This window comes from Vidua chalybeata, chromosome 3, assembly GCF_026979565.1.
Source record: "Vidua chalybeata isolate OUT-0048 chromosome 3, bVidCha1 merged haplotype, whole genome shotgun sequence".
NCBI classification, from domain to species: Eukaryota; Metazoa; Chordata; class Aves; order Passeriformes; family Viduidae; genus Vidua; species Vidua chalybeata.
The window spans coordinates 81,283,709-81,355,797 of record NC_071532.1 but is presented as its reverse complement, the minus strand read 5'-3'; the positions used below and the strand labels follow the sequence as shown (position 1 = coordinate 81,355,797).

At 38.8% G+C, this 72,089-nt stretch overlaps 2 protein-coding genes and 1 long non-coding RNA gene across 7 annotated transcripts; 1 reads left to right on the top strand and 2 right to left on the bottom strand.

Annotated features, from left to right (window-relative positions):
* Positions 1-47,290: 47,290 nt before the first annotated feature.
* LOC128786299 (uncharacterized) lies at positions 47,291-50,754 on the bottom strand. Of its 4 annotated transcripts, none has more exons than XR_008430234.1 (3): positions 49,886-50,752; positions 49,222-49,749; positions 47,291-47,530 (listed from the first exon to the last, which is right to left on the bottom strand). It is a non-coding gene; the product is annotated as an uncharacterized LOC128786299 (long non-coding RNA). The 4 variants fall into 4 exon arrangements; XR_008430233.1 differs by lacking the exon at positions 47,291-47,530 and having other exon boundaries at positions 48,543-49,749; positions 49,886-50,022; positions 50,273-50,743; XR_008430235.1 differs by lacking the exon at positions 47,291-47,530 and having other exon boundaries at positions 48,543-49,749; positions 49,886-50,022; positions 50,556-50,741.
* A 17-nt stretch (positions 50,755-50,771) lies between these two features.
* IRAK1BP1 (interleukin 1 receptor associated kinase 1 binding protein 1) lies at positions 50,772-62,753 on the top strand. Its single transcript, XM_053939497.1, has 4 exons — positions 50,772-51,076; positions 57,515-57,580; positions 61,301-61,431; positions 62,440-62,753. Exons 1-4 carry the CDS (start codon positions 50,810-50,812, stop codon positions 62,708-62,710), a joined length of 735 nt encoding a protein of 244 aa, XP_053795472.1. The 5' UTR covers positions 50,772-50,809; the 3' UTR covers positions 62,711-62,753.
* A 355-nt stretch (positions 62,754-63,108) lies between these two features.
* On the bottom strand, positions 63,109-71,347 carry LOC128785614 (F-box only protein 21-like). 2 transcript variants are annotated; one of them, XM_053938348.1, is made up of 6 exons: positions 71,234-71,347; positions 69,931-70,020; positions 68,090-68,160; positions 67,172-67,335; positions 65,181-65,291; positions 63,109-63,277 (listed from the first exon to the last, which is right to left on the bottom strand). In XM_053938348.1, exons 1-6 carry the CDS (start codon positions 71,317-71,319, stop codon positions 63,182-63,184), a joined length of 618 nt encoding a protein of 205 aa, XP_053794323.1. In that variant the 5' UTR covers positions 71,320-71,347; the 3' UTR covers positions 63,109-63,181. The 2 variants fall into 2 exon arrangements, with proteins under 2 accessions (XP_053794323.1, XP_053794324.1); XM_053938349.1 differs by lacking the exon at positions 69,931-70,020.
* Positions 71,348-72,089: the final 742 nt, after the last annotated feature.

Genomic DNA, 72,089 nt, shown 5'->3' with positions numbered 1-72,089 from the left:
CTAATTGTACACCATTATCCCAAAGGGTAACCAGAAATACAGAAATAAAATTATGCTCAGCAACATTACAGGGTCATTTAGGAAGGTATGAAACAATCAAAACCCAGATGCAGAAGTAATGTCCATCAAGCTGGCTTTATGAAAAACAACTTGCTATCAAATTCAGTTTTACATCTCTAATACACAATTTTTAGATTAAAGTAATTACATAGACATAATATGGAAAAATATTATGATTGTCTTTGATTTGATATTATCTTCTGAGGGGAAAACCTCCGATTCAGAAGGTCCTGCAAAACTCATTCACAAAGTCCAAAAAGAGAAAATAAAGAGAGAACTAAAAAAGATACTAAGATATAACTTAGTCCATCCCTGCCCAAATACTTTACTGTCCCAATGTCTTTCTTGCAAGGGGCTTGCCAGACTTGTTGTTAAAATCTTTCATGATGGGGATTCCTTCAGATCTTCCATGTCATTTTTATCCAAGTTTTATGATTTTTTTTGCACAACAATATATCACTACATTTAGCCTCAGGTATCTCTTCAGTCTATACATTTCTTTTTCTTGAATCTTTTCCTTGAAGCTTCAGCACTATTAAATGAAACCACAGGATTACCCAAGACACAGTGTGTTTCCCTAGGAGCCACAGACAGATGAGGGGGTTAAAAATGAAGACCACCATCTACAAGGAGTGTGTGGTCCTGTGTAGCACTATCCTATCAACATCAGCCTATCAATTACAAATATTTAGACTATGAGGCAGACAAAAGACTGTGGTTTTATCTATATAATTCTGTTAGCATTTGGACTTGAAAAAATAAATACTGCATAATTTTTACTTACATTCTAATTTGCCATTGGGGTAATCTTGAGTCATGACCTTTGAGTTTTTCACTGCAACCACTAAAACTAATAACTGTTTGTGTGGTGGATTTCTCTTTCCAAAGTAAGTGAATAACCTCCTGTAATGATTTGTGCCCAGGAGCAACTTTGACTGAAAAACAAATCACTGCATAATTTGAAAACTACTGTCCTTTATAAATGAGCTGGCAATTTTGAAATTCAGTGCAGCTTTCCAGAAATAAGTGGGAACGACACAGACATTTTATCATACAAGATAGAAGAAAACAAAAACCACCTCACACTTGTTAGCAGCCTTAGAGGAGAGCAGGCATCACTTGACAGCTGAGGGACTGAAGCAGCTTCGTGCATCTCAGAGCTGTCCAGCATCTGGAACTGCTCCGAGTGTCACTGTTGGTCACCAGCAGTGCTGGACCTGAGCATGTTCTGATATAACCTGACCATCAGAAATTTGGGAACAAAGATGTGTACAGAGAGAGTCAACATCCGGGAAACAAGAGTGTATTTAAAGCTCTCATCTCTGTGCCCAGGGACCATAGAAAGGATTGGGTTAAAAACAAATGGGAATGTGCCAGAAGCTCTATGGCACTGAATTTCATGCAAAGTCACCCCCTGGGATGACAAGGAAGAGGGTAGTCACTGAGATATCACAGTGTGTCTGTGCATGGTTTAATTCAGTTTGACTGCCCTCAAAAATGCTGCTCGTGTGAGATGCTAATGACAGCCTTCTGCAATGTAGTGCTTTCAACGACAATTTATTAGCTTGGATAGGATCTAGAAGTAAATAAGGCATTATATTCATGAGAATAATTGAAATAAAGGTTAAATACTGTCAAAATGCACCATGCTGTTCTCATAACAAATCTGTGGGGGCTTCCACCTATTTAAAATTTTAATACATTTTTAGAGCTCTCAGCAATGCTTGCGACTAAAATGTTGGAAAATGGCTCCTGGGAGGGTAAGGTAGACTGGTTTATGTATTATTCCAGTGCTGTGGGCATTTAGCAGCCTCCTGAAGAAATCAATTATGATGGGGAACTACTTCAGTGTTTTTGTGCTGTAAGACTTAGGCAGAAAATCTTAAACATGTAAATGATTAACCAGGTCTCATCAGATTTCCTTGGAGCGCCTGGCTTCTCACAAGTTTTCTGATGGAGCTCCACTCTCCCAGTGTGCAAATACACACACACATGCTGTTAGTGTAATATGGTTGCCATATAATTTATTTTAGAAAGCAACATGCAACACAACCCATTAGAAAATACTAGGAGATGGTGGGTGAAAAAACCAACCCTGGTTCAATTCCCCTCATGTTCGTGAGTTTGCTGAAACCATCCACAATCAATTACTGAGACAGAAATAGAAGTGCAGAAGCAACTTCCTTTGAATAACAGACTGTTGATGCACTTAAAACAGTTCCTTATATTTTTTTTCCATAGTACAGAGCTTCCTATGGCTTTTCCTATGGGGTCCTGGGAGCTTCTCTAAGAACAAGCATTGAGCTCTTTTCACACTATGGCAGAGTCCTAGTTAAATAAAAGGTGTAGGGAGGTTGTTATGAAACATGCCTAACATCTCTCCTCTTCAAGGAAAGGCTTGTGTAAACAAAAACTGCTAGTGAGAGCAATGAGATGCACTCAGACAGTGCCAGGTTGCTCAGGCACTAACTCATGTTTGTTGCAGTTCTAGCCTCAGGTAAAAATCCTTAAGATTTAGGAGCGTTACTGAGATGTTTTGGAAATGCTGTGTTAGCCTTTCCTACCAGTTTATTTCCCCCATCTCACCTTCTATGGCTAAAGCAGAAGAGGTTGTGAAAGAGCAGATCTATCCTGGCCATTCACGATGCTGCCTGCTTCCAACTTCTGCCCAGCCCCACATTTCAGCCCCTCACCAGAGCGTTGCCCTGGGACTGCTGAACGCTGCATAAGCCAGACTAACACAGCTCATTTTCCTTCCCATCACACAGCTCCTGCCATGCATCAGTTGAAAGCAGCATGCAAAACAAAGACCAACTCTTATGCAAATAGAAGAAAAAAAATTAGGGCTTAAATTTAAATCTGTAAACAATTACAGATTTAAATAAGAAATCATGTTCACTATCAGGATGGATAACCTTAGAAATAATGATGCTTGTGTTCACTTCTTTGAGTTACATATTGCTGTAATAAAATGGTAAACCAAAATATGAAGCAGATGCTGGCAAATTAACAGGTTATTTAATATGAAATTGAGTGAATATTAATATGATTACTGCTTGTTTTCAAGCGCTACTTCTTTTTATAAATGAGGTTTTAGAATTTTCAGAGTATATTATATTTCCAATCCTAAACAGTTCTCTTTCATCATTTAACAGAAAAGGCAACATTCCTGGGAGCACAAGAGCAGGAAACCAGCACTACAGAATTCCCTCTCAGAAGGCATTTAAATTTTATGTAGTAAGCCAGGTCTATGACAAAAGTATGTGTAATATAATGTAATTGCATCATTTCTCAAAGTTTTACATAATGAATTTCTGTTTCTAAATAATACTTCATTTTTGGGAGCAGGAGAATTTAATTGTTCTCTTGGTGCTGCTGTTAGCTCCTAAGGGCATGATCAATCCTGCCGAGACATATAATTCATGCACTGTTTGCTTTGGATACAGCTACATTTACGAAAGCAATGCAGTGATTAAATTCCTCCAGAATAAATGTGTATATAAATCCCTGTGCTGTAAATATTATTAACAGCTATATCCACTAAAGGACTTGAGCCACTGTGGCAAAACTAACAGACCTCCAAACAAACTGTAATTTAAAAAAAAAAATTAAAAAATCACTTTCTGCTATGGCTTAATTCTGGATACATTTACCATCACATGGCACCCTCCTATCTACTGCAATCTACTCAGTGCCTAAGGTGCTGCTCCAGCTGGAGCTTCTCAAACTTTTCCCACTTGAGGGAAACCTGAGTCATGGCACTGAACATGTTTCTGCCACATTTTTTTTGAAAGACTGAATCTGACAGATATTTAACGCAGCAGGAGCAGAATTAGATGCCTTCACAAAAGCAACCAAGGACACTCATAAAAACCAGTGGCTATTTTATCAGCCAGTGAGTGCTCACGAAGGGAGATCACTCCCAGTGGCACCTCCTGCCACAGGAGAACAGCACCTTCAGCTCCCTCAGGCTAGGCATGACTGTAAGTAAGGATCCAGGAACTCATAGAAATTACACTATCTGAACAAAGGGTAAAGTACCTCTCTACAAATTAAGACATCTGCAACAGATCTAGCTGGAGGAAGATGAGTGTTTTAGGGCATCGTTCATCTCATTTAAGCAATGAACCTAAAACTCGTGATGTGCATCACTCCTTGGGATTGCTTTTCCCCACACTGACTGTAAAGGGAGCCCTAAAAAGCTAAATCAGATATAAATGTATGCACTGCATACTGCTAAATTTAGCTGATATCAGTTTTGCACCAAGTGTTTATTAATAATTTAACTAACAAGAAACATGGATGAAAGTGAGTCAGTGCATTGTTTTAACATTATTTATGTTACCATTGGACTGTGCAGAGAGCAGAAAGATGAAACCGGGGCTGAATAAACATAAATCTTTCCTAATCATGGAGAGAGTCATATTTATGTATGTCTTTGTATCCAGAAATACCATATTGATTTTCCATCATTTCCGTATATGCCATTAATATACAGAATTAAATTCTGAAGGCAGTAATTTTTAAAAGAGAAAGAGAGAGAGGGAAAAGGACTTCAATAAACCTATAGGATTCCTATAATAGTCCAAGGAGATTTTCACACTCAGCTTTGTAGCTATTCATGTTATTGGGTTCCATGGACAGTGTCAGGAAATCTTCTCAGGACGTCAGTATAATCAGTTTGTCCCAGCACATCTCCAGATCAGTCTTGAAGAAGACTGGTACTATTTACTTTACAGTCTAGAAAGGCTGGCTCTTAGATCTTTCTTCCCATTTGCAACTAACATGTATAGTGCTTACAACTGTACCGAGTTTTTGTTCCACAATGGCCTGTTTCCAATATATATAATTTAAGAAAAGACCACCTATATGAAGGCATATTTCCAGGGTTCATGTAGCATCTAGCATCTAGCAACATGGAACATCAACCTCATCTTTGCAGAATTGAAACCTAAATTTCCTGCCAGATGATATAGGAATTATTATATTTAAAAAGTAAATGAGAACTACACATTTACTGAAAAAAAACCCAATGTAATTGAACCATACATTCCCTCTTGTTGACACTAGTCTATAATTTGGAATATGTCCTCACCTACCCCATGAATATCACTAGTATATTTTTTGCTTTCTTTGACCCATAGCCTGCATTTAAGAAGAGTATCACTTACTGTCTTCTGAGTGTTCAATTCACTGGTACTTCAGCCAGGCATGTATTGTAATTTTCCTGCAAATGACCCATTTAAGGACAGGCAAAGATGTGAAGTATCATAATGCCATAGAGAAAAAAAAAAAAGACAAGAAAAACAACAAAAATCAAGGAAAACTGTTGGTAAATCCCTAATCAGAGTTTGCAGTCCCCATTAGAAAAAATAAAGATAAGAAATAATCCGTAATTGAAAGAAAGCAGGACTAAGAGATCAGCACTCATAGTTCATCTGTTTCAACTTTGCTTTCTCCCTGAACAAAACCAGTTGTGGCATAAATATTGTTGACTGTGCTGCCTGTGGTCTTTTTTAATTACTAATGTTTTAATTTTCCTCCTTTTGTTACCTATTTCCCATATTAATCACTGCTTGCTGTCTTTTTTTTTTTTTTTCATCTATCAGCTCTTAAATTTAATTTTGTTAGTGTTTTCATTTTCCTGCTTCATCTAAGCACCACCTCATTCTCATGCAAGCCCTCCAGTCCAGGTGGTCTTTCCAGCATGAGCAGAATTGAGCTTCACAGCAGAGGCACACTAGAGTGCCTTTTACTGTGCTGGATGAACAGGATGTGTCAGCAACAAGAATGAGCCTGTGGACTTCAGGGAAGAGCTTGACTACTCTCACAAAGCAGAAGTGGATGACATCCATGCAGGAGATGGGAATAAGGCACAGACAGAGCAGGCATTTGGCTATCTGCCATCAGACAAGATCTCTGTGCTGGCTCTCCCTTGCCTTTCCAGCCACCTGAGAGTGCACTTCCAGCTGAATTGCAGAGTGCTTAATATATTTGATTCCCAGTTTGACAGATTGGGCCCTCTCTAAGCTCTGAGCAGTTTGCAGTAATTATGTAGACAATGCCCGACAAGGAGTATAAATATAAACACATGCACTTGCATGGTCCTCAGTTCTCAAATGGAGATGATAACAATTTACCTCACCCTGTGGACAAACAACATTAAAAACTTCAAAGGAGTACATGTGACCCCACCCAACTCACATTCAGTGGTGTACCCTCAACCCATTGAAAACACATCCACAGAAAAACTAATTATGCTGTGCTAGTCCAGATTAATGTGTTGCAACCCCAGTAGCACTCTGAAGATGCAGCCTCTGAGCTCTCAGGAAGTAATTTCCCTGAAGGAAACAGAATAGTTGGCCAGCTCCTTCAAGCCTTCCACTATCAGCAACACACACCAGGTCAACACCATGCCAGAAACAGTCAGGGTCTTTAATACAAGAAGGAACCACAAGGGAACATAAATCCTTACTGACCTTCCCTTTCCCTCTCCTGTGGGATGGCAGCCTGGAGGAAGCTGAGGGGTGACACAGTTTTACCAGAGGTAGCCTGGCCTTGAAGGACACAGGATAGGAGCTGTCCTAAGGTCTCTTCCACCCCTGTTCCCTGTGATTGCTGACTGGGCAAATTAGAGCATTCCTGAATGTGTGTCTCACTTCAGACTCTAACCTCTAACCAATTTACAATGCATAAGAAAGTTGTCTTAGCCTTACCTCTAAATGAAGGATGTCTCCCACTTTAACAGGATTTATTCACTTAGATGACATTCCTAAGTCAAGTTCAGACACAGAACTGAAACTTAAAAAAGTTTTCATTTTTCACTAAAAATTGGTATTACTTTTCATTTTCACAGGGATTTTTTTTCTGAATGTCAAGGCCTTTGGCAAAGGTAAATAACTCCAAAATAAACCTTTTGAAGAGAACAGTTCTAGCATCTATGTGTTCTATGAAAAATTGGTTATGAATGTATAATTTAGGGCTTCAAGGAAAATTTTAAAGCCACGTATAAATTAAGGACCTAGTACTGTACTCACTGAAGTCTGTTAGAAATGACTCTAAATGACTACTGGAGGTTACTGCTTCCCCACAGAAATTCAATGAGACAAGCATTATGCTAATTCTTTTCAATTATTAAATACACACATCCTTAATATCAGTGGCTGCAAATTGCTCCCACACATGGCAAGCTTTGTTAAGAATGTTCCAGGGGGGCAGAAATCAGGGGCAGAGAAAGGGTATTTGAGCATACAAGCATAGAGTTGCAGTAAAAGAAAGATTTCTTGATCCTTCTTATTATTATTAGTTGTTATTATGGTTTGTATTACTTCAGGACCTAGAAAACCAACATTTACTAGGTTTCTGTTGTGTGAAGAGCTCTGCAGGTTGTAAATGCTGTCCTGGCCACCCACAAACTTAGCAAGTGTCAAGAGGCCCTTACAAGCAGATAGGAACCCACCAGACAGTATCAACAGACAAGAGCATCCCCACAGCAGTGGCACATCCTCATCAAGTCTTGGCAGAAATTACAGACAGAGGGACATTCCGAGGCAGGATTCAAGGAGGGGACAATAAAGCTGTTTTGCACATATTCACAGAAGTTACTTTGCAGTGCAGCATTGGGCAGCATGAGCTTTATCGGTGTACCCCTGAAAAGAGGTGAGCAAATAATATTGATGTGGGGTACCAGGGGCAGCAACCAACATCTTAAGAATGAATGAGAGCTGCCAAGCTGGTTCATATGACTGATTAACAGTTTGCACTTGTTAGCTACTGTGGGTATCTTGTTTTATTGCCTTAACACATCATTTCACCTTAAAGGTTGTAAGAAGGTGGTTTTTTTTAGGATAGGTGTAGTATCATTCTCCTTTGCCCATTATACTTCTATCTGGAGCTTGTAATACAATTTTTCTTTTTTTCTGTGCAGCAGTGAAAAATTTCTGCTGTAAATTTGGAATAATAATTCCCTTTTTTATATCTCACTCATTTGAAGGCAAGTTCTGGGGGACAGGGGCTGCCTTTTAATTTTCATTTGTGCAATTCCAGTACAATAGATCTGGACAAGGGCCCCTAGAAACTCCTTCAGTACAAGTAGTAAAAACAGTAACAAGGTAATCCTAACCTCTCAAAATATCTTCAAAGAGTCAACATAAACTTTAATGTTTTAAGTCATGTCAGGAAGAGCCTAATGGCAGTTTACCCACAAGAACCTGATATTCCTCACTATTGGCAGCCAGAGGCACCTAATGGCATGTTAGAGACAGCACAACAAGAGAAGATCAATGTGACACAAAAAGGAAAAAAAAAAAAACCAGCCCAGTGGTGTGTGGAGAAATCATTGTGAGGCTCAGGGGAAGCAGGTGCTTTGTAATCTGTAAGGCTCTATAAAATACCACAATCTGAAAAGAATAGAAGAACTTTAAAAATAGTACTCCATTTTCCCTTCTTTAAAGATTTGTCACCCCCATCATTTTCTCTTCTGCAAAATTCTGCTCTCTCTCAAAGCCTTTTAACTTTAATATTAAAGTGACATATCACTTTTTTCCTCTTTCCTTTTATTTGGGGGGTGTGGAGGAGGATCCGAATATTTTCCTTCATTATTGGATTTATTTTTTCTAGTCCAAAGCTGGTTTTGAAATTCTAAGCAGGGTTAGAAGCTTTGGTAGAAATTCAACAACATTCTGTTTATTAAAAAAAATATCTGTGCTTTAAATCTCTGTCACACTGTGAAAGGGCCTTAAAATACTTTTTTCAACTGTTTCATTGAAAGTCTTTCAGCAGGTAAAGCACAACTAAGCACAAGAGAAACCTCACCTTCAAAGGTTTTGGGTCTGGTTGTCTCTCAGATATGTTCCCCTAGCACAGACTGCCATCCTCAGTTTGGTAGGAGGATACAGAATCTTTCTCCTTCCAGTTGTCACTTCGAGTCTGGGTGAGTCTGGCAGTCAGCACTAACCATCACCTCTTAAACAGGTACTGGATAAATGCTGAGCACTACACTGTGGTTGATATGAGCCATTCCTTAACCATTCTAGCAGGACCTGAGTGGAAATGGTGGGTTTCTTTTAAACTAAATCACTGCTAGAGCAGCAAAAGTCCTCATCCAGAAACCAGGGGAAATTATCCTGATGCAATATAGAGCAGAGCAAAGGACTCGGGGAACAAACTGTCCCCACTGGCAAACAGAAATAAACAGCCTCCCAAGGAATACTTTTATTAAAGGCAGAGAAACAAAATGCCTTTCACAGGCAGAGAAACAGGGCAGCAATAAGTCATTCTCAAAGCACAACTGTACTTTATTTTCTTCCAGAAAGAGAGCAGCCATGGCAGCTGGATGCCTTTCCCTTTCTCTGCCAGCATTCACTGGCCGTGCAAGATTTTACAGCTTTTCGAGGCCCGTCCCAGCTGAGCAGGTTGGCAGTGGGTGGCCCTGGGCTCTGCTCCATCACCCACCACCTCCCACCAGTCCTCCTGCACAGCCATCCACGTGTGTTCCCCACGCAGCACAGGGACAGCTCCAGCCTCCCTGGAGTCAATTCTGCCTGCTGCTTTCTGACCAGCCCACAGAAGAAAGCAGATGTCACCCACCTCTGAGAGAAAAGAGAGATTGCAGATTGTCCTGGAAGCATGGGGACATGCTGATAGCTTCCCCATTTCTCAAGAAAAGTGACTTCTGGGTTGGGGTAAGGAGGAAGAAGGCAGGGGTGAGGGAAGGAAGAGTATGTGGGAGTTGGTCCCCTGGCAGAAGTGCAAACTGTGAGATCCAGATGCTCAAGTACAGTCACGATGCTGAAATCTGAAAGGAAACAAGAAAACTGAATTAGTGCAATGCTGTTTCTTCTTTTGCAGGTCTAGGTTCTCCCAGGGAGTAAAAATGTAGCCTACACAAAGCCTAAAAAACATTGTGCTATATCAAGGGCAGAATGAAATAAAATAATTTAAGGCTTCCTTATTTCCAAAGGGAGAATCATTCCTCTCTTTTACTGCAAGCACATCTTGACAAAAAATTATGCCACTATAAAAAGCTCATGCAAAATTTTGAAGAGATGATTCCCTAGATCCTTAAATATTTACTTTCTAGGACTCAGTTAACATCTTTGATGCTGAGAAACGGAAGGTTGATAGAGACAAGACCAGCAAGTTCTGAACCAGCTTTTGTAAAAGTAGAATTCTCTAGAGCAAATAGCATCATTATCCATAAAAATGACATTTCATTTTTTGTAGGTTTTGTAAGAATGCCTACTCTGTTCACAGAAATCTGCTGTTGATTGGAAAAACCACTTTTCAAAGTAGTGACAGAAATTACCTCTCCTTCTCTGTGTCTAGCATTTACTTTTCTCCCTTCATTTAGCTGCCTTGATAGCTACACTAAATTAACTAAATTATTGCAGTCTGCTCAGGCAGAGACAGTTCTATCAATAAAGAAGTGTTAATATATATATGTGGTATCAACTAATACATCAACATGGTGTTTATACAGATTTAATATATTTTTGTTTCTCCCCCAATCACGGAGTAAAGTCTTCAGAATAGTTATAGTAAGCACATATAACAGTTAGCAAACTCTTATATCAGTTTGATATGATTGATAAAATTGAGATGAAAAATTTCCTCTGGGCTACTAACAGCCAGAAAAGTTTTTAAGGTATAAGATGTTATTTTACTGGTGGATTTATTTCAGCTCTAAAGCTAGACAGATTTCAGAGAGTTCACACTGACAAAATGACACATTCAGTGGTTCTGCTTTGACTGTGACCATTACAATATTGCTTGATCCTGTCACTCTTAGTCCAGAGATAATTCCTTTTTCTTTTTCCAAGGAGAACAAAAAAAAAAAAAAAAAAAAAAAAAAAAAACCACCTTTGGGCAGCACTAGGACAAGTTGGCTCATGATGATGTGAAATAACCAATAATTAGATAGATACATGACAGCAGAGCTGGTAATTATCAGTTGATAACAGAACTGTCAAGGGGTATGTAAGAAGGAAACATGCCTGGCTATGCAGAGTAATCCGTAATTTTTTATTGCCTCATCTCCAAATAGTTTAACTTGTATTCAATATCATATAAAACTAAGTTCATAATAGAGAGGCCATGAGTCAAAACATTATTCAAAAATTTGGCCTTGAAATTTTTATAATATCTTGATAAATCGCTCATTTCAGAGAACGCTCTTCACAGATGCAATCAAAGCCATCTAAAACTTCTTTGTGGAGCAGGTGAGAAATTTTTCAATTAACAATTCCCACCTTGACTTGCTAAAAGTTGTTGTAAAGTATTATTTGTGAAAAAAAGTTAAAATTTCTGTGTTCAAAGTACTTTGCTTTAAAATTTAAGCAAAATTGTACGCTTTTTTCTGAGCTGTGTGCTCTAAAGATTTTTAATCCCAAACATTTTTGAGATTTTAATTTTGCTCTGTAAACAAAAGAAACTTTTTTAAGACTTGAATATACTCCCACCTACTGCTCAGGTTTTTTTTTTCCTCTGACAGCTGAGTTTTGAATAGTTTGGTTCAATGGACATAGAAGTCACAGGTGGAGACAACTTGCAATTTGATATTTTGATATGGTGCCATCTTTCTTCTCCAAAATGAGTTTTCTGCAAAGTAAAAAAAATCTAAAATTCAGAGGAAAAAATACATCTGTTTTTTTCTTACCAACTTTAACCATGTCACTCATATTTCCTTCCACTAACATATTCCCTTTTTCCTATCTCTATTTTGATCTCTTGAAGTTTGCTAAAATAGGTTGTCTACAAAAATACTACATGAGAGAAGTCAGACTCTGAGCAAAAGATAAACGTAGCTCATTAATAAGTTGTTGTGCAGGAGAAGCACCCTTCCCTTGCTGAATCATTGCCAGGGGCCACACACCTACTGTGAATATCTCAAGACAGAAGAAAGTAATTACTGTAGCATTTTAAAGCCTTAAAACTTTATGAAAATTTTAGATATTAGATGTTATTGGTCCTGCTGAGTCTGACACCATGAAAGCTGAAAGTTTGTCCTGTGAGAACCAAAGAAATATGTCCCCATAACTCTGATAAAGTAAAGCTTAACTGCCACCTTTTTCCAGAGCACAAGTTAGGGACCCTATTAAAGTAAGCATGTAAATTCATAGCTATCTTCACTTACTTATAAAGGAATAAAATAAGTCTTACTCTAACACACTCTTCTATTTGGAAAGCACTGGCAGACAGTAGATTTTAATCTGAGTTTTCCAGAAAGATGATATCTACTTCATCTTTTTTGCTAGAGCTCTCAGTGGAAATAGACATATCAACAAAATCATTTATTTTTATCTTCAAATGATGTTTTGAAAAAGATGTGATGTTAAAGGTTTATTTCTTATCTGAGAGAAAACATAAGAAGGAATGGGACTATAATTCCATAGTAAATTTGAGTCTATAATATTTTACCTTCCTCTCTGGGTTATGAGTTTCATCTGCTGCCAATAAATTTCAGGTTTATTGTGGTTGGTGTTGGGTACCTCAGCCCTGTTATGGCTGGTTATCTCATTCTCACAATCCATTTGATACAAACTAATCCATTACTAGTCATTTTCCCTCTTAGGAGCACAGCCATTATTTCCTCTCTGGTACATGAACAGAAATAAAAATAGCAGAGAATAATCAGGTCACAGACTCCACATTGTAGATGCCACAGTCAGAAGTTTTCTATGCAATAAGCAGCATCAACAAAACCTAAATTAATCATAACTGGCAGTTCAAGAAAGAAAGAAAGAAAATATTCAAATGCACCCATGACACCCTGGGAGTAAAGAAGAACAGTTCAAAGTTTCTCTCAGGAGAGACAAATAAAATCCCTCGCTCTATAAGCAGCAGAGATGATGAAGCGTGGTGTCCTGCAGATCTGCATCTCAAGTCTCTGCTGTCTCTCTGGACTCTCTGATGTCTAAGCAATAAGATTTCACATCAGCTTCTGCCCTGATGGGGCATGAACCCTCTGCCTCCTCTACCTGACCAGCTATTTTCACACAGAGGTTTATTATTTTCGTAGGTGGTTATTATGTTTCTTATCTTTACATTTCTGACAAACTTGGATGAAATCAGGTCATGTGTCAAAATGTTTGGGGCCAGTGTTAGTAGGACTGTGGACAACTGATCATCAGACAAATGCAGCATGTTTTCATATTTCATATTTGCTCAGAAAAAAAAAAGCAAGCTAAAATAAAACCTGTATTTGAACCAAAAGTTGGATACACATGTTATTTTCAGGGATAAATAGGTGGGGGAAGGGTGGGTAGACAAACAATGAAGTGGGATGACACATGAAATTATTCAGAAAGAATTCAAAGAGATAGTTTTGATAGAGATTGAGACTAAAAGAGGGAAAAGCCTTTTCTCTAATGGGGGAAAAAACTACTGCCATGTTCTTTGGAAATGACAGCAGGACTCCACTTTCCAGCAGCCTGAACAAAAAACTCTGTGCCCTCCATCCCACAAATGGTCTGAAACACATTTGCTGAGAGTGAGAATAGGAGTCACAGGCACATTAGATGCCTTATGCCCAAGTTCTCTGGTCACTCATTTGTTAGCACAATTTTCATCTAAATGATTCTCAGGAAACTTCTGAAGCTAACAAAGGAGGAAAAAAAAAAGGAGGCAAAGACATTTGCCATTTAAATAACATCTCTCTTTCAGCTGTTCCATGAAAGAAGACAGAGAGCTGTTGCTTTTACTTACCAATAAACTGAGTACCAGTAAACTGTCAGAAAGTAACAACCAGCTTTATGAACATGCATTCAGTTGGGGTAATGGGTAATGCATATTCTATACAGGATATGCATCAACCCTGGAAGTGTTCAAGGCCAGGTTGATTGGGGCTTTTAGCAACCTGTCCATGCCATGGGGGTTGGAACAAGGTGATCTTTAAGTTCTCTTCCAACTCAAACCATTCCATGACTCTATGACAAATGTGTGTTTGAATGCTACCACTGCTCACAGTGTGAGTAGAATCATTGCCTCCCTGGGCTATGGTGCTCCAGAGTTTCTCTGGCTATTGCACTGTGCTTGACTGTTATTGTTCTTGAATAACAACAAAGAGGAAGACTTTGGAAGACTGGGAAATGACTGACTCAAATCTATTTTCTGTTAGTGCTCATTTGCTGGCCTGTATGAAATTAATCTATCTACATAGAAATTAATCTATCTACGTAACATTTTATTATCACTTTAATAATTAAGATCAATCTCATCTAGCTGGGTCTTTGAATAACATATAAATCAGAGTACCACTCTAGCCAGAAATGGGCCAAACGAGTGCCAAAATCTGTATCCCATTAAGCTTTCAGCAGGTTCAATTTCAAGGCACAAATCTAGACTGGTCTCATTAATATTTTACAGCAGAGGAGTAATCCTCTTTCACAGTGAGTCCTGGTAGGCCAACCCCAAATGTAGGAGCCCTGTTTCCTCTTGGAAATGTTGAACTCAGTCTCTCCTCACATGGAGGTGGGGAGTGTAAGGAAAGGCCCCCACTTTCACTGCATGATTGCTGTGATGACAAAAAAGGTGTCCATAAATCCTTCCTTCAGCAGCATGAGCAGACATAGGTTAAAGTATAAAAGGCTAGATGTGAGCCCAAGTGGATCTCCTGCCTTTGTCCACAGAAATGAAGGAATGCATTACTCATAATCCATGTCCTCAGTAATAGGTAGGCACCTGCCTTGCACCATCCTCAGCAAGGTATGTAGATATTTACCTGTAAAACTCTGATCCCTAAAGCTGTACAGATCCTGCATGATATTAAAAACACAAACCCCATTTAAAAGAAAGAAATCAATGTTAAAAGAAAATCCTGCCTGTTCCATCCATCTCTAACTAAAATTTACTACCTTGACATAAAAGTCAAAGTTTTAACAGGGATTTGAAGACTGAACTAAATCAACTTTTCTTCTTGAGATACAATCCTGTAAGAACAGCACACATGTACTCTGAAAGAGTTTTTACAGACCTAAGAAATCAGGCTTAGCCAAAAGGTATTTTCCTTCCTGAAGTACTTAAAAGCTTTGCCATGGATCCAGACTTGGTGATTTGCTGCAGGACTTGCACCAGTTCAGCCCTCTGCTTGTCAGGACTGGCAGCACCAACTTCTTCAGGTCACTCCCATGACTGCAGCCTGCCTCGTGTTATCCTGAAAAACACTCCAAGAACATGCTGAGCAGGGGAATTATACTGCATGGCCATAACTCATTTATGCACAACAGTTCTCCAGAAAACATGAGGCAACTATGGGAAGAGTGAGCCCTTGTGGGGTTGTGTACATGGCAAATCTCTCAAGCTTTACTTTCATCCCGCTCTCAGTGCTGTGGGTCTCTGAACTTCAGCAGAAAAAATGCTTATTAGTGATTCAGCTCTGGGAACTCCAACAGATGTAGAGGAGAAAATGTACCCTTTGAAAAAGATCTGATAGAAATCTTCTCTTTCAAATCTCTCCTCAAGACCTACCTCTGCTGCGACATCTATCAGCCAGGTAATGATCCTCACACGTTAGCAGCAGTCAGGGACAACCCACACCTCTTATTAAAGGTGTTTTACAATGACTCACAAACACCATGCTGAGCCTACAGATCATTGATATCATCTTGTGGTTTCATTCCCACCTTCTTTCCTCCTTTACTGTCTCCTTCCTCTTTAAACTTATTTGTTATATTCTTTACAAAACCCTGTCCTATATGTGTGTGTGTGTATATGTATGTATGTATATATATATATATATATATACACACACATACTTGCCTTGCACCTCCACACATACCTTCTCCATTCTCAGAAAAATTACCTGGACATTCCTACAACAGAACTTCCATACACAAAATTATTCACGTTTTATTTACATTTTTAAGCCCTAGAAATCAAATGTAAGCAAGGCAAAATTATCTTAAGAAAATTTTTACTATCTGATGAGGAGAATGGTTTGGTTTAAAGTGGTTTTAAGTGATTTGAATTTGTTCCCTTAAATATATGGAATTACATTATTTGAAAAATTAAATAGCAGGATCAAATAAGAATTTACATCGGCCAGAGAAACTCTCTTTAAGGAAAATGTTCAAACACAAAACTCTAAATGCTTTTTTTCCCCCTTGGAAGTCACACAAAATAAAACTTAGAATGATATGTCATCATTCTAAGTGAATTTTAGGAGTTACAGAATCACTGCTTGTTTTACTATCTCTATATACACTGTAGAATTGCTTACAATATGAAAGATGTTTGATAATAAAGTGGTAGGTAAAGCATGACAAGTTAAACTAAGAATGGTTTTAAGTCCATTAGTGCTAGGGACAGGAGTAGTTTATTGCTGTGGATGAAAGCCAGCCCTCTTCGAAATCAGATGGAATTTTGCCACCATGACCTCGTCCAGGCCACTGTTCTGGGACACGGACCAGGGTCTCAGGTCTCAGTTTCATTATCTGGCTTGATTACTTCAACCAGTAACACTGGAGCATGGAAAAATTAAACAATAATGAAATATCAGCTCATTATCACATTTGGGACAGAAATCTTTCACACAAGTGACCCCATGTGTATGTGGGACTCAATAAAGTCGCCGGTGTCTTTGAGAGCAGTTCTGTTGGTGACACAGCAAGCTCCCAGCTCACTCACAAGTGCAGTGCACTGCTCCACAGGCCACTCCCTCCATGCAGTCAGGACTGCAAACTTCTCCTTTTGGATGTCCAGCTTCCCATGCTTCCTTAAGAGGCTGCCAGTGGCTTTTCTCCCGTGCATGAACACATCTCCTTTAGGACAGAGCAGCACACCCTCAGCCCCATGAAAACTTCAGGCTTGATGGACTCCTGGTGGCACTTCTGAACACAGTACTCTTTTCCTTACCCACCTGAAAGCTCTTTAAAAGTGTCACATCCAGCTGAATCAGCTACATCAGTGGCAGTTTTTTAACAAAAGAAGCCAAGTGAAGCTGAAATGTGTATAGTTTAGGGGTTACAGTAGAGATTTAGAAAGTCTTTGGAGCAGTCTTCTCCCACTCCCATACACGTCAGAGCAGCTTCTCTTCTCACCCTTTCCAAAGCCACCCTGGTATCCAGGGACTTCCAACACCTATAGGACTGAGGGCCACAAAGCAGCAACCAGGAGGCAGGTAAAACCAATGCAATGCTTCCATCCTATGCCGAAATTCCCTGAAGACACCTGAATTCCATAATGCCTGAAAAAAAAAAAAAAACAAAAAAAACCCAAAAAAAACCCAAAAAAACAAGCGAGTTTCACGCTGTCCAGAGAGCAGGAAGCTGTCTCCTAGAGGAGACACCTCTGTTCCCTACTGCCCTCAGATTCTCAAATAGCATTTCCCTAATCAGATACAAGGAGTATTCTCGAAATTCACCATTATCACAGTCCAGATGAGAGAGTATCAAGGTCAGAGACAGCCAATTTGTAAAGCTAAGTTATGCTAAAGAGAACACCATACTGTAAGCTGGATTGTGCTGAAACCTTTGCTGCCTCTCAACATCTTACCGTGCCTCAGAACTGATCTGAAGGTGAGGACTACTTGTCACGTTCTGGAAATCAGGCAAATTAATTGGGTGTACACAGTAAAATGGATTTTTTATTAGAACCCCTCAGTTGCCACTAAGACTGAGCAGCTGCTCAGAGGACAGTAGTAGCTGCTGTGGCTGAGACATTGTCATTCTTAGCTCCTGTTAAAAGCAAATTGTGGTATTCTGGAAAACATTATCCATTCTGCCACTATGTGGCAGAAATCATTGCAATATACTCAAAGAAAAATAATAAAAGGAACAGCTGCGCCAAGTTGATTATCTAAAATATATAAAAACTATAAAAATCAGGTTATTCTAGTTGTCTTCTTGCTTCTTGGACCATATGATGTATTTGCAGCCAAACATCCTGGCTAAGTTGTGGATTCTCTTTAAAATGGGTCTCATCTTCCTGACTAAAATCTGAGCTGGTACCTTGGACACCTGAGCCATAAGTCACCCAAAAGCCCCTTTCTGTCTCTAGTGACACACAGAATTTAAACTAGTAAACTACTTACTACTGATGCTGACCTGCAGACCAGCTCTAAGTTTTTGCACACACACTAAACAGTTTGCATAATAGAAGAGTTTAAATACTCTGTTATAATACAGGGAAAAGCTCCTGACCAGAATTTAAACAAGCTCATTAAACTATACTTGACATGACTCCAGAACAAATCAAACCAAGGGATATTCCAAAATATGTCCTGAAAAATCACTACAAGCAACAGAAATTACTTCAAAATAACATTATCTGTGCATAAATCTATCCATCCAGAATGAACTAGATTATTAGATTATTAGATTAGATTTAATATATTAGATTTAATATATTTAATATATTAATAATCTATTATATTAGATTATTTTAACAATAACAAATAATAACAAATTTTGATTATTATATTAGATTTAATATAGTGGCATAGACTCGCCACCTTCATGCTTTCTTTGCTGTCTCCTAGAGTCTGGGTTTTTTTTCATAATCTACAGAAAGAGACAGATGTCCGTGTCCTTCTAACTAGCAAGCTTTCCATTTATCCTTATGCCCATAATTCACCTTCAGCACATCTTAAGTATTGCTTTCACTGCCAAAAAAAGAACCCCAAACCAGTAAACTGCCTCTGTTCTATGAACAAATTTACCTGAGTGTGTCACCTTCCACCTCTTCATACTATCAGAAGGAGAAGGCCATCAGACCACTTCAGAGGTGGTGAATGGAAGCCAAGGCTGAGTTCCCCAAAGCCCCTGAAACTGGAACAGGGATGAGCCCAAAGTGTCCTGAGCGAATTCCAGTCACCACTCTGGCTATCCTTTGTGCAGCTTATTTCACAAGGTATTCATTTGAGGGGGAAAAATATCTGTCAGCTTGCAAAAACTGATTAGAAATCTAAAGGAAACCGAAGCATCCACCTAGACTCCCTACAAGAAAAAAAAGGCAATAAATGCCTACTATTTGGTGCAATGCAGTGTATTCCAAGAGCAAGAACTTTTGTTCTTCAGAATTATTTTTATAATGTCACCTCTGCCAGGGATGATTTAAGAGCTTCTCGATAAGGGAATGAATTTCATCAGAGGCAGAGACATCACCTCAAGTCTCCCTTTAGCTTCTTGATGAATAAAACACCCTCCCCAGCTCTTTCTAGCACCTCTCTGCTACATTCAGAAGTGGGACTTTAAAGCAAAAGGAAATTATTAGTGTCTCAGTGTAAAAGCCATCTTTAAGAAATAAAGAGAGCAAACACAAGTGCAATGAGTACAGATGAGCTGATGGAGCTTGAAGGAGCTTGAAAACTACCTTAAACCAGGTGTATCCAATCTACTCCTCTGAATAGCTACTACTACATAGCAACACTGTGCCTGCTGCAAGGGAGAACAAACAGTACCTCACATTTTCAGGAAGCAAAGGCTGATGTAGCATTTCAGGTGCCTTACATGTAGGAATTGCTTCTTGCCATTGCCAATGCCTAATTGCCATCATTACTTGCACGTAGGAATCCTCTCTCTTAAACTAATTTATACCACTTCCAATGATAGGTACAGCAGGGTATCCTGTAAAAACATAAATAAAGCTTCAATACAAATTTCCCTCTCTGTGCAGGGGAAGTTTCTGATTAGTCTCACCCACCAGGCCCTTCCTTTTCCAATATCTACCAGTTCTCCTTAGTGAATGCCAATGACCAGGCAAAGGAATACAGGAGCTGGGAAATCATTTGCAATTCACTCTTTCTGCCAACAAAAGTAGCTGCTAGAAGAGGATGCCAATCTTTCCCCCTTGTAATCCTTCTTCACAGCAGCAGTAAGGAAAAAGAATACTGCACGTTCCCAGTCATGAGTCACCCAAAACAGCACTGTGCTGGGTGGCCACAGTCTGGGCTTGCATAAGTCCCTTGGACAGGAACAAGGATGAACCTGAATTGTCCTACATAAGTTCCTTCAGTTCATCTCTGGATACTCAGCATGTAGTTTAATTGGAATACTGAGGTATTCTTTCCTGTTCTACCAGGATCTTTTCACTCAGAGATGCTTGATTATTTGTACAAGTCTCCATCATCTCCATAGGATTCATAGTCATCCTACTTCTTATGTACAGGCAGTGGAGGAGCAGCATTGTTGGGTTAAGTTCTGATAAGGAAGGCCCCAGTTCACACAACACACACATTTGCTAGCAGCTAATGTTAAAGAAAGGAACTCAGACTGTCCCATGTTCAGAGAATAGTGGTTAGGAGACTGGAAAAATGGGGATTCATCTTATAAATGAACAGTATTACAAAATTACTTATTCAGCTCAAAACCAGCAAAGGTGCCACATCCAGATAGAGGGTGCAACTGTGCTACAAATGCTTCAAGGAGAAAACACAAGAGAAGACCTTTCCAAATTCATGGACAGTGTTGACATATGAAAAAAATAGTTACTAAGAAATGAGATTTCCAGCCATCTGGAGACTGAAGTTCTGGAATAGATTTCCAGAAAAAAATGTTCTAAGAACAAAACAAAAACCCCCAATCAGTTTTCAAGATGGGGCCGGATGTGTTTGCAAAAGAGGGTTATATGGAATGGTTTCTCACACAGAAATCCATCTCAGCACTCTGCCTGGTGTTTCCAAGCTAGGAATAACTTACAGACATTTCTAGGGAATCAGAGCACACAAAGGCTGTTCTAGCAAACCTTTGGTCACATCACCTTTCTATGAGGTACAATAAAATAGTATATGCAAACAGTGCAACAAATTTAGGAAAAAAAAATCTGAAATCTTTAGGCACGAAGAAGCAGAAAAAGCTTTAAATGCTCATTTAGGGAAAAGAGCTATCTACAGTGCACAGCATATTGAAGGGCAAGGAATGCAATTAGTGCTTGCTGCTGTATTTCAGGAGTGCTTGATCATTTCTTCTTAGCATGTAATTTACATATTAATACTGGAAATGTCATTTGTTTGTTCCTTGTATTATCACTCCTTTATAAGCACATGTCATTATTGCATACAAATAAGGAGCTTCCACTTGTCTGACAGAAAACACAGCCAGAAGTTATTTACAAAGGAGCCCTAGTTAGTCTGTTTCATGACATAATGAATCACATGTCTCATTAGTGGGCACCTTTCCTTCCTCCACAGCAAGCAGGCAGAGAAAGACCCTGACAGGAGAGCTTGCACTGCTCACTGCATGCCAGGAAGTAACACAAGATATTTTGCTACAAGACCAACACAGAGATATGCTGGAATCATGGTCATGTGCCTCCTCAAGGCACCACCTTGTACTTATATTCCTTACAAAGAACAAAACTTAAAACCCATCTTTGAAGAAAATCAGTGCCTGGGAGGGAAAAAGAAAGTCCAGGAGAGTGACAGAGCAGAAGTGCTGGGGAAGCCTGAAAGCAGGGCTCAGCTCAGCAGAGTCACAACCACCTGCTAGTAGAAGGTTTTGAGTCACAGCAGCCACCTGAGTCCTCTGACACAGGCCAGCCTTTGAACACTCAGTCAATAGTGAAAAACAGCATTAATTCCATATATCTGTTGGAATGACTATAAGGATAAATATTTAAAGATGCTTTGGTGAAACTAAAGGTCCATTCATTCCTGTAGCCAGTGTCTGGCTGTGACTATCAGCAGATGCTCCTGCCAGGAAACATGGCACACAGAAAGCTCTGCTGACCTCAGCTGATACTCCCAGCAAGCAGGTGTTTGTGGCTGCTCTGTGCCAGAGTTTGTTCTCAATGGCCTTGATTCTCCAGATCCATCCAATTTGCATTTCTACTTTTCCATCTGACACATCCTGTAGCAATGAGCTCCTGAGCTCTATTACAGGCTGTGTGGAAAAGTACTTCTTCCTGTTTGTTTTGGGCCAGATGTCTAATAGCACCATTACACTGTCCATGCTGCACAGGCTGGGAGACACAGGGAATGATCATCTCCAGGTGAACTGCACCATTTACATCTCAGTAGTCTCTCAGGCTAAAAGCCATAACTCATTTAACCTCCCCATGTGCAGAAGCCATTTCAAATTTCTGGTTAACCTTATTGTCCTTCTGTATCTTTTCTACTTCTATTACATCATCTTGAGACTAAGGGATCAGAAATGAGCTCTGTATTCAACACTCCATATATGTAACAGTGACAAAGATATATTTTATCTTCTATTCCTTTCCTTATAACTTCTAACATCCCATTTGCTTTTCAGTTATCAATAATCATTATAATTATTTTTTTCTGAAAATTATGTATAACTTCAAATTCACATAGCTAATAGGGAAATTAGGATTTCATACATATATTTGAGACTGGTTTTCCCAGATGCATTATTTAAAATATCTGGGCCCTAGACTTCATCTGCCATTTCTATTTTACAGTCAGTTAATAACAAGAAATCCTTCTAGTGCTCTTTGCAGTTGGTCTGACTTTTTGGTTATTCTGAAAGATTTTGTCTGATCAAGCAGCAATTATCACCACATCACTTATCCTCTTTCTCAGATCATTAATGAATACTAAACAGAACAGAGGCTGGAGCTGTGCATACTCCTCTCTATTGTGAAATAGAGATAATTTACTCCTACCCTGTGGCTTCTTTCATTTAATCAATTATTAATCTGTGACATCTTAATATCATCATGATTCTATAGTTTAAAATATCATTGAAAGTATTTTTTAAAAAATTTTAATAATTGCATCACCCTTACACACAGAACTAGAATAGATTTGTGAAGGATGACTTCAGTCTATGAAATCTGCTTTGACCCTTCTCCTCTATGCTGCATTTCACCTCGCTACTCTTTTCTGTCATTTGTAACAGCTTTTACCAATTTGTCCAACACAAAAGTCAGAGGTACTGTTCTGTACTTCCTTGAATTCCCTCTGCAACCCTTTGATAAAAACTGGTGTTACATTTGCCACTCCCGAACCATCCAAAAGGAAAAATCATTTTAAACAATAAGGTGGAAGCTACAACAAATTGTTTAACAAACTCAACCCTGAGTTCAACAGGTATATGTTTGGCTCATACTGCCTGATATCATCAGTTTGATTCTTCCTCCTCCACTAAATTTTATAAACCTCTTCTGGTGTCTTTTTGTACTGAGACAGTTCCTCAGACTTGCCTCCGATAAAGGAAGGTTTTATGGTTGGGCATATTCCCTAATGAATGCCAATGAAAAGAATTTATTTTAAACTTCGTTCCCTGCTTTCTCTGGGTTTCCTTTAATTCTCTCCTGCTGAATTTGAGATGTCAGTATTTTCATTCAAAATCAGTTACTCTAGTTCCTACCTCTTCATTTTAGACTTTTATTACTGGTAGAGAAGTATTCATATAGGAGTTTTTAAAGTACATATGAACTTGATTGAGTTTTCCATCTCATGCTTTATGAGATTTTTATTTTTAATATTGAGCAGTGAAAAAGAGACCATATTTACCTACACATGATCAGTTTCACAGCCTTGTGTTTTATAGCATCCTATAGTGTAGGAATACTGCATCCCAGAAGATTTAACCACCTCAAATACAACAGCACAAATTAAAAATTCAAGACAGTTAGCTCTTTTACTCTTCTGTAAATTAGTTGCTCTCTCTCCCTCCCCTCAAAATTAAAACCAAAAAAAAATTTGCCCTGTGTATTTAACTTAGAAGACAAGACTACATTATTTAGGTATAGTCTTAAATGAAGAAGGAAGATTTATGTTTCTGCTCTGGGTTTATCATGGGTCTCTGAACAACCAGCAAATGTTCAATGTCATATTTATACTGCCACATGCTATGATTTTTCCTGCCTGAGAGACTCCATAGCATATGCCCTCTGCCCATCTGCAGTTGTGAAAATATTTTAGCTGCCATTTGTAGAGTAAACCAATAGAAAAGAATGAAAGCACTAAAGAATCCTTTTAAAACTATACAAAATACCCTGAATTTACCACCACCATTTCAGTGCTTACTTACAACAAAAGAAATACAGCATTATCTCTCTCCAATGACACTTTTGGTTTCACCAGATACCAACATTGGATATTGCTTTGATAATGAAGCTGACAAATTATTCCTATTCACAATTCAGCATCATCAAATATTTTTATATAAATAGCAGCATTTGAAACCACTTACTTTAAGTACATACTTTCTACTTTCTACATCTAGACCTATCAACTCTAATAGTTGATAGTTTTACCAGATACTTTTACCTGGTCTTTTACCCAGACCTCTTAAAAAATAGGATGGTGATCACTGCAGACATATTTATCTATTGAGAAATTTCTGGCTTTAAACAGGCCTACATTGATATTTTTATTTGATATGTTATTGCATAATACAAAGCATTCTTTGTTGGGACCCCTCCTCAAGAAGTCCACAGGGGGTTGTGCTTATCTTCAGCTGCCTGAGGCACAAAACCACCAAGCTGATTAATCCCCTGGGTCACCACTCAGGCATCAACAACTCAAAATTACAGACCTTACTTCTTACCCTGAGCACACCCAAGTACCTGACCAATAGCAGGGAGGGAAAAAGCATATATAGACACACAAATATGTACATAATACATGGGGAAACCAAAAAACAAAGTTCAGCAAGGAGTGCATGCATTGGCTATAGTTCACCAGATACAAACTGCCTGCACACCTTAGAAGCAGGAACACTGAGGAAGATGAGTGTATCACTCCAAGGGAGCCCTGAAACAGAGGATGGAGTGACATGAAGGTGTTGCAGTCATGCTCTGTTGAAATCAATGCACATATGAAACAAAAGATGGAGCAGCACAGCAGTTATGCTCTGTTTAAAACAATGAAGCTAAGGGGAACTAAGCCAAAGGAATTATCCAGATGGTAATCAAAAGCTGAACTAAAAAATACATGCTACTTTTCATGCCCTGCATAAGCTAATGAGTAAAGTCACTCAAACTCCACCTAAACATGAAAGTGTAACTTTACATTTTCTCCTCCTGCAATGAAAATAATATAAATATAGATTAAGTAGGGGGAAGGTTAGAGAAGACTCCACTGTAACTTCCAGGATCCATCGATGGGCTGAAAGTGTCTTGTCTCCATAGGAATGCCAGTTGGGCAAGAACCTTCTTTTATGTTCACCAAAGTATTATCCTCAGCAAGCTTTCATTGGTGATTAGAGCTTGTCTGGATATTGCTTCAGATTCATTTTTGCTGTCAGTATACTACTGATGGTAATCTCTGAACCTTAACCTGTCACAGTCTTATATTACCAGTGTGTTTGATAATAAGGTGTGCTATTCCATAAAATGTGAGTTTGAGTCCTTCAAGGGTGCTGGCAGCTGCTGGCAGGGGATGACATGCTTGACAAAACTGATAATAAACCCACAAAGAGTGGGGACACTGTCAGTGTGTGACCCTGAATTATTGGTCAAACCACCCTGTGACACAGTGGCTATTTAGTGGGGTCCCCATAACAGAGCCCTGACAGACTAGTCATGCACAAGGGTCTCATCTTCCCTGGGAGCACTGATAGATTGCTCAACTATAAAGGGTTCAAGGAAGCATCTCCCTTTCACTTGACAGGATATCACTCTTACAACCCAACAACTAGCATGCTGCTCGCAGGTTTGGTTTGAGCTAAAACCCTGAGGAAGATTTTCAAAATTAATACGGAGAAAAGCTATCCTGAAAGCAAGTAGAGTCTGACCACCACTAATAACTAGTGTGTACCTGCAAGCTTCTCAGGCAGCTCACAGGAAAACCACAAAACCAATGTGAGTGTCAGGGAATTTATAGAGAAAGCATGCACAGGAACACAAGTTTAAGTGCTCACTTCCCTTGAGGTGGGTCAGAGGCATACCCCAGGCTGCATGCACTGAGAGGGTAGCTCTGCTACCCAGCAGCTGGTATGTGGGATGGGGAATCCCATCTCCTTAATGAACAACACTGGCTGAGCTAAGCCTTCAGAGAAAGGCCAAAGGTCAATGGGGAGAAGGGCCTCCATTCTCGGTATCTCATCCCTCAGCAGCATGAGCAGACAACAACCAAGCTTGGAAAATTCTGGGAGTTCACAGAGCTACCAAGCACTGGGGGAGAAGCACTGAGATGTCTCACCTAAGTAAATGCTCCTGCAGATGTGGGCACCTTTCTGTGACTCACCTCAGCACAAAAATAGCTGTAGCTGCCAAAATATATGATTCTATCTCACTACTAACCTAAATGGGTTACTCACACAATCAAGGACTAATTGCATGAGAAGGGATTGCTTGATGAGGTTCTTAGACTTGTTAGTTTCTGGTCAAGTCCTCAATGGATGCAAATTAGCACAGCTTCAAAGAAAATAGTTCAGTGAACCTGAAGGTGTGGCTTCCACTCTTTGTGTGTTTGAGAGGAAAGGCAGTAGAGACAAAGCAATTCTGCAGGAGAAAGTTATGTCTCTACTAACATACTAGTAATAGATAAAGTAAGTTGGTACAGTACAATTTATTTGGATTGTCATTATGTTCTTTTTAAGACTATTAGGCAAACAAATTAGTCATGGGTTAAATGTCGAAACTCTGTAGTGGGATTTGAAGCTGATTAAAGGATACAAAGGTAGAGAATTTAGGCATGTAAATTGTAAGAATTTAAAGGCAGCTATAGAGGGCCAGTACTATTTAGTATATTTAAGTTATTACTAATCAGGAGATGATTGTGTGGGAGTCTTTGGAGGACATAAAAAGTTGAGATGCATTAAGTCTGAAAGAGGTTTGAGGAATTAAAAAGGATGTAAGTACATAAGCAGATAGTCATCATCTCTAGGACAAAGTGATACTTCCACAGAAAACCTCAGTTTGCCTTGTCATTGCTAAAGCTCAAGTCAACAATGGAGCATCTCTCTGATGAGGAAAGGCTAGCAAAATTGGGGTTGTTCAGTGTGGGCAAGAGAAGGCTCCAGAGGAACCTTTCAGTACTTAAGGGGCTTATAAGAAAGACAGAGAAAGACTTTTCAGTAGAGCCTGTAGTGAAAGGGCAATGGGGAATGAGTTTAAATTGAAAGAGGGCAGGTTTAAATTGGATGTTAGGAAGAAATTTTTTATGGAGAGGATGGTGAGGCACTGGAACAGAGAACATGTGGATGCCCCATCCTTGGCAGTGTTCAAAGATGGGTTGGATGGGACTCTGAGAAACCTGGTCTAGTGAAAGGTGTCCCTGCCCATGGCAGGGGAGCTGGAACGAGGTGGTATTTAAGGCCCCTTCCAAACCAAGCCATTCTGTGATTCTCTTCCCTTCCTCTCTCTACTTTCCTCTACCTTTAAATCTCTGTGGACTGAACCACAACCATTTTGCACCTGTTCACAGAAACCCTTTGCATCTGCAAGTGTCATTCTGGGAGAAGCAGCTGACTGTACAGGTAAACAGCAGTTATTTTAGCAAATTTTCTCATGGCCATTTCACACTTCAGGCACAACAGCTTCAGAAGATGAAGGACTCTTGCATACCAGCATTTCTACAAAAACTTTTGCTCCCCACTGACCTTGAGTCTTGTGTATCTGTGGGAGATGTATGATATATAATAACAGGAGTGCTGGGGGAAGTTCAGTCAGTCACAGCTTACACACACAGGTAAATGCATTTTATTAACTGAAAGCTTTCATTTTCTCTTGTGGGCTCATGGGAGCCCCTTATGGCATTTTTGTAAGGAAAAAATGGAACTCAATCATCTTTCAAGAAAAAAAATACATAAAGCTTACAATTAATTCAGCTCTATAAAATGCCAAACACAGGTTCAAAAGCCAATTTAAAATCTTCAACCTAAGATCAAAAAATACTACAAAAGGATGTAAGTATTTTTTAAACAGGAATGTTCTCTTCAGGAGTCAAACCACTTCACAAGTTGACAACTTTCTGTATTTATAACTAGCAGCTTCCTTTTGAAGCAACTTTCACATTGAGATCTGATGGAATAACTCAACATTGCAAAACAGGAAAGTACTGTAAATTATGCTTATTATTTTGAGTGCTACAAAAATAAAGTTACAGATAAAAATCTCAAGATGTGCACAGTCTAAAAAACTTATTAGTCCCTGCCTTACAGAGATTCTAGCTGATACATAAATGGACAAAAATATACAGGAAAGCAATGCAATAAGAAAAATGAAATCCATTAATTAGTAGCCTGTTTTGTGGAGTCATGTATAAAGAAATAGCAGATCAAAGTAGTATTTGTAACAGTTCCCCCTTAAACCAAATTATAGTTATATTTGGGCACATTTGAAATAAAATACATGCACTGACAGCCCCTGTCAAATGCAGCCACCATCATCTGAGAACAGCACAAGGTAGAGAAGGAAGTAAAATTCCAAATTTAATCAATGTTGTCTATGAAAACAATCATTAAGTCAAATGGCTGAACCATATGGGTATAAACATACATTCAGATATGACTTCTTCATCAGCAGAAGGAAATTCCCAGCATTTTAACATTCCTGAGATATAGCATGCAGTAGGTATATTAATTTAACTAAACTTAAAATTTCTAACACATAGTAAACAAAAAGTTCAAGTTCACTATAACATAAGACAAGAAATGGCATTTAGGCTTCTCATTAGCCTTCTACACAGAAGTGAATTTTATACAAAAAAATTGTATCATATCCATATATCCATTTCTCTTGCAGGTTTGTACCCACTGCAGACAACACTGTAAATGATAGAGCTTCCCAAGCATAATAAATTCTTTGCAGCTAACTCACAGAATACATTCCTAAGTTTGTACAGAATATGTGCTGAAATTGTGCTGTTATTTCTTTGTCATTAGTTAACAACTGTCTGGAACAAAACACACAGTTATGGTTGCTCATGACACCTGTCATACCCCTAAGCTCTGATCTGTGGATAAGTCAAAGGCATGAAGTTATCAGAAGACCCATAGCAGCTATTTAGACATTCAATAAGAAAATTTTCATATTAGTTCATTAAAAATTTAAAAACAAAAGTATAAAGTAATAAAAAAAAATTAAAACAACTGTTGTGATTTCTACTTTTGTCTCTAGGACCTCTTTATTCTCATATTGGACTTGCAAAATTTATTTTTTTTAATAAAAGAGTGCTGGTGTGTCAGAAAAAAAAATCATTATCTGGGACTATTTCCGTGACTCCTAGAACTTGCCTTATGGGATTAGCTGCCCAAAAATGACACTGGAAATATAGTTCCTGCAAAAGAGAGTACACTTTTATCTAGGTCCAACAGCATGAAATATTTTCTGCTTGGAAGGATTTGTTCAATGAGGCTATTGCACCTGATTATGTGACACTGCATGGTACCAGGAATAAATAGACATCAAAGACAGCACTGTGATTGGAAGAACAGCTAAAAGCTTTAGCAGGGACACCAAAAGAACAGGGAGAAAGGACATGCAAGAGACCTATGCAGCATGGATCTCCAAGTAAGATGTACCAGAAAAATGGAATTACTGTAAAACAAGCTGCTTAAGTCTTACAATCTTTTAACTGTGAGGAAGTGGATATGTTTCTCAAGTTTTCTGAAGTTTTCAGGAAACTACAGTGTGAAAGAACTTTGCCTTTCCTGCAACATTGTGACTCCTGGCTGGTTGACTCCAGGCTGGAGAAGCTACTTTGCTCTTTCCCTGGACTGTTATCCTACAGGAATATCTTAAAAATTAAGTCGCTTCAATTCAATTTTAGGTAACGCTTTAAAAAATGTAACTAACAGCCCTTTTCCTTCTCTTCTTCTCTCTTCTTTTTCCTTTAACATCTGCCAGAGCATCTATACCTTGCTGGCTGAGACATTCACCTAGGTGGCAGGAGGTGATTGGAATTCTTTCAGATGGAGAAGGGAATGGAATTGTATCCCATACAGAGTATTCTGCCCACCCAGAATTACATTACATAGATTACCTGTAAGGAAGTCATTGATACTTCCTCTGGTTTTGTCCTGTAGATGACTATTGTTCCACTTCTGGGACAATCCATTTACTGCCGTGTGTCTGGAAGGAAGAACCTTTCGGGAGGCACAGGTGGGATGACTTTGAGTCCAGGCAAGGATGAGGATGTGTGATGGAAGCTTATTCCCTATAGCCCCTCAAAGTGATTTGAGACAACTTTCCCCTCCAAGTGCTGACTGTGACTTGCTTATGAGTCCTTGGAGGGGGCAGAAAGGACAGGTATTGTAAGGCTGTTGATTCATGTAAGGCAGTAGGAACCTTAAAGCTGGACTATACACAGAGACACGCAGTTTTCCAGCACCCAAAACTGCTGGTGGACCCAGACCAATGCTCCCTTCACTGTGTTGTGTCTCCTGAAGAATCCCTGAGCTTGGCACTGACACACTACGAGTAGAATGAACAGAAATCTACATTGCTGCTGGTGCCACATGGGATTTGAAAGGATTTCTGTCACCACTGGGACCAGGAATTTTAACATTGTTGGCTCTGTGTTTTCTTTCTTAAAAAATGTTAGGATACTGACATTTAATGCTGCCTGATTTGCATACAAATAAGCTATATGGTACGGTAATTTTTGCCTTGTTTTTTTACACATTATTGCTATTGTTGTCAGTCTTTTGAGATTTTGAGATTTGCCATTTATGCCCTAAGCACTAAACAATGCACTAGGATGCCACTTACCTTAATCTTTTTTGGACATTTTTCATATACAATGTTCCCTGCATAGTGACAGGTTTAGTACTATTTAAAAAACAGCAGGAGGAAAACCCAATTAAACTTTCAATTTTCCACCAAGCAAGGCATATAAGCAGTGTGCCCACCAGATGACTGGCTCTGTCCTTGCCTGTACAGGACATATCTACAGGAGGATTTCCCCTGGGGGCACAGCATGTCTCATTTCCTAAAACTGCTACCTTTCTGCAGAAGATAAATATGAATAAAACATAACCATAATGGCTTTCTTCACCTCAAATATATACACTGAATTTACATGAAGGGCTAACATTTCAAAAGGCTCTCCAGACCTCTGAAAGCTGCCTGGGCTTTCAGTTGCAGCTTCATTGTACACACCAGAATTGCTTTCCATGTTGTTCAGGCTATTGTGGTGTGCAACTCCTCCATACATGGGCAATCATTTAATTTTCTCATATGCAGGTGGAAAACTGGACAGTTTTATGTTCACAGAACTGGACTCCTCCTTTGACATCCCATCTGCTCTTTAAAATCAATCATATTAAGGCACTCTTGGTGTGACTCACAGGGAACCCAAACCCTCATTTATAGCAAACCTAGGATGCAATTTGTCTCCCATCACTTCATCTGTCCTCAAGCTCAACAATTTTGGCAAGCAAGTCTTCCCCATTTCCTCCATACTCAAAGGAGCATTTTTTGATATAGGTATCTTTCTGCTCAATGATTCATCAGGCATCTCCCATTTCAAGATGGGCTGAGTCATTTGTCTCTCTGTTCAACAATTAAGAGCCTAGATCACTTTCTTACTCAACAATTAACTCCAAAGCAATTAACATTAAAAGAGTTGAATCTTATTCTCAATTGAATCATTGTTCTTCAGTTACTATTTTTATGTCAGGGGTGATGACACTGTGACATAAATCCCACAGAACATGGATAAAGTAACACTCCTCTGAGTGTCCTGGTTTTGGCTGTGATAGGGTTCATTTTCTTGGTAGCTTGTTCAGTGCTGTGGTGATAGAAATGACACCTTTCTGCCAATCTGTGGCTCTTACCATTACCCAACTGTGTCAGGTCCCTTTTTCCTCTGTGTCTCTGGAAGCTTACACTCCTGGATATCCAGTGGTCTGTCTGCAGTGGGACAGCTGCAGAGAGCATTTGCTTAGAGTGGTTAGTGGCCCAGCAGAAGGGTGCTTTCCATTTTGCCTGGCTGAAAGCTGATTTTTGACAAAAAGGAAAAGCACCTCTATTCCTCCCCAATAAGCACATATGTTTCTTATCCAACAGCTCATCACCTGAGCTCATGAAATAGTTCTAGGATGCAAATCCCACTTCTATCCCAGGATCAAGAGGGTGGGGAGGTATTGAGACAATTCAATTTCCAGAGGCTGTTTCAATGTATCCCTGTGGGCTGTCTATTGCTAATACTAATCCTACATACCCAAGGGTCCCTACTCAGTTCAGAATGAAATTAAATACATAGCATGAGCTTAAAAAATTATATTTCCAGGACAGGCACTTAACACTGGGTCCATTGTAAAACATGACACAGGATTTGGGTGCCCAGCCTGTTCATCAACTGCTGAATATCACTTCCCTGGGAGTCTGGAGACACCTTGTGTGGAGATCACAGATAGGTACTGTGTTTTACAGACAGTAAGTGCAAAATCCATTAAAGAAGCCATAGAAACTATGCTTTCAATGGATTGACTTTTGTCCTTAAGACAAAACATTTATTTAAATGCATTATTGCGTGGACAACTTACTGATGCTTGGATTTTTAAACAGGAATTTCCTTCATCTGTTCTAAAAAGCAAAAGAATAAGCATAGAAATTAAGATGGGTATGTTACCCGAATTATCAACCTAGTTTGGTCACTGGGAACAGTGAGATCATATTAGCATTACCACAGCCTAGATATTCTGCTCCTCAGCAAGAATGGTTCCCACATCATCCCAGCTATTCTGCCCAGGAAACTGCAGCCTTTCACCTGGGTTATCTGGCACAAGATAGTTTGTGCCCTGTGCACAGACCCCAAGTGTTGTGGGAAGTACAGTCATAAGGAAAGGGAAAACAATGCCATCCCAGACTAACCTGGCAGCCCACCACAAACTTTCTTACTCAACTGCAGAAAATAAGAGAAAAAAATGTGCACACGGGGAGAAGTCTTCCTGGAGGTACGCCTTGGATGAGCAAGGACAGAATCAGCCAGCTTGATATAAATGACAGTCGCTTACCAAGCTCCGCTTGCTTGAACTTTCTCTTGCTCCTGCAAACTTGATATAACATTACTTTTACTAACCCAGGGCACAGCAAAGGAATAGCTGAAATTCAGCAGCTACACCGGCATCAAGAAAGGCCCACAGAGGAGCACTCCTCAACCCACAGCCTAAAGGTAAAATATACATCCGCCAAAGACAAAGGGACACTTTTCCTATTATGCATTCAAAAGATGCAAATTGTATTTCAAAGGCCTGAATGTGCTCCTAGAAGGGAATGTAGAAGGGAACACAGCTCCTGTCACCTTCAGGAAGTGATGCGGTCATTTAAGCCAAAACCTTCCACCTGGGAAGCTGCTGCTGGAAATATATCAAGCATTTGACTAAAGACACAAAAGTACACGAAGCCCCATTCAATATCTGGGTGACAATGTTTGCTCACACAAATTGTATCCACCATACTCACTCACAGCTTTTGTAATCATCAAAAAAAGTTGTGGTTCATGGAGTTTACAACTTTAATGTTCATATACCTTGTTTTGTGACTTTTACTCCCAATTTTTATCTCTTATGAACCAGGGTTGTTTGTATCAGTATGAAATCCAAAACCAAGCTAGCAGAGTCAGGCTTCTGTCCCCCACACCAGAACATTGCACTTGCATTAAAATTAGGCTGCAGCATGAGAGCCTAAAATTCTGAACAATCAAAATTATATGTATAATAGGGTTTTGTTTTTTTTGTCTTCCTGTTTAACAGCTTAGTTCATCTACTGAGACTAATGAACAGAACAATTTATCTAATGTTTGCTGGGTTGCTGGAGTTTACAAAGCCATCTGGAATCAGTTTTACTTTGTGTATTCACATTATTAATAATCTGCTATTATTAATAATTAATAGTTATTCAACTGCATTTTTTTCTGTGCAGGAGATATGTGCCAGGTTTATGTTTGAATCAAATGTTTGTATGTTTGTATTTATGGTCCAAATCCATCGAGAGAGACAACCACTGCGGCAGCACTTTTCTCTCTCTCTCAGGATTTTTCATAGAGGTACACAGAAAGAAAGACAAAACAATTTCTATTTCTGCTCCTTGTTTTTCTCATGTGAAATGTGCTTGGAGAATTGTTTGCCTGGGGTGATTGCTTGATTGGATGCTGGTGAGGATTGTTTGGACCTGGTGGCCAAGCGGATCCACCCGTGTCTGGACTCTGGCGAACAGGGTCATGAGTTGTTGGTAGTAGATATGATAGTTAGAGAAAGTAGCATGTAGTTTTTCGTAACCTCCTTTATATAGTATATTAATGTATTATAGCATAACTATAATAAAGAAATCATTCAGCCTTCTGAACTGGAGTCAGACATCATCATTCTTCCCATTGGGTTCGCTGGCATCTACAATAAACCACAGTCTGCAAACTCTAAATTTTCTCATTGAACACAGTATGGACTACATGCTGCAGCTTTACTAGAGGTAAAGTGTGGCAAATCAACACAGGAATGGCTATAACTGTGTTACATAAAGATATTTCTAGCTTCGAGTTCAAACCCAAGGAGGAAAATGTGTATGTATTTTTCAGAGTTAAATTTGTAAATTAGGCTCTTCTTTGCTCTGTATTTCTGTTTCAGAAACTGCATGGATTACAGGGAAGAGTGTGCTCACCAGGGAGAATTGTTAGCATTTTTTCAAGACTTAGCCTCAAAACCAACTTCAGAGAGAAAGCAAAACATTGTTTCTTCTTGATAAAATATGAGAAAGGATTTTAATTTTCCTCTGGCTTTCTTGCTTTTGGCTGATTCATTGTTGTCGACAGATAGGTTTGTAAGCACAGAAGAACAATGTTGTTTATTCAGAACTGAGTTTATTAGTCAAGCTAATCCTGAAGCTTTGGAGGTATTAATTGCAGGGATTCAGAAAGGATATTAAAAGACTCTTTTGATGAGCACCAATCAAAATATTTCTGATCTAGGCATTTCTTAGGACAATGAAACAGATAAGGAAAAATTTACGTTCGTATATTTTAACATTGAAGCATTCCTAGAAGTGCCTAAAATTCTGACTAACCCAAGAAAGAATTGCACTGTGAATAAGCTAGCTTAATTTTATGTTTGGCAAATGTTTTTACTTTTAAGCATTTTAATTAATTATAACAATATTCTAAAATATTTTAAAATACAGAGCAGACTGTTTTATAATGTTATATATTTTGCTTTCACATTTTGAAGACGGCTCATGTTAACTTCAGGAAGAAGCATGTCTTCACAATCATACTAAATGCCTTACCCTATTTTTTGATGTATCCATAGGTTCAGAATCAAATAATGAACATGTAACTAAAAAAAAGAGTAATATTTCTATTTGTTCCAGAGCTGACATCTTCTTAATAAATAGCATAGGTGGGATCCAACCCCACTTGCTACAAAAACAGTGACTTTAAGTTACATATCTGATTCTGGACTATCTGGATCCATATATATTTTAGCAGTTGTCAAATTCAAACTACCTATGGTCCCACCACAATGTTCACAGTGCATGAGCAGATCCATTTTATTTGAAGTTATTTCTTCTCTTTTCTTGCCTTGCTGTAACAAACACTTTGTTCTCTCTCAGTGATTAAAAAGAAATGGGAAAAAAGTAAAGAAACACAAGTCTGTATCTCAAGTGATGATCATTTCCAAAACAGTGTCTTATAAAAGATGCCTCCATTTGCACTAATAATTTCTTGAAGATATTTGTTTGCAATGAACCAAAATGTAACACTTGAATGAAGAATTATGGTCCACTTAAAAAAATAGTATTTCTAATCAAATAACTTTCTTTCAAAACTGAGTACAAAATCATAAAGTGATTCAATATACAAATCTAAATTTTCCAAATCATCTAATGTCGGAACCCAAGGTGTCCCTCAGACACTCTTGGATGTTCTGGGCCCAGGGCAGAAGCCTCTGAGACCTTGGCAGGCGGCTAGGAACCCCTGTGGTCTTGAGTTTGACCCATGGAACAATTTACCAACCTTGCAGGAAGAACAAGAAATCACAAAAGTTTAGATATTATAATAGAAGTAGTCACAAAGTGAAAGGTAGGATTTTTGAGTGCTGTACAGGGGGGTTTTAGGCCTTGTACAGAGGGGTCTGAGTTTTGTACATAGGGGTCAGAGGTTCTAAGATAGAGGGATTTGGGCGTGCCCTGTCCTCCTTCTTTCTTCTTCCTATTCCCCATGTTCTTAGTAGTGTTAGCACTCACAGATTGGTTTAGAGTAGAAAGTCACTGTTCAACATAGGTAATAGGCATTGAGGAAAAACTATAAACACCTAATACGTAATGTGTGATATAAAAGATGGCACCAGCCCCTCGAGAGACAGAGACAAAGACAAAGATGGAGACAGAGAAGAAGACGAAGAGAGACGCAGAGAGAGACGCAGAGGGAGAAGGAGTCAGGGACAATGTCAGGGAGTCTGTGTGCCTTGAGATAACATGCAATAAACTGCCTTGAGACCAGATGACTGAAAACTACTGAGTCTTTCTTTGAAGGCACAGGTTAGAAGAGAGACTTTACCACCACCCGGAGTCACCCCAATCTGGGGGAAGGTTCCAACAGTCTAAAATTTAACTTCCTTAATAGCCTAAACACATTTTAATTAAATTTAGAACCTTAAATGGTATTGACTAGCAATTACCAAAGATTTTGGTCCTTAAAAAGGCAGTATGAAGTAAAAAGCCACACTGTAGAACAACTCATATTTTTTGAACCCAAATACCTTTAGGAACCAAGCTACTTGTAAAACATCTCCTTTGAAAATGTGAAAAAAGTGAACTCAGCCCAACCCAGTAAACAAATGGTCTAAAGAAATTAGGTGTCAGTTTTTCTCCTCTATGGAATTGAACAGAAGGTACATTTTGTTTTGAAGTGCTTTTATTCTCTGTGAAGGACACAGCTATACTCTGTTTTATATAACAATACAAGGAAAGAAACAAAATTATTTCTGCATGTATTCTCCTGAATAAATGTTGACCCAGATTTGTAGACACACATTAAATACAAAGACCACTTATTAATTCTTTGATTTCAACAAGAATGTGTCACCTCTAGTGCAGCAGTTGGACCAGCAGCTGAGATACAGAAAAACCTTATTTAAATTCATGCTAACATATTGTTAGAAGGGATGGAAGGAATAATAGGGGATATTTATACTATTTAGGAAGAAAACAGAGGTGCAGTTGAATCTTGAGCTCTATTCTCACTTTAAGTAATCTAAGTTTATTCAATTGTAATTATTAGTCTTGAATTGGAAAAATCCTGATTTTCAGAGAAAGAAAAACTTACTCTAGGTCAAAGGATGTGATGTCTGTTTCCTAGCTGAGATTCTTCTAGAGGACAGCATAGTCTCCAGACCCCCAAAGGTTTCAGGAGGGTGCCTTTTCAAGCCAGCAGACCTACCTGTAACACTGTCTGAATGGGTAGGAGGAAGTAAACGACAGAGAGCAAAAGAGATACTTCCACAGATTCCTTTGACAGGAATTTTCTAACTTTATCACCTAAAAGTCAGCTCCCTCAATGTCAGCTAGTCCCCTGGGCTCCCTTATAGTTGAAGGAGAGAAAGAAGCACCTCCAGAAGGCAGTTCATCTCAACCTAGATATCTAAGACAGGTTTGATGAATCACTAGCTCATTTCTTTCTTATCCTATAGCTATGAAGAAAATATGACAGGTAACTTTTCAATGTCTGACTTTGTCAAGATGAATTCTGACTTAGCGTCATTTTTCACTCCACTCTGAAATTTCACTTGTGGATTTTCTTTACCTTTGTGGTCTTTGTGACCTGGTTCCCTTTCTTGCCAAGCTTTGTGATGCCTGACCTGACCTCACACACTGACATGAGCCAGAGCCCACTGGAAGATCCTCTCTTCTGTGAACAATCTTTGGATCAGACCTTAAGGGAAAATCAATATGAGGGCAAAGGCACTCATCAAGATTATGACAGAACAGCAAAACGGTTTAGTCCAGTCATTGCAGGAAAAGTTCTCCCTTGAATCTTTAAGACAGGGCCAATGTATTGCTTATCCCATTTCAGTCTAGAATGTCTAGCAGTTTTTGACTTCATATCTTGTGCTGTCATGCATAACCTGATAAACTGCATCAAAATTGCTCCATATGGTTGTCATTCACTTCTGGGCAGCAGAAAGGCCAAAGAAATGTGCAAGACTCTCTCAGAAACCTGTATTGCAAGAGTTTTTCTGCAATAGTCTGATGAAAAATGGACTTTCAACCTGGAATTCATCAGAAGTTAATAGATTTGGGTAATACATAAAAATGTTGTTATTAAAACGTGTTCATACTTGTCATTGAGGTGAAATCACGTGACTAATTTAGTGATTTTTGCCCTCTCCTGACAAGAGGACCAGCTCACCACAGTCAACTATTTCCAGTATCATACAGCAGGCACACAAGAAAGCAATCATCATGAGGCTGCATTCAGTGACCATGTATGAAAACCCAATTTTGCATTGTAAGAGCAATGGCAAGGATTTCTTACTGAAATCAGAAATAGTTTGTGTTGGGCTTCAAAATACTTTGTATCGTTCAAAATTATGGGCAAGAGAAGCCAGAGGCTAAAATGATCTTGAAAACATGTCATTAGCAGACAGAAGTTGTCAGTCATGGTACTGTATTGATTATGACAAAAACAGCCAAAAAAATAAGAAAGATCTTGACTCGAGAGCATCCATTCTCTCTTCACATATGATAAAAAGTTGTAATACAGATAACTTTCTGATTTCCATATATTAACAGAAGTCTCACTGGAAGACAGTTTTTATCAGAATACAAACCTGAAATATGGAAACATCTTCATAAATGGGTAAAGATGGGTAAACAATTAAATCCTAAAAAGCCATGGAAGTCTACCTGAGAGCTTCCAATTCTGGGGATTCAAAAGGGTAAGAATAAGAATAAAAAGCAGCATTGCAGTTGAATTTTCAAAAAGCTACCATATTAACAATAACAGCAATTTTGTGAAGAAAACCTGTTCACAATTTAAAATAATTTCTAAGCAGATTGAAGGAAAACAATTCACACTTTTAGTTCAGGTATGTTTACCAATGCAAATGGCTCCGATGAATCCATGTGAGTTAAACACAAAAATGTGAACTTTAGTAACCCAAACTTTGATGTTCTTTACACCATTGAATCAAAACTGAGGGATCTTTATCACTTTCTCATTAGAATTAATGGGGTAAAGATGCCGTAAAAGGTTCAATTACTATAATTTCATTATTATGAATTTACTATTATAATGAAGGAGGATTTTAACACCAAACAAAAATATTAACAAAAGGAAAGAAAGAACTATATTACTTCTAAAGCTACTCTGTCTTTCTCACAAATTTGGAGTAAATGGATGATTTAAACCTCAAGTTGTTTACCTCAAATGAAGTTGTACTTCATTTTTCCTACTAGTTGTCTTTTAATGAACACATAGGTTTTAAATGGTGCACCCAGTCCTACAGTGCAGAGAAGCTCCTATGCCACATGTGATCAAACACTGTCCTGACAAGACATATGATGGAATGTCCACTTCACCTTCCCAGGAACATCATTATTAAAAAAGAAAGGTGAAGAAAACCAATTGAGTTTTGTTTTTTATCTCCTAAAATGTTGAAATCTTCATTGGAAACGATCAGGTACATGTGAACTACGGTGAAAGATGAAAATGTTCATACCTGTAATCCATCTCCTGGCTTAAAGACCAAGGCCTTCAGGGACCACAACAAATCCACATAATCTTTCTAAATGTCAGTTTTGTACTTTGACCTCTGGCTTAGCTGTCAGATAAAAATCATGCATAACCACATAACTCCCCAGCAACTACATTAAAACAGATGCTGAAAAATAATAATTTTGTTGAGGGAAAGTCATAATGAACTTAGACTAACATTAAGGTCTCTTCCACATCTACCTTTCCCCACTAAATCAGAGCTTAGGCAATACCTTGCCAGTCACTCTAGAAGACATTTATTGCTCATTGTTGCTTGATGTTAATTTTACTTTGTTTCATCACATAAAGCCCTTTCTGGTCAGAGGTCTGTACATTTATAAGACACTTTCAGATCTAAGGACAAAAAGCACTAGCTAAAAATGCTATCATCTTTACTATTGGAAAGGTTTCAGAAAATGTGAATATTTTTATTTGAGAGAAACTTAAAGTGCACACTGGGGCTGCAGAACATAGCTTTATATACTAATGTAAAGCTGTTACTGAAAATTTCAATGCAGACCTAATGAAATCATTAGCACTGAGAAATTACACACCCATATTTTGCAAATAACTCATACATTTTCTTAGCAGTTCTTAAATTGGACAAATCTTACAGGAATCAGTCTGCAGAAATAAAGTAGTCTGTTTTTCATATAGGTATCACAGGCAGTAATTATTTATGTATTCAAAAGTAATTTCTCTAGCCAAGAGAAGGCAGTTTTGTGATACCAGGTCACAGCCCTGGACTGGAAAGTCATGAGAAGACCCTAGAGCCTTGGTGTTATGAGAGCACCTAAAAAACTTCCCACAGGGCTCACCAGCTCCACCCTTCTGGGGCTGACTACAGCTGCCAACACCAGCCCCACAGCAGCCTGTCCTCCTCGCTGGAGTTCAGCAGTGGATAAACTCAACAGCCCCTTGTCCATATTGCTTCACTAGCAAGGCTGCAAAGCTGCATGTGCATTACTGACGTGGTTGTTTCACCCCTACTTTGTTTCTAACAGCACATGATGCCATATTTAATATAATGCTAAATTTGGAGTGATTTTCATACAGCACAGATTTAAAAAGTATGAGCAGTGAATTTCAAGCACTTCCATACAGATGGCAATGCAGTGTGAAAAAATATTCCATTTTCTCACACTCAGATAAAAGAGAATAAATGCCAAATAAACTGGAGATTTTCCTCTGAGGAGAAGAAAAATGCAAAAAGAAATTTAGAAAAAAGATGTCCTGAAGGAGCCCAGAAATCCCCATTTATCACCTGTTACACAATCATCCTTATTGCAAGAGAGTAGGTTGATTCACTGGAACATGTCACACCAAACCGCTGTATTTTGCAATCTCTTACTGCCATCTTATGCCATTTTTTGTCACTGCACAATCCATGGCATACTAAAAATTGGCAAAAAAATGTTTTTTTACACATAGCATTGCCTTTCACAAGTGTTTGTGATCTTATCAGCACATTATTATCTGACCCTCATCTTTGCACCCCCAGTTCTGCAAGAAAATACTAAACACTGAATTGTCTTTGAAGTTGATGAGAATTGAGAATCCCTAGCACCTTTCAGGATGGTGTTAGAAAGGTTAATAAAAAGCCCTCTCCTTCAAAACTATTTATTCAGTGTCTCATTGCTTTTCAGATATATGGCTTGACTCATTTGCACTGATTGACTCCACACTTCCCAGTACTGCTCAGGGATTATAAAATAAATGAAGAAAGGATTGTAATTTTCCTTCTGTTAAAAAAAAAAATAGATGCCTTATAAATGGTGAAACCAGATTCATGGTATACATCATTTGCACAAAAATAATTTACTAAAGTTGCTGATTTAAACGGCACTAAATAAGGGAACGCCAAAATGAATAAGGCACAAGGAAAATAATGGCCTGTAATGAGCAATCATACCTTATTACACATGAACTCCATTTTTGTAACATGCATTGACTTCAAATGTTCCTACTTATTGTAATCCCATAGCACAATTTTGCAAGAAAACAAACATTTGTACTTCATTTGCAGTATGTGCTACTCCTTTTTAACACACTTCAGTGATCACTTTCAAGGACAATACAGTCAAATGGGAGCTGCAAAATATCTCAATATTTGGCTTTCTGTAAAAATGTAGCAATTACTGTATCTCGGTAATACAGCCACAGGGGAGTTATTTAATGTAGTAGGATCCTACTATTTAAAAGTAAAATTACCTTCTTCTGTGCTCAGTTTCCTGAGAGACAACTATTACCCAAAAAAAGGACAAACTGATGTGATAGTCTCCATTCTGGATTACATATCCAGCTCTACTGTCCTCAGCCTAGGAAGGGCACTGACCTGTTGGAGAAGGTCCAGAGGAGGGCTATAGGGATAATCAGAGGGACAGAACACCTCTCCTATGAAAAAAGGCTGAGAGAATCGTCACTGTTCAGCCTGGAAAAGACAAGGCTCCAGGAAGACCTTATAGCAGCATTCCAGTATCTTAAGGGGGCCTGTTGGAAAGCTGGAGAGGAACTTTTTACAAGGGTCTGTAAAGATAGGACAAGTGATAAGGGCTTTAAACTGAGATGAGGTTTGGATCAGATATTAGGAAGACACTTTTACTGTGAGGATGGTAAGGCACTGAACAGAGAAGTTGAGAATATTCCATCTCTAGAAGTGTTCAAGGTCACTTGGATGGGGCCCTGAGCAAGTTGGCCTAGTGAAAGGTGTCCCTACCCATGGCAGGGGGATTGGACTACACAATCTCTAAGATCCCTTCAAACCCAGGCCATTCTATGATTCTGTGATTAGGGCCCTGTTATGACCCTCTGTTCTGGGACACACTACAGTGTGGTGAAATCTGAAATTATAGGTTGCTGCATTCTGCTTAGCTGCAAGGAGAAAGAGTGAAGAATCTAACCTTAAAAATTCCCATAACACAACAGATTGGTATATACAGAACCACATGGTTGATCTTGCAATTATCTATTTTCCTTAGTATTTGTATACCTCTCTGTGGTCTGTCTTTTTAAAGTTCTAATTCATCATTTCAGGTGCAAAACAGGGTCCCTCCTGTTAAATAGGGATGTTACAGTCATACATATTCAAGGTCATCCAAAATATTGGAGCTTTTATTTTTTTCTCTTTATTTAACCTAGTTAAATAAAGATCTTATTAATACAAAAATAGAAAGAGTAAATATAGAGAAAAATGGCATGGATTAACTTGTCTGAGGGCATAGGGTTAGGGTTTCCAGGGAAACATTTTCTGTGGAAGGACATAAAGAAGAGGGTGGTAACACAGTGAATTTAGCCCTTGAGGGAACTCCAGAAAGGTGGGTAAAATATGTAAAAGGTAGCAATGAAGACGAAAAACACATCAGTTGGATTGAGTAGAGTGACCAGGGAAACTGAGGGAAGCAAAACCCAGAGGACATAGACAAAATACAGAAATCGAGAATAAGAACTCTCATCAGGGAAAATCTGAGGGGTAATTAATGAAAGCTTACCTAAAACAGAGTAAGAACTTTTGTTGCCTTTTCCAGTAACTTCTACTGTATGAACAAAAAAAGTATTGGCACAAAAGTTAGGAAGACATTTCTAACAGCATTGCATTTATTCTTTTAAGGCTGTCACTGTGTTGCTACCTGTTCTCTTTCTAACTTTCATCTCCCTGAGTACATAAAAGCAAATGCAGACTTTTGCTGTCACCTGCCTTGGTCTGAGCCTCCCACCTCTGCTTCCGCTTTGCATCCAATCTCCTGCACACCATATTTCAGCTAATTTCTGAATTGTCACACCTCCCAAAGCTATTCTCACATCTCTTTCTTTCATCATCTACAGCTTGAGCTTTGGATGTGCATATTTGAAAGAAGTATCTGTCACATGCAACTTTGCAGGTTTTTTGTTTATTAATTATTCCAGATCAATAGACATAATTAACAGTAATCTTAAAGTCATTATGAAGATTCATAGCAAAACCAAAGTTACATCTTTTTGCAAATATTTAAAAGATGCAATGCCATGTACTGATTTTTTTTTCTTTCTGAAAAGGTGAAGATCATCCAATGACTGGCCTAGATTTAAAGTGATCAGTTCTTTACCTTTTCCTCCACCAACTGTGCAATAGCAAGATTTCATCTGAATTAATAGCTTGGAAAAAAAAGACTAAGGAAAGTAAATCTTCAGCCTGTGTGCAGTCAAAATTTGGATTTCCTCGATTCAGGAGATTCAAATTCTGGTGTCAAATCTAATAAAGAATGCCTGGGTAATTTACTGAAAGCCAACATTTGTTGCATCCCATACTCAATTAATCTTGTGCTTCAAGACATGAAACTGTAATTTTCCCTGCAGAAAAAGAAGCTGTTTTTTCTCTTCAGTAATGTGATGGTGGGATAGGTGACACAGTAATGTGATGGTGGGATAGGTTCAGTATAGTTAAATAAATAAAAAATATATAAGGAAATAATTATTTTTAAATTCTTTTTCGAAAAATATTTCCTAATTCAAGCTTGAATAACCAAATTTAAGCATTGATTTTTAAAAGATACCTATTTTCTATTGTGTCATTTACATTACATTAAAACACTTGTGAACAAGCAGACAAATTCCCCGAATAGGACTGATAAAAGCTGACCTGGGGAAAAAACAGACCCTTTAGAGTTTAAGGCTTGTTGGCAAATCAGACTATACCTATCTACAAAGAACAGGGTCTAGGAACTGAGTCCCAGAAAGAAATCCATTTGGGATAAAAACTCCTTTTCTCTGCATTTTGAAGCTGAGACCAAGATCTCTGCAACAAGTTGTGAGAGAGGGAAGTCACAGAATTGGTGCAGAAGGAATTTTGCTTGATATTAAGAACCTCTGCTTGTGGAAAGAGGGTGACTATGGACTACAGTGTCTCTTCCTTGATGCTGATTATGCTTAAGCGCTGAATCAGTGCATTCCTTGAACCAAAAAGACATATGTAAACATAAGATGGTGAGGACACATAAGGATATGCAGAAGTGTGTAGTATCAGAGGTTCTTTTTAGAAGTGAGTAGTCTAAAATCTGCCAAGGACTGCTTGGAAAAGAATAGATTTGTTAATTTCCAGCCTCTTCTAGTCTGCATTTTCTGTTTATACAGGTGGCATATAATTTAATTGTTTCTAATTAATCAGAATAATTAATCAATAAAGATCTGCCCAAGAACATCAAGAGGCACTCCATAATATGAAATCTTTCCATCAAGACAGCAGAGTCTTCAAAAAGTTTGGTACACTCACTTCAGCTTCTGAAAGCTGCATGGCCTTTTACAGAGGGCAGGACACAAGATTTACTTTTGCTCTTAAAATCCAACATTGCATAATTCTTCTCAATTGTATGGCTGCCTCAACAAAGCTTCTCTAAAGTGTTCCTGCTGAACATATAATTGCTGTAACTGTCAGGTTATTGCCTTGCTGAAAATATTTGTGGAAAATTAACACCCCAGATGTTTAGCAGTGCTTTTATATGAGAAGCACACATGTCTGTTCATTCACAGTTCTGGTAAGCTTCTAAGAAAATATAAAATTATAGACTGAAGAAAAGATGTGTTCTTTGCTTTAGAACTTACAAAAGCTCAGATAGCATTTTAAATAAATTGCATTAAAATTATTAGGCATGTAAATTTTAATGAAGAGTTTAATATATGCCAGTATCTTAAAATTACATTGTAATTATTACATTCTGGAGAACTATCTTCAAGTTATGATTTTATTTATAATTTAGTTTTAAAATATTACACATACAATTTTGGCAAAGAATTGTTGCTTACAGAGAATAATTCCTTGCAAATGCAATGCTGAAGACCACTTCAAGGAGTCACTTAGCCTTTCTGTAGTGTTCATACCCTTGAAGAGAGACAGACTGTGACTTTTTACAGTTTTAGCTGCTGCTGAGCACAGAACATAAGACATTTCAGCGATGTCTACCAGAGAGAACAGATTTAAATCTTAGTTCTACTAGTCTTAAACCTAACTTTCTCTCTGACAGCATTATTAATATCAGTATGTTCCATGATTTAGGGCTTCATTCAGTCATGACTGAAGACAATCACCCTCTTAACTGATTTCACTAGCAACTCTATTAAGTTCTTAACATTTTTACAGAAATGGACAAGAATGATGTAATTACTTCTTTTTTTGTACTGTGGGCTTTCAATCAGTAGATTAAATTAACACCAACAGCTAACTACAATCACAGAACAAGATAATTGCTCACATTATATGTTAAAGTTCACTGTGAAAAGCAGAGTAAAGAAATCTCCACTCGTATTAATAGGACCAATTTAAAACTAGAAAAAGTCAGATTACATCTGCACTCAGCCTGAGACAGTAGCTTTGTGTGTAGTTACATCCAAAACAAATTATCTTGTCAAATCACTACTACTCTTTAAAGTAAAATAAAAATGTGTTTAATCGGTTCATATTTTCCAGCAATACTGGAAAATTTTCCAGCTACTTCCTCTACTCTGACTGTAAATTCTGGAGAGTCTTCCAGCAAGTAACATCCAGAGCAGAGGCTCACCGACTGACATCCTGAGCTACAGAAATAGTTTGCAGCCCTTGGAAATTCTGGAGGCACAGCCAAAGTGAGAGGATTGGAGGCACTTCCCTTTCTCTGTAGACCTCTGTATGTTGTAAAGGGAAAACTTTCTCACCAGCCTCAACTCCTGTGAGGCCTAGTATGTTCTTCTCAAGCCTTGGCAAGTCTGTTTTCCTCATTAGTCCATGAGGGGGAAAAACCCCTCTGAGGACACACATTTCCCCAATATAGATTTTACAGAAATCATCTAAGTTCTACATTGGTTTCATCTTATCCCGTAAATGTTGATCTTGAAAATAAAACACCAACAGGGACAGAGCTACTAGTGTTGGTCTCTTTTTCTTCCATGTTTTTTCTTAAAAGATAAAAGATACTCAAGTAAAAGTTCAAAGCTCCTTGGTGTTTGTTGTTAAGAATTCAGTAATTTGGAATTACTGTTTGTTGTTAAGAATTCAGTAATTTAGAATTCTATTCTTAAAAATAATTGTAAATTTTGAAGGATTATTTTCCTTAGATCCTTAGATTGTTTGGATCTAACCTTCTCCGTTTTGAGTTTTATATGATTCTGGAAAGGTAACAAACCAGGCTTACAGGGGATATTTATTTGCCCTATAGAGCAATTGTCAATGCTATGTAAGAAGTGAGTGACAGACTGATTTTGCACAAAAGCATTGCAAGGAACAACCAAGTATATATAAGTATGGGACAGGGCCTCCACTCATTAAATGTTTTGCAGCACACTAAGTCAGGTGTTGTATTGTGTTTTATCATGTTCGTTTGTACTATTGTTGTTACCCAAGTTTTGAAGATGGTTTGTCCCTGCTACTCCCCCATATCCCTTTGGTTCCACCCCTGTCACTCCTCCCGAAGCCTGCCCCTTGACTCAGCAGAACTGCTGAGTCATTCCCGTGTCCCCTCCCTGGTGCCCTGTCCATCACTCGGCAGCCCATTCCCACCACCTAGAAACTTCCATCAGGGGCGTCGAGTGATTGGATCAGGACCAGGGACCCCCTCCCCTACCTTCCCCTAATAGGTTGATATCCCTATCCATTTCCCCGAAAGTCACTCCCCAGTTTTACCCCATTGGTTGTTCTCCCTTTCCCCTCCCCCCTTTATAAGTTATTGCAGAGGCCCTCTTGGGTTTCTCGTCGGTTGGCCTGGGTTGGGCATTGTTGGAGCTCCAGGAATCGTCAATAAAGCCTGACATTCGCCCCCGAAGAGAGTCAGCCTCTTTCTTCAGTGGTTTTGCCGTCCTGTCTCTCCTCCGGAGGCACTCCTTGCAAACCCTTCGGGGAACCAAAGGGAGTGCCTTCTGCCGTCGCCGTGTCACCTGGCCGGGTCACTCGAGCGGCAGCCGAGTGGACACGACGGCAGTCAGGAGCTGAGACACGTGACAACAGAAGGACATCAGTCAACATCAGTACTGCAAATTGTCCTTTCACAGAAACAGCATTTAGCAGCAGCTGTAACAAACATTCCTTCATCACACGTATTCCAAACCTTAAAAGTCCTACCTCACTAAACAAATCCAGATCCATTACTAAAAGTCATAAGCAATATAGCATTTCACTGCTACCATACAGAAATAGATCTAAACATAAAACCATCTGTTTTCTAAGGAAAAACTAAATCCCACACACCATTTAGCACCATCTCTATTTCTTCACAGTCTGTAGTTAAGTTTTCAATTTCTTAATTCAGTGATAAGTTAGCAGAATGATATTCACAATTAAATTAGATTTTCCAACTCTAAAACAACAGGTTAATCCATCACTTTCAAAGATGCCTCCTACTCAAAATGTAAGTCAGGAAAAGCTTATTATCTGTAGATTTGGCTCTATATTAAAATTCTGAGTGGCAGACTCTCAATACACTTGAGAGTATATTGACTCTCAATACACTTGAACTTGAGCTTTGCAATGTATCTTTAAAGAGTGCAAAGCAAAAATGTGGCTATAGTAATAAAATGATCCCTGGTGCATGATGTTCTTATAGTGCATACTAACCACTCAGTCATATTTGATCTTGGTTCACAGAAAGGTCTTTTTCCATAGATTAGTTTGCATTTCAGGTAATTTTATATCTGTCCTTAGAAAGATCTTCTGGGATTCAGCCAATTAAGCTACTAAATTGATATCTTTTGTAATATTTCTACAAGACACACTGTGTTCCCCAAACTTTAAAGATCACACAGCACTGAATTTTGAAGTCCGTAGCACCTATGATATTTCATTGCATATCTACATATTGAGAATAAATACTGCAACATGTTTTGTTTGATAGGCTGTCTCATAAAAAGGCAAGTCACTTTTACTCAATGGTTAAATCAGAATTATCTTGAACATGAAAAAAATGGAGAGTACACAATTTGGCTTCATTACATTATCCAAGAGTTCTTTAAAAGCTTTATTAATGATTTCTTGATAAGCACTATTCAATACTTAGATTATGTTGATTGATATTATTACATATTGAAGTAATTCCTCTACAAACATCTTGGCTAAACATAAACAAAACAACAAAAAAGTAAGTACAGATGTGATAGACTACTTTCAAAAGCATTTAACTCTGTTTAATGAAAGAATTTATTTCTGAGGAATATACATTTATAATTTCTTCTGTACTCATTTTCCTTTTTGTATTTTGTTTCTTAAAGTCAGTAGTGCCAAGGATTTATTCATACAAGCTCTCAAATTGATTTATTTCAAGTGACTAGGCACTGATATTTTTGGATTCTGTTACGAGCTTCTTCCTTATCTTGTCATATAACTTTGATCAAAGTCAGTTGCACTCAAAATTTTAGGAGTCTCTACTTCTGGTTGTTCCTGCTGAGAAACATGGAGTGTCATCTCCAGTCATAATGAATACCTAAGAGGTTCAATCTGTTTCATTTGAAGCTTTAAGTGTTCAGCAAATATGGAGAGAAAACCAGATTCAAAGGCAAAAGACTCCAAAAGTCATGAAGCAGGCAGAAGTCACTGATACCTCTTAAGGCAGATATGATATTAATGATGAGAAAGAAAATTTGTACAGAAGCTGTGTAATGACAGGACATGAAGCACACACACCCACCAAGCAGACTAATGAAGGGGACAAAAGACAGGGTTTCAACTCCCTCAATATTTCTGCTTCCTGACACCTCCAAGGAACCTTCATCTGACTGTTAAAATCAGATCTTGATGTCTTCGCATGTCATGTTTTTATCTAGGAGAAGAGTATAGCAATATTTCTCAGACACAGACTTATCCCAGTAACACAGACTTCCCAACATTTGCAATGTGAATTCTGAAGGCTGCAAGACCTTGTATAAACATACAGTACCATTCCAGCCTCTGTGCTAGATTACAGATTTCAGATAATCAAAACACAATGTACCACAAATGTAAACAGTCATGACATCCAGAGTCCTTCCCAAAAATCCTCATACAAACGAGACCAGACATACAGAGCTCGTCACTGAGCTACTCATTTAGTAGTCACTCTGACCAGCTGAAGAGCTGGGTTGAGAAACATCTCATGAAGTTCAGCAAGGGAAAACAACAAAACCTGCATCTGGGGAGGAACAATGCTGTGCACCAGTGCACATTGGGGCTTCATTGGCTGGAAAGCAGAAAAGGACAAGAGGTGAATCATGGACCCCATGGCCAGCTGCATCCTGGGCTGGATTAGGGGAAGCATTTCCAGCAGGTCAAGGGAGGTGATCCTTCCCATTTTGCTCAGCGCTGCTGAGGCATACCTGGAGTTTTTCCTGGATTCTCCAATACAAGGAAGATACGGACATACTGAAGACAGTGCAACAAAAGGCTGTGAACGTAATGAAAGGACTGGAGCATCTCTCTTATGAGGAAGGGCTGACAGAGCTGGAACTACAGCCTAGAAAAGAACAAGGAGATCTTATCAGTATATATTTAGATGCCTGATGGATGGAAGACAAGGAAGCCAATCTGCCTTCAGTGTTGCCCTGTGACAGGATACAGTGGACACAGATTAAAACACATGACACTCCAGGTGAACATAACCCTGAATTTTTACTCCAAGTATGGTCAAACATTGTCTTGGGTTGCTCAGAGAGGTTCTGGAGTATCCATTCTTTGAAATATTAAAAATTCAACTGGATATAGACCTAGGCAACCTGCTCTGGCTGATCCTGTTTGGGCCAGGGCGTGAACCCTGTCCTCTTGTCCTGTGCTTAGTCACGTTCATGGCTGGGTACCACGCTCGGGCACTGCCGTGGCAGTGTCCTCTTAGCAAGCGGCAGAGGGACTTCCCAGGCAACCAGCGACAGGATAGGAAGATATAGTCCTAAAGTGCACCAGGGAGGTTTAGGTGGGACATTAGGAAGAATTTCTTCACAGAAAGAGTGATTATAAATCAGAAGGGAGCGTCCAGGGAGATGGGGAAGTCACCGTCCCGGGAGGTGTTACAGGAGAGCCTGGACGCGCCACTCTGTGCCATGGTTTGATTGGCGGGGTGGTGCCCGGTCATAGGTTGCACTTGATCCCAGAGGTCTTTTCCACCCTTCACGACGCCGTGACACCGACCCCGGCGGGAGCGGCGGGCCCCGGGCCCGCGCGGCGGCGGCCGGGAGCGGGCGGGCGCTGTGACGTGGCGCCCCGGGGTTGCCATGGTGGTGCCGTGAGGGGCCGCCATAGCGGCGGCCATGGCGCCGCCCGCGCCGCCCTCCTCGCGCGTCTTCGCCGAGCTCGACCTGGCCCCGTCCCCGGCCCCGGAGGGACGCGTCGAGCCTCCGGCGCTGCCCGGGCGGGAGGTGCATGTGAGCGGCAGCGCGGAGCTGAGCGCCCGCCCGGACCGGGCGCGGGTGTCGCTGCGGCTCGGCAGCCGCAAAGAGGCGGCCGCGGCGGCGCGGAGCAGCGTGTCCCGCCGGCTGCAGTACATCGCCCACAGCGCCCGCCTGCACGGCGTCCCGGTGAGCTCCGCCGCCGGGGCGTCCCCAGGGGGAAGGCGAGGGGGGACAGCAGGCGGGGCAGTTCCCGGTTCCCGGGGCAGTTCCCGGTCCCTCTCGGCAGCCGGCGGGGTGCGGTGCCGTCCCGCCGGAGCGGCCCTGAGGAGAGGCGCCCGCAGAGGGCCTTGGTGCCGGCGGGAAGCAGAGGAGTGATGGGTTTGGAGCTCTCGCTCCTCTGCCTCGGGAAGCGCTGGGAAAGCCTGCCTGTCTTTGGAAGGCTGCAGCCATGCCGGCCCCAGCGGAAAAAGTGGAATGTCGCTACCCGGGCTTTCCAGCACGTTGCTTGTTTAGCATGTGAAACCATCCTCCGACTCCCACGGCGGTGGAATCGCCGTCCCTGGAGGCGTTTAAGGAGAGGCTGGACGTGGCTCTCAGTGCCGTGATCTAGTTGACATGGTGCTGTTCGGTCTAAGGATGCACTCTACGATGCCAGAGGTCTTTTCCAACCTAATTCTGTGATTTGTTCGTGTAATACAGCATTCGCCCTTGCATGCGGGTGAAACTGATAAAGTTGTACACCGCAGCATAACCCGTACCTGTGTGTGTCAGAGTAACTGTGATTACCAGAGCTTAGCAGGAAATACATACAGAGTTCTTTCTCTCTTTCTTGTTCTACGTAAGTAGAGAGGTTTTGAAAAACATGGGATATGATCAAGTTAGCTGAAGTGACAGAAGCTCCTTGTGGACCCAAAAAGTTCCTTTACCACAATGAGTTTTTTAGCCTCTGGAAGTGATATCGCAAGAATGAAAAAAAAGCATAGTCTTGCCTTTAAAGCTTTGTCCAAACAGTAAATGCTTTGTAAGGGTGATATTTGTCCTAACAACTGTGCTCATGATGGTTTTGGATTTCACAAAAGAGTTCTGGACAGTGTTCCACACATAGGGCTCTTAAAAACAGAAAAAAAACTGATCTTTTATGGAATAAGCAATTGTTCTCAAAAGTTATTTCTTATTGAAGTTCCGTAGGAAGTTTGTGCCTTTTGAGTGTATTCACAGATAAGCTGGGGGGAAAGGGTGATGATAGTTTGCTATAAACAGTAGATTATTCAATGGAGTAAAAAAGAATTGCAGAAGGGTTTCCTGATACTGCATGGAGTTACAGTGCAAGTCACAGTTAGTAAAGTGCAAAGTAAGAGAGTAAGTTGCTTGGCCTAAACAGTGATGTGCCCACAGTGAAATTGCATGCCCACATTTCAAATGCTGCATGTGTTTGAAGATAAGTACTGGCACCAATTTTTCATTTCCCAAACAAAATAGGATTACCGGGTTTTTTTTTGAACTGTTATGCGGTCACTGTAGCATCTATACAAATTGTTCAAGAATAAAGAAGGCAGTCAAGAAGACCACTTAGCCCCTGAAAAAGTTCATATTGCAGCTGTGGGACTAGATGACAAGGGGACATGCAGGCTACTTTAGGCTAGGTATTGATCGTGGCTGGGTGCATGTCTGTCACAGGCAGCATTTGTCATAGGTTCCATTGCCATCGGGATGACTCATTCAGCCAAAACAGATGCATTTTTGTAAGGGATTACCGGTTAAATGCCTTCAGTGTCTATTAAGTAAATTAACAGGCGTTTAGAGTGGTGGATTTTAAGAGGAATGGGAGAAGACAAAGCAATTCAGTATGCATTTGTTCTTATTAGTAGAGAAAATGTTAACCTTTGTACCCCACAGCATGGTGAGCCACCAGATTATGGGGCATTTTCGTCCTGACTGTAATTAGATAGCTCTAATATAGCATGGCTATATTAGAAAAGATAGTTGCAGATACTTACCCTGCAGTGAATCTGAACAACTGACTTCCAGTTTTGACTTGATACTGATTGAATTGGGACAGCAAGGAGCATCCAACGTGTGGCAGCTGCCACACAACAAGAGTAGTCAGGGTGTTAAATAGGTGAGTGTGCTTTAGAGGGGCTGTGTGCACCACTCCAGGCTAGAAAAAAGGATTGCAAACTGAAGTACGACTTGAACAAACAAATGGTTTTGTTTGGGTTTATAACAGTCAGGTTCAGAAAAGTAATGTCAGCAAGCAAGCAGGGTGGAGAGTGGGCTGTTTTTACAATGTGAGAATATTCGGTGTCTTATTATAGTTACAGTAATTTCACAGTAATCTTCTTCTGTTTCGAAGATGCTGTGTTTTGGAGAATGGAAATGTTCTTTCCACTTAGTTGAGAGACTGTGAAATGCTGCTTGAGTTACGGGTTTCTCAGTGTTAGCAAAGTGTTAGCTCTAGGGAACTCTGAGAAAAACAACATGAAGTTATTTTTTTTCAGAGTAGTTCCCCACGGTATAATTTTTAGTGCTTTGTTTCATCCAATTTTAAATCACTCTACTGCTGGAGCTTTTATTTGCCTTGCAGCTTTTCCACTAACAACTCTCACTGCTGGCAATTTGTTCTTAACTGCATTTGCTAACTTCACTTGCAGCTAATACCATTCTAGACAACTGTAAAATTAATCTCTCTTCACAGGTTCCATATGGTTCTGTTGTTGCAAGCTTATCTAAGGCCTCTTTAGAAATCATCTAACTATGCTATATATTTATTTTTAATTAATTCACAAAACAATTTTCTTAGCCCTTATTGTTGCTGTAGTAGGAAGTCTGTGAGATCAGAAGTGCATAACCTTTGCAGCAGCAGGAGCTTGCATTAGCAGCTTGTCAGGATGCCTGGGGGCAGCACCTGATTTCCATATACATTTACACAGGATTTTAATCAGAAATAGATGCACACAGTGGCATTTATTTATAGAGTGCTGTAAGTATATGCAGTACTTCAGAGCACAGAATGTGGTTTCCCCATTGATTTTTCTTTCCCTGCAGCCTTCAAAGCAATCTCCCTTAATCAGCCCAGCCGCTCAAAAGTAACATTTTCTTCTCTTTCTCTAGAAGCAAACAAATTTTATATTTGCCACCTATGATTTATTTGGGGAGTGGTGTGGAGATGACACTTGTTTTATTTAATGGCTATATCTAAGAGTTGGCATTGGCACCTTGTTTAAAAATAGTATTTGTTGTACCTGTCAGAGTGTTAGAGAACAAAACAAACCATCTAGCAAACTACATCTGGGAGGCTCTGGGTTAAAGATTGCCTGAACTGGGATACCTCCCTTGGATTTATGTGCAACATTCTCCATATTTCAAAACTTACTCAGGAGTCACAGTTATGGATGCACATGCATACAATCAGTTAAAAAAAGTTTTAAAGTTTGCTCACTTAGTTTCAAAACCTTCCAATGTCAATATATCCCTGACTGAAGGTTAAAACCTGTGTAAGGCATCACCTTTTTTATATTACCATGTATTTAAAGAAATGTCTCCAGAGTACCCTACATTTGCTGAGTACAAATATGCTTTTTGTCTTTTTTGTAATAACTGTTATATATACATCCGTTATTTCTTCTTTAAGTAGCAGAAACTTTCCACCATAGGTTTTTGGGTTATTGTTCTGTCATCTCACGCCAAACAGACCAGACAGAGTGTGGGAATGAGAGGCTGGAGCACAGCTACCCAGTCCCACAAGGTGCTCACCATCCTTATCTATCTGGACACACTGTGGATGACTGTCAGGAGACAGGAGCATGCATCAAGACTCTCATTAACCATTTCTATAGTGCCAAGAACAAAAATGCCATGATCGGATGGAAGAAGCTAACGCTTTTGATTATTCAGATATCTTTATTTTTCATAATGTAAAGTTATACTGGATATATCAGTTCAAATGTACAAGTAGCTTTTAAGAGACATTTTCAAGGGTCTCCAGATATTTTTTATTTACAGTTACATATATCAGTATACATTACCCAATGGGCATTAGCATACATTCCAAACTATAAATGCTTTCCCTTGCTCAGGCTTGGTTTATTGTCATAAAAAGGTCTCATAGTTTTGTTAATTCATTAGCCAGGAGCAGAACACGTAATTTTATGTGCAGATGGGCTGTTCTCTTAGTGTGTTGTTGCATACTTGTCTCCTTGAAGTGTGCTTTTGCTAACTTACCCATTTATTTTTTTCCCTGTTCTCTTCTGGGGAAAAGAGCAGTCATTCCTGTAAGCAGCCGATGTCATGAACATGGGCACAATGGTCTGGTGATTAGGACATTGTTCAGAAGTAGCAGATAGGAGGAAGGGCTACAAAAGGTTGTGTTCAGTTAAAAAGAGTGAAAATATAAAGCAAAGCATATTTCTAGACTTGATATGCTCAATGAGGTATTGACTATCTTTTTCATTTTTGTTTTAGAGTGCCTGAAGCAGTGATGTGATGCCATGTAAAAAATAGGCTTTATAAGCAGAATTCAAGTGTGATTCTGTTCAGAGTTGTTCAATGGCTTCTGGGTTGATTGAGATAACAATACTGTTATATTTGTTTAACTATTTTCTGTGATTCTTGGCCCACAGATTTAGAAAATGGAGAAAGCTATTCCAGATGTCCAGAACACCTGAAGTGCAGCTTTCCCTAAGTCACAGTGAAAAGTATTTCTTCTGTGGCTATTCCAATCAAATGGGTATTTTGTCAGCCAAAATATGAATAGTAGACATAAACAGTAGGGAAGAAAAATTTTTGCTTTTGAAGTAGTCTCGGTCTTGATTTCGATTTAAAATTCTGTTGTCTCCTACCTGTCTTTTCCATATCTTTGTGTGAACACAGTCACTAATGGAAGTGAAGTATGTAACAGAAAATGTATCACAGAAGGCCACCTTGTTATGACTTCAGCAATTATTTCATCCATTTATCTTCAGTAGCATGTACAGCTACTGTCAAATTTGGTGGGATTAAAATTAGCTGTGAAGGAAATTTTGTAATACATGGTGCAAAATGATCTTTCAGCCCATAATATCGATCTTGCCATAGCGCTTGGTGCCACGGGATGGCACTGTCCTTAAATACACAGGAACCTTGGGAGGGCACAGCCAAATTCCAAGGCTTGGATCTACTCAGCAGGAAAGAGAACCTGTTTTTAAAAAGGATTAAGGAGAGGGGACCAGGGAAAACAAACGCATTTTTTCTATGTTTACAGTTGTGTTACAGCACAGCTATTTCTCTAAGATACAAGTTGTAGTAGTTTGTGTTTTCTATGTGGTAATTTCTATAAGATGCATGAAACCTCTGGGGAAAAATCTTTCTTGATAATTGTAATTGGATTCTATCATAAATAGTAAGATTTGCCCCATAAATTAAATGGGCTGTTGGTGCCAGACTGTCTTGATAACTCTTCAGCAAACTCCAGCCACATAAAAGAAAAAATATAGGTTTTATGGACTACTGGCCCTTGCTAATCCTTGCCCTTATTAGAAGAGGTTTTCTGAAAATATCTAAAAATAGGACTGTTGTGCTTGAGCACTACCAATCAATCATGATACAATTTTGAAATTTCAGTTTTTTGCATTTTTATTCAATGGTAGTAAAACCATATAATATTTTAAAAGGAAAATGCTTCTCATAGTTAATGTTATTTGCATAAACTTATGCATGCTACATGATAAACTTGAAGACTTGAGTGTCTGTAGGAAATACTCTGACACAAAGCATCTTTTGAATGTCAACATTGAAGGCAAATATTTCCTATGCAAATGAATCTAGTAAATAAAACTTCTTTAGTAAGGCTGGGTATCTGCTTTACTACAATTCATGGGTGTTACATGCAAAGCTGCAAATAAACTGTAGGCTGTGCTTTTTTTTGCTATGTTAGAGTAATTTCACAACAAATTGTTCATTCAAACTGTTGAGCAAAGTGGGTGAAAGATATGTGACTGTTAGACCAGTAGCAAGCTGGTCAAATATTCACATGTAACTGCAGTTACTCTGTATCTTCCTGAGTTCAGTATCTTATTTCTATGTGCTACAGGATTTGCTAGTGCTCTGTGCAGCCATTATGTTGACCAATGTAGCTGCTGTTGTGCTGAGGTATCACTGGTGGAACAGCCTTTTTCAAGGGTTACCATTATGCCAGAATAGTAGCTGTACAGTCTTTGTTCATATGACCTTGCTACAAGCTGCTGCTGCTGCTAAAATACCTTAAAATAGGGGTCTAAAAAGCACTTCTCACATACTAACTTTCTAAAAGCAATTGAAGCTTCTAGATTTATTGTACCAGGTGAATTTACAGTTACACACTAATGAAGCTTCTACCTAGCAGCCACTTTTATGACCTAATTGTTATCTTTATTGTTATAGTAGCAAAATCACATTATAGGCTACTGTATCATTGACTTAGAATAATGCAAGAAGTCTTTAACATCCAGCTAGTTTTTAACTGAAGATATTTGCATGGAAAATTCAAAATTTCTGTTGCAAAGTCATAAGTAATATGCCAAAACAGTTCAGCTTTTATAGGACACCATGTACATACAGCAGATGCTTAATTCCTGTCTTTTAAGGTTATATTCCTCTACTTTGTTTTAGGAAGAAAATATGACTGTAACAGAAGATTTTAGTAGAGTAGAAAATACTTATCAAATGGAAGCAGAGGTATGTATTCAACCTAACCAAAAATAAAATAAAAGAATAAGAAGTGTGTCAAGGACCTGTAAAAATTTGCAGACTTATCTTTTCTCAGACCAAGGAACGTAACAGCAGCATAGTTCAAAAAAAACCTATTTAAGGACTGCAGTTTATAGCAGAGTTCAGCTGCAGTCTTCTGTTGTGTGCAGAACATGTTTTCTTCTCAGATGAATGTGCTTTTTAAATGTTACCTGATGCTACAGACTGGCATATTTGGTTCTGGGGCAGTGGGAGCAAACCAACAATTCTGAACTTTCCTTCACCTGTAGCCCTTCCTGCCCTCTGCTTCTTGCAAGGAGTTGGTGAGTTCAGAAAGCTGCCCCAGTTAATAACCTTTTTTTTTTTTCCCAGCTCAGCTTTTTTTTTTTTTTTTTTTTTTTTTTCATTATTTTAGCTCCTTGAACTGGGAGCAAATGCAAGATCTGCTTAAGCCACAGTTGCAGAGCACCTGGATTTTGGTCTGTTCTATACAACTCTGCCATCAGCTTGCTCTATGTACAGTAAAGGTAATTGTTTCCCGGGTAATTGGCTCAGAATTTTGTAGGTAAAAGTGCTCTGTGAAATGCAGATATTATGGGAATAATCCCATTTACTTCAGTATCTGCTAAGGGAAGTATATATTTGCACATTCATGCCATAGTAGGAAATAAATGCTGTGCTTGAAACGTTCACTGAGGGAAATTATGTGTTCAGCTAATGTATTTTTTAGGCCATAAAACTTTAATCACTACCCAGCAAGTTTAGAGATTCTTACAAAGTAAACCTGGAAGCCTGCAATAAAATGATAGCTGTTTTATAGAGCTGTGGTTTAGAGTCCTCTTAAACAGGTTCAGCCTCCTTAGTTTGCTTGCTTTAAGGCATATTCTCATCTAAATAACACCAGTAAATACAGAAATGATTGAGAATTTGGAGAACAAAATTTGGATTTTAAAATGAGTCCTAAGATACTTAAATGGTATGCATCAGTCATGTCCTTAATGACTTCAGCTTCCTCGTGGAGACATCTACTACTTTGAGAACTTAAATCACCATGTTTTTTAGATGACCTGTACCTAAAAATAAATAAAACTCTATTATTAATTATTATATGAATCACTGTTAAGGGTACAGACAAGCTTAGGCTTACAACTCCAGTCTTAAGTGGTAACTTAACGAATTATCTGTCTTCTGCTATTAGTTTTTATACAACAAGGATTATATGTGGAAAGTTAATTGCTTGGATTTAGTGTTGATTTGTAAGCAGCTTGGACCAGCTGTGATTGCTGTTGCAAAGTTGTGTGGTTGTCTGGGACCCCGGGGGTTGGAACTGGAAGAATCCAGCCAGAGTGCTGCTTCATAAACCAATGAGGTTCCATTGACAAGCATGTTGGCCTACTTTAGCAATATAAATGAATTTAAAACTCACTTCCACTCACTTCTCTCTTAAAGAGTTTGCCATTATATATCTGTGTTATATGTAAAGTCTTGGACATCTTGTGTTACTTCATTCTGTAAACTCTTTACCATTTGTCTTCTGTAAAGAATTTTAGAAGACTGAAAAATTCCAAGGCATATAGCTATGTAAAATGATTATAATGAAAAATTCAAGATATTCTTTCAACAGTAAGGAGATAATTTTAATTCATGCTATAACAAAGGAAAATGTGCAGAAGAATGTAGTTGTGTATAAGATCACAAAGCTCTATAATATCTTTATCATAATAGTTCATTTATTGCATAACATTCTCATGGGAGGAAGATTATGTTGGTTTTGTGCATTTCTTAATACACTTGCCTCCTTATAAACCGTAACTTCTTGTCATTTGCAGCCTTATGCAAACCTTGGAATGTCTCTAATAGTTTTGCATAGCTTCATGTTACTTTTTCACACTTTTTAAAACATTTATTTGCATTTTTATGTTCAAGTATTCTCTGTAATTGCAAGTGGAATGTATTAGATGTAGCTCTAAATGAAAACTGTGATTTTTTTTTTTAGGTGGGGGAAACAGCAAAATCAGCTATTGCTCAGTTGTTTTCTGCCCCTGAGGCTACCTGATCAAGTGCTTCTTTTTTAACAGTAAAGTTCCTGAGTGCCCAGAAGTGCCCCAGTCTGAGCAATTTATCTCCTGCTTAAGACCCATAGTTCTTTTGTTTCATCATTTTTCTGTTTCATCCCCTAGAAGGAACAAATCTTGTAAATGCTGATAGCAATCTGGAAAACACTGTGACAGTCCTCATAGTGAGACTTTCCACAAAATACAGCTATGACACTTTTCTGGCAAAATATCACAGGGGCATGTATGCTTTTTATATGTATGGCAAGAGCTGCCACTGAAGAAAAAACTGTAGGTATAGCCTCATCTTTAGTCTCTGTTCAATTGACACTGCACCTTTCAGAGCCACTGAACCAGTGCAAGCCAGGGTAAGGTTCATGTACTTCACCAAAAGGCTATCAAGGGTAATAAGATGGGAGCATTAATTACTTTTTACCTTACTCTGTATATGAAGTAGCTCCCTCCTCACTCACTGAGAGACTCAGCTTCCTTGAATTATCTCATTCTCTACAAGGTAAATCTCTGTTATGCACACAGGAAGCTGCTGCAGTGCAGCTGACACGCTGTAACTTGGATTTGTGTGTCATAGCCCCTCGCTGGGGTAGAATGGTGCATAGACTGCAGCAGCCATGGGGGCAACTGTATGGCCCAGGTAGTAGAATTTTCTTTACTGCAGGTTTTTTTCTTCCACTCCTGTGGAAGCTGTATTAGTATGCAAAAAGAAGGGAGTCAGGGATAAGAAAGAAGGTGAACCTGACTCATGGTGAGAGCACTGTACTGGAAGTGAAGATGAGGTTTTAGTTTTTTCTAAAAAAAGAGTTAGGGGTCCAGGATTTCTGATTCTTGAATGCTGTATCAGCTCAGTGTCATTGCTTCAGTCCTGGCAGCTGTGCTTTGCCACAGAGAGAAGCTGGCTTCTGCCTGGAAGGTTGCTGCCTGGCACGACTTTCCACCAGGAAAACTGTTGGGCTCTCAATCCAGGGCTGATAGTAATTGCTGCTTCATAGCATTTGGGAAGGACCTGAATTTCTAATGCATCTTCATTTAATGCTTCTTAAAGCCAGAGACTGTTAGGTGTTTAAATTGTTTTTAATCCAAGTCTGAAGTGCTCGGTTCCCTCTCAGCACTGCAATGACTGTGTTCAGACAGCACAGGATTTGGAGCCCACTGCAAGCTGAACTGGGCTCAGCTTAGCTTAATCTCATAGCTGAGGTTTCTTTAACCTAATGCTTGGAATTAAAATGTACTTTTCCGTTGTGCACAATGTTTTCCACATCATTTTGTATGAGCTTCTGCATAATTAACATCTAGAAATCTAAGAAGGGACAAACCAGGATGCATCTAGTCATGTGCACCAAAGAGCACATTCATTCTTCAGATTATCTGCATACCAAGAATTCTGTATTTCCTCAGAAAGGGATTTCTTAATCCTCAGTTTTAAACTATTTAAGAACTTCTTTCTGCTGCAAACCTAATGCTAGTCTCTAGGGCTATATAGAAGTCTTATAGGTTCATAAATGTTGGAGTTTTATACAGGACTAGTATGTTTAGTTACCTTGTAGATGTCTGGCCTTATATTGATTTAAATAAAAGTGTTGAATGACAGTGGAAAATGAAAATATTATTCATGTGATGTCTGTTCACTCACTCCCAGGTCTGTATCATATTCAGTGATTTCGGAAAAATGCAGAATGTTTGCAATCTACTCATTGAAAAGTTAGGAACCTCTGTTACCATCAATCCACCTCATTTCTACCACACACCAGAAGCCATAGACACACTTCGGTAAGTTCTCTCACACATCAAAACTCTTACAGCCTCAGTTAATATGAATACATAATTTATGCTGTTTGCAATGGGAGCAAGTAGTTTCCTTCACACCTATTAATATTTATGTTAGAGATTTCAGTATTTAAGTATAACATAAATTAATGCTGTTCAGCCTAGAAGATAGAATTTGTTCTTGTCCCTGTGCAAAAGCAGAATGTAATAAAAATTATTTTACCACTGATTTCCACTGGAGTATAATCTGCTGTGAATCTTAGGTCAACAGAATTTGGCTTTGCTTACATCATCATGCGTAGATTTCATTTGTATTTATTCGTGAAGGGTGCACGTGTGTTACCAGATGTTGATAATTTTAAGTACACTTGCCAATTCCCATTACCCCTAGCTGACATTATCTGGAAAGAGCCATGTGTGGCACTTCCTCAGCATCAAAACATGCTGCCCTGAAGCTCACTATCTTGATCTGTTTTAAAGCATTGACTACTCACAGTCCAGGCTTCTCCCACTAAGTGGGAGGGACAAAAGGAAGTTTAGTCTTGGTTGGGGTTTTTCCTCTTGTAAGAAAATAACTGCTTGGTCCAAGAAGCAAGCTTATTTAGCTGCTGTTAAAGGCTCCAGAGATGCCAAAAGTGAATGTCAGAGGTATCTATAGGAGATCAGGAAATATGGCCAGTGACATTAAGCAGGTGCTAGTACACCTTGCAGCTGAGCCACTGAAATGCCTGGAGCAAAGGTTGAACTCTTGCTCTGCATGACTCAGCGTGGATGCCTGCAGCATGCAGGTTTCAGAAATGCTTGATCTCATCAGAATTAGTGAGGATGCTGACATTTCCTCCACACACTGTCCCCTCAATACCCAGGGTGTGGCTCAGAAGCTGGGGAAGGTGTTGTGCCTTAGCATCTCTGCAGTTACAAAACCTGCAACGTTAAAAAAAAAAGCTTGGCAGGAGCACTGGTACATCAGTTGAACCTGCTGGTTATTGTGCTGCTGCTTCCACCTCTCAGCCGCCAAGTGTGTGTCACTGCCGTTGGAAACACGCGCCGGAAAGCCCAGGAAGTCTGTCGACTGTTTGGCCAGGCATTGGGAAAGCCTTTATTGATAAAAGAAGAGGAAACAAAAGAATGGGGAGGCCACATAGACAGTCACCTGTTACACTCTGCTGATTCACAGACTCTGCAGGAAAGAATCCAGAATGCTACTGCTTATGCTTCTTGTAGAGTGTTTGCTGTGTTTGAGATAAAGGGAAAAGAAAACAGGAGAAACAAGTTGCTCTAGAAACCTTTGAATCCTACACATCTTAATAAAATTTTTATACTTTCTTGTGCCTTTTGATGGTTTTTTTTTACTTCATTCTTGTGGTAAGTCCATCTGCTAAAATTCAGATTACAGTTAATTCTGAAAGTACAGAATTAAGTTCACAACTGCTTATTTTTGTTCCCTGACCCCTGTAAAACAGCAGGATATTTGATGTGCCAAACGTTTGGCACACCTGGCTGAAACTGCACTCCATTTACACCTTTCCTCCCAAAACTGGAAGGAAATTAATCCCCATTGCTGAGTCATGGCAAACTGAACATGCATTGTGTTCACTTCTGACAAAATTGAGTGTCCGACATAAAACCTGCTTAGGAATGTTGTATTTCATCATAGGAAAAAATACACATTTTATCCTGGTGTCTGTTTGCTCAAGTTTAAAAAGGATGTCTTTTGTCTGGACGTACATTACATGTACACACACTGAAGTACTCAGTCATGAGGGTAGAGTTTTTTCAACCATGGCTGCATAATGTATTTTGATCCATCATATCCACTGAAGTAGTTTTCCATATCAGGGTGATACACCTGAGAAAAAAATATTTCAAGTTGAAGAAACATCAGAATTGGGAAATATCTTGGTAAATATAAACCAATACTTAAACCAAGTATTGAAGTTACTACATTGTTTGAAAACTCCTGATGAGTTTTTAATGTACATGGAGGTACTTTCAGTGGCATTTTCTGTGTACCATAACTGAATTTCAGTCAATCATCAGAATAGCAGCTCTCTCCAAGTACTTCAAAAATGTTGAACAGATCTCATAAGATGTTACAAGCTAGATTTACACCAGCATCAGTGTTTAAAATCAGCAGTGTTTCTTATTGAAATAAGAAGCACTCATGTTGCTAGTAAGTCACTCATGTTGCTGTTAGAGGTATTTGCTATTTCTTTTAGCTGGATCAGTTATCTAATTCAGTGAGGCAGCAGGAACAGTAAAGAAGCAGTGAGGGAAATGGTGAAGACAGACCAAGGTGATGGCCTTAGGTCCAAAATTAAGATGCAAACCCACCAAGGACAATCCAAGCCTTGTCTTGATGCAGGAAGCCCACAGTGAGTGGCTCAGAACTGTCAGCTGGGAAAAGGTCATGACAAGTCTAAGCATTTCCTGATCTCTCAACTCTTCAAGACATTACTGTGGCTATTAGGCTGTACAAAAGGCTGAGTGAGGGCAATCCACAGACCTTTTGAATTTGAGGCATGACTCACCATCCGTTATTAATCTCAGCTAGACAACTTTGAAATACCTGGTTTTGTGAGCTTGTTACCAATAGTTTCTGTAATAATCTGCATGGAGAATTAACCTGCCACGCAGGTGAATAAAGCAATTTGATCCCTTAAAAGCTAATTCCACAAGGTAAACATTTAAGATAAAGTGTCTGTTTCTCCCCATGGAATAGAAAGGAAACCGAAGGTAGCCAGTGAACTGGCATAGCGAAAGGTGCATTTTTTAGACAATGTGGGCAGAATCCAGTTTTAAATATTTGTGATACTCATCTGGAACAGCATCGTTTCTGCTCCTAAATTCATGCATGTTGGCATATTCTATATTACAATTGGTGGCTAAACCAGAATGGACTGAACTAAGGCTTCTCCCAGATAAAAGAGGTGATTGTGTCACACTGTGGTTGAGAGGGGTCCTTTGTGTGCAGCAGCACAGATTTTAGAGAGAGCATAGAGAGTCTTCAGGCCAGTCTGACTTACACAATTCCCTTGGGAGGTTTTCCCAAAAGGCAGAGGAATGTGCCAATTTTAATCTGCTGTGTTTGACTAGACCAAGTGTCTCCTGTTAGGTGAATGGTTCATCTACGTGCTGTTATTTTAAATACAGACCCTGCCACTGTCCACAGAGAAGGCATCCACAGCAGCATAGGGATCCCTTGCAAAAAGCCACCTGTATGTGGCATGCATGCCTGAAGGCTGTTTTCTGGCTCAGAGTCTCAGACTAGTTTAAAAATCAGGTGTGCCTTGCATACACCAGGAATCAAAAGCTACTTCAACCCTGATATACAAAACAGAATTTTTTGGCTCCCAAAGAGTTTTGCAGTTAAGAAAGAAGACATTCTTCAGTCTGGGCAGCAGCTGAGCAGGAGCTGTTTGAAATGAAGATTTTTCAAAGTAGAATTGAGAAACCAAGGTACTTTGCTAGATCCCCAGAAATCACAAAACAAAAGTCAGTGTCTGCAACAGCCTATATATAATGGAAATCAAGTTGCTAAAACACTTACAAACCTCAGCAGTATTACCTGGGTTTGGTCATTTTTTAGCTTCAAAAACCCATGCTTGAAAGCACAGCAGTAATTTATCTGCTTTCTCTATTAGTTCTCATTAACTTTGCATCCTAGCTAGTATCTATTAAACCAAAGGTCAGCCAACTTTTAAACATACAGAATAACAATCAAGTTGCAACTGAATAAAAATAAATACTACCTCTAATCCCATAATAACTGTTATCTCTTCCTCAGGAACATAAGCTGTAGATTTGCCAAATCCATTTGCTTTGTTAATTAGAATTTGATAGTGAGGAGTATCTTTTAGATCCTGTAAAAACAGAAAGAAAATAAATAGCCTCAAAGAGACATGATGACTAAAGGTTACATATTGTAATCAGTTAACTTTCAGTGGGCTTACAGAACCTAAATCCACTTGAGATACATGTGTGTGTGTGTATATATATGTGTGCGTGTGTGTGTGTATATATATATATACAGCCAGTTCATTTTTATTATTTTACCAATGTCAGAATTAAATATAAAGCAATCAGAACTGCAACACACAAAGTTCTCGGCATATTTGAAACATTTTTTAAGAGTCAAGAGTTTAATTAACTTTTTTTCCCACAGACCTTGCAAGAAACGAGACTTACAGTATCCTTGCTCATTGTACATAGGCCCCATGGCCATCTGCTACCACCCTTCTTCCTTCACAAGTGACAACTGAACTCCAGAGAGGAAGAGACAAGCTCAGAACATAATGATTAGTGTCTTCCTGCCAACAATCATGGTCCTGATCCTGGAAAGAGCTAAGGCAACTTCTATGTGTATATATATGAATCTTCCAACAAAGATGTGCCTATGAAATCTGAGGCCAGGGAAAATGGGCCATGATAGTTGCTGCTATCCATAAGCATTCTGGCCCAAAGTAACCCACAATTTAAACACAAAAAATTGATGGGTGAATGCAGATTGAGTTTATGAAGCAATCAGTATCAATCAATGAACAGGCAGTGGCCTCTGCTCGGTGATTTCATAAAGATACGGAAGTCAGAGGAAGGCAAGGAAAAGTTGGGCTGAAAACCTGGCTGATGTTTTGAGGGATTTTCAAGGATCAAGCTCAGTAAGCTGCAGCCTAAAGGTCAGAAGGCATTTTGCAAAGTGCTTATGACATAATAGGCAAAGGCAATTAAAACCTCAAAACCAGCAAAAGACACTTAAACCCCTTGTCATCACTCTTGAAATTAAAACAATAAAGATGAACACAAAACCGCTGGGACAATGTGAGGTACATAAAAAGAATCAGTGTCTGCTGGGAAATTCTTGGGGGTTCAGCTGGTGATAACACTACTGAGAGGAGAAAAGAAACCAAGGATGCAGATGTTTTAGAAGCCAAAGATGAGAGACAGTTGGATAAAATTACATCAGGGAAGGAACAAAATGCACAAAATGGGACTGAATGTCAGTTCCCAGCTGAATGTGAATTTTCTGCTGTAGGCAAAGATTTTCATGTTTTCTTCATTTTCAGTCCTCTGACTTAATGATTAGTGTCTTCCTGCCACTTAAGCAGCATGTTAGTGGCATGCAGAGTATGCAGCCCTGCATTACCAGATTAGCACTGTCAACAAAGATTTAGCATCTGATTTTCAAATACAAGGACTTAAGGAAGAGAAATTTGAAGGCTTTAAGAATTCTAACAAAAATGTGTTTTTAAATAGATTTACACTCCAAGTAACCAGATCCTCAAAAAATACTGCTTTCTCACTGAAACTGATTAAACACAGAGGATTACTTGCATTTCTTAAGTGCAGTGAAGATGCCACCAATTATGGATAACCAGATAAAGGACTTAACAGCTTCTCAACTTCAGTAACACAGCATGAGAAATCCATTCAGACATCATAGGTTGACACTGGTACTTTAAGTACAACACTGCGTATAAAAAGTGAGTAGTTTTAATTTGAGATATGTCCACTACAGCCCTGACCAGCGAAGCTTAGCCACTCAGTCGTGTAAAAGCCAAACTATACTGGGACCATAGTGCAGAAAGAAGCAAAGGTACCACTCAGCTGCACAGGTGATACAAAACTCTGGAGTATTTCCCACTAGGATAGCATGAGGTTGGTCTGTAACAGTGTTTCTGAGGGTATTTTAACCTGAGTTATTCTGTGTATATATTAATAAAGCAAGAGTTTAGAACATTCAAACCTGTTTCACTGGAGGATATCTGGGTTGTAGTTGTTCTTCTGGAGTGCTAGCTTTTACATCCCATCCGACAATGACTCCTGAGTAGCCAAACCTTCTGTGAATTATTACCTGGCCCACACAGAACTTAATGTATTCAGGTTTTGGACTGTGAACATGAGCTGATTCTAATTTAACAAAAAAAGAGACTTAGTAGGGATATAAGTTTGATCAGTTATATTAAACATTTTAACAGAAATTATTCTGACTTCTACCTGAAGAGAACTGATAATTAGATTAAGAGGGGAAGTAAAGAAGAACAGGTGCTTTGTTTTTTCCCCCAGAATATTAATTACTATATTTTACAAAGGAACATCCACTAAGAAAGACAGTTTTCTATTTGTATGCATTTGATATTACATAGGGATGTTAACAGAGTTTTAGAAAGCATTAAAACGTGTATGCTTTTGACAGTTGCTTAAGTGTTACATACAGTATTTTACAGTGATTACATGCAGTAACTTAATGTGATATCATTTTTTGCCAGTTTAGGTCACAGAATTCTTCCATTCAGTCTGATTAGGGATTTTTTTCCAGGAACAAAGTGTTCAACTATTTCTTTTTCCTTCTATGAAATTGATCTAAATCAGTTCATTTGAATAAGGTGAAAGCTGTACCTCTGTTTCATAGGTCAATACAAAATACATACACTGATGTATTCAGTAAAATACTTACATCATATTGATATTATTACACAACACGGGGAAGAGGCCTTGGCTTTCATGTTTACTGTTTTGTTTACTGAATATTATCAATCATGTTTAGAGAGATGAAAAAAGCAAAACAGTCTGCCATTTACAAATTAAGTAAAGAAATCCACTATAGAAACCTTATAGACAACATCATGAGTAAAATACGAAAGGATTGCAAAAACTTCAATACCTGCAAGATAAGAATGGGGTTTTGCTTCATTGTTACTGCTTTTAGTCTTGTTCTCTCCATAGTACCAATTCCTAAAATGTAAAATTAATAACATACAAACAAGTTCTTTAGAAGCTGAGTTTTAATAATAATCAGAAGGTTAATTATCCTAAGCAGGATACTGCAAAGCCTTTGATACAAACTTCTCTACAATTTGGAACCTGTGTGCATTTTATATTAAAAACTTTCAAGGAATACACAAAAAAAAGGAATTTGTTCCAACAGGAAAATAAGAGTATTAATCTAATTTATTTGAATATGTTACTCTACAGTTGCATTAGAATTTTTATATCAGAGGAAACCCACTAATTTTACAGAGGTGAGCAAACACTATTCTGTACTTTAACAGCATGATTCTTCAGCATATTTTGTAAAGTCTTTTAGAATTGATTTATACTGGTATGGATACGGTGTCTGATGATGAGTCCCTGCCTAAGGCTGCAGTAGGTGTAGCTTCTGCCCCAGACAGAATTTCATCTGAATTTAAAAGGTGGGCAGTAGGGGACAGACATGTTTAGAAAGGGGAAATGGCTAACATTTTTCATTGCTATAGTGAAAAAGAGAAAGTGTAAAGGAAGAGTGAGAAAATGGAACATTTCCTTCTGCTGGCAATGTAACAGCAGCAGTCCATGAACAAAGGTGTTTGGGTAGCATTCTACATCCATACTAGTCAGCAAACCATTGGTGCCAAAGAACTACAGGTTGTCCTAGTCTCCTTCCTCTTTGATGGTGTCTTTCAGTCTTACTCCCTTCACCCTGCCTGGAGGAAAGTAAGAGCAGGTTCCTGTGCAAACAATGTTTTTTACAAAAGTTTTGGTTTAGCTCAAATGTGTAGAAAATATTAAGGCTGCCAAGTACCTCTTAACAGAAAGAGGAATGGGCAAAATCTTAATGTGTCTAACTGCTTTGTTAAAACAGCAGCTAATATAGAAGGTCTCAAATGACATTATTTTTAGGATAACCAGTTCTTTATAAAATATTCAGAAGACACAAACAGCTCCAACTATGTACAAATAATCAATTGATCAGGCTTTATCTTTAGATATGCATGGAGCTTTCCACAAAGTTGAGAAGCAATTTATGGTGAACCTAAGAAGAGCACAGTTTCTGATTCTATTCATAAACCATTCCCCTAGGTTTTGCTGGGAACAAAAACTAAGTCAGGATCCTCCGCAGTTCAGAGGACTTGACACCGTTGTTTATTGTACATGGGTCAAGGATAAAGGACCTCTGAATGCCCATACAAACTAAAACCTTTGGAGTATTTCTACTGTACAAGAATTAAATCTCACAAATAAGCCCTTCAATGAACTGAAAGAAGTCCATGAAGTCTTCTTAAATTAAAATGGTGTGTATGTATGAATGGATATAATTTTACTTTTCTAGAGCAGTCATTGTTACATGGCCAATAATCAAAATTTCACTACTTCTTAGCCCACAGATTTTCTGTGATTCCTAATTCAGATTTTCTTGAACTACAATATACAACATAAGATATCCACCCAATGCTAAAGCATCTGATCCTACAAACAGGTAGTTGCTTACAATCACTAATTTGGCTAATTGTTCTGCCTTCAGAGTCAGATAAATTTCAGAGGATAGCATGTATACGATTACTGCCATGAGTTACGTTTAGTTTCACATAGAGTTCAGTTTTGATGTTTGTGTAGAACGTTCCAGATGAGTCTGAAGAAGCAAATAAGAGATACTTCCTCTTTGTCACTTACTTCCTCCACAGCACACCTTCCTGCTCAGAACAGACCATGGCTGAAATCTGCTTGGTGCAGACGGTAGCACCCTACCTTGTCTTTGAGAGCCACAGCTTTAAGCAATCTGCCCATGCATCCAGACTCAAGTAAGATCTTGTTGAGATGCTCCAAGAGGCAATTATCCTTTAGGAGGAAAAATGATATTCGTATTGTTTTTAAAACCTTCTCTAGTATTCTTATATAGATTTTTAATATTTAAACCATTAAGTTTCACTTCTGTAGCAAAGAGAAATAAGGGTTAGTGACCGTGAACAATTTCTCCTCAAGATTAATATCAACACTGTAAAAAATTTTCTTTCAATCATCACTTGTACCAGTAAACCATATGTAAATTTTGGAAAATAACATTTTTCATTAAAGATTGCTTTCTTCCTGTACTTGGACCATAGAAATTGTTAAATTACATTCAGATTCTGCAGCTTCAACTGTTATTCAAGAATAGAGAGCGTGAGATATTTTAAAAATGGTGTACATAATCAAAAGACTATTAAAAAAGCCCACAGGTTTTTGCATAAATCTAAATAATAAGTGGTTGACTCATTCCATGAGGCCTGAAAATTATTTCATTCTGGGTCTTTATGCATAAGCCAAGCTTAGTTCTCTTTTCATCAGACCAATCTTTTGCTCTTCCTGCTTCATGCATTGGAATTCCTCAGATGAACCACACAACCACTGCACAGGCCACATGTACAACTGAGTCTCTCTTTGCATGGTTCATTTTCAAGATGCCAGTGTTTGCCAATTATATTATATCACCACTATAAAAAAATTGCATCTGATGTAATAGTCTCCCCTTTTTATTTAGAGATATATGTGTGGGATCCTGTCAATGCACAGCTTATTAATTCATAGACAAAATGGCACTCCTTACTTAGCTCTTATCATTGTCACTGTCTTAAGTAATTTACTGTGAGTGAATTTTGTTGGTTAAGAGTCTGTACTGACTCTCACTATGCAAGAAATATTTTATAACAGTAAATATCAAAAGGTGATGGAAAATTAGAACTAATGTTACTAAATCAAATGCTTAATTTTCATTTTTTGAAAGGGACATAACCGTTGGTAACATATACTGGAATGTCCCAAAAAAGAATGAGATTAAGGCACTCATGCAGATTAATAAGATTTTTATGTGAAAAAAATCAACAATTGCTATTTGAATATTGAAACTAAATTCAGTCATATTAAGCCACAAAAATGCCCGAGGTGTGGTATAAATGTTGGTTTTGTATAGGAATAGCCAATCTACCCCCACTTCAACTTTCAAAGTATCATTTGGGATGAGAAAGAGAACTCTCTTACAAATAAATGCAGTAGGGAAGGTGAGTCTTACAACCTTTCTGTTATTTGGATGCGCTCGGCAGAGTCTGTTCCATACCACTGAGATATTAAATACTGTGCAGGAAGAGCACAGATCAGCATGGAAACCTGCAGAGCTGCAGCTGCATTCATGTGAGGCATTCCAAGAGGAATTTTCATCAACGACACTTCACTGCTCCCTACTCTGAAAAGAGGAAGAGAAAAATTTTAAAAAGAGAAAAAAACATAGCTGTGAGCTTTTCTAGATGTGTAGAACTTGAAAGTTTCCTTCAGGTTCCTTTGCTGGTTCACAACATTATGTAAATCTATACTCAGGTATTTTGGTTAAAGCTGGAGCACACTTAATTTAGGCCATTTTGACTGCATTATATTTCATGGTATTTATAAAAGCTAATAGAAAACTAAAGTACACAAGACAGCAAAAACCTGCTTTTAAGATTTATACAGGCATCTCTTTTGCCTGTAAATAGAGAGGGAAAAAAAAAAAAGAAAAAGGAACTGGGAATTTGTATGGTTGTCCAATTTGCAGTAAAAAGCTGTTGTTCGTGAACCAAATTTGTTGTGCTGCTTTGTCATCTGATCCAGTGCATTAAACATATCTGGCATACTAGATTGATGACCTCAAAAATAATCTGCTTAGATTCAATGATAATTTCACATCTGACAGAACTAAGGGGTTTTTCTTTCAGGTTGAAGGCACTTATAGCATTGTACCAGGTTGATAATGTGCCACAGTCCCACTAGATTAGAAACGGATTTGACATCACCTCTCATTCCCATAGGCACCTGAAACACCATACCAGTGCATATTCATGTCTCTTTCCTCCTTCCCCAAATGATCAAGATATTCACCTTCACCTGAGCAGCACATT

Coding starts and splice junctions, on each gene's coding strand:
- IRAK1BP1 (XM_053939497.1), top strand. CDS start 50,810: ATGGCGCCGCCCGCGCCGCCCTCCTCGCGCGTCTTCGCCGAGCTCGAC. Junction 57,581..61,300: donor CTTATCAAATGGAAGCAGAG/GTATGTATTCAA, acceptor ACTCACTCCCAG/GTCTGTATCATATTCAGTGA. Junction 61,432..62,439: donor GAAGCCATAGACACACTTCG/GTAAGTTCTCTC, acceptor TCCACCTCTCAG/CCGCCAAGTGTGTGTCACTG.
- LOC128785614 (XM_053938348.1), bottom strand. CDS start 71,319: ATGCTGATCTGTGCTCTTCCTGCACAGTATTTAATATCTCAGTGGTAT. Junction 68,161..69,930: donor CTGTGGCTCTCAAAGACAAG/GTAGGGTGCTAC, acceptor TTTACATTTTAG/GAATTGGTACTATGGAGAGA. Junction 65,292..67,171: donor GATATCCTCCAGTGAAACAG/GTTTGAATGTTC, acceptor CTGTTTTTACAG/GATCTAAAAGATACTCCTCA.